The 72089-nt window shown below is 38.1% G+C and overlaps 2 protein-coding genes across 4 annotated transcripts in view; one reads left to right on the top strand and one right to left on the bottom strand.

Annotated features, from left to right (window-relative positions):
* Positions 1–15794: 15794 nt before the first annotated feature.
* SEC22B (SEC22 homolog B, vesicle trafficking protein) lies at positions 15795–40673 on the bottom strand. The gene is made up of 5 exons (XM_032249564.1): positions 40280–40673; positions 33610–33719; positions 27936–28096; positions 25156–25302; positions 15795–21904 (listed from the first exon to the last, which is right to left on the bottom strand). The coding sequence occupies exons 1-5, from the start codon at positions 40352–40354 to the stop codon at positions 21750–21752; spliced, it is 648 nt and encodes a 215-aa protein (XP_032105455.1). The 5' UTR covers positions 40355–40673; the 3' UTR covers positions 15795–21749.
* A 15992-nt stretch (positions 40674–56665) lies between these two features.
* The window catches only part of PDE4DIP (phosphodiesterase 4D interacting protein), a 232141-nt gene continuing 216717 nt past the window's right edge, over positions 56666–72089 (top strand). For all 3 annotated transcript variants that reach the window (XM_032249574.1, XM_032249576.1, XM_032249575.1), the window contains exon 1: positions 56666–57231. In XM_032249574.1, the coding sequence (XP_032105465.1) occupies positions 56999–57231 (233 nt within the window). In that variant the 5' untranslated portion in view covers positions 56666–56998. The remainder of the gene's footprint in view (positions 57232–72089) is intronic.

The raw sequence follows: 72089 nt of genomic DNA on the forward strand, positions 1-72089 counted from the left end.
TCCCTCTAAATGCTAAAAACAGAGTTACCATATGTCCCAGCAATTCTTTTATCTTGGGAATCTACCCAAAAGCAATGAAAACGTATTTCCATACAAAAACTTGTGCACAAATGTTCACAGAAACTTTGTTCATAATAGCCAAAAAGTGGAAACAACTCACGTCATCAACTGATGAACAGATAAACAAAATGTGATATATCCCTATAGTGAAATGTTATTTGGCAATAAATAGGAATGAAGTACAGATAGATGCTACAATGTAGATGAACCTCAAAAACATTATGCTAAGTGAAGGAAACCAGTCACGAAAGACCACATATTATATGATCCCATTTATATAAAATGCCCAGAATAGGCAAATCCACAGAAACAGAAAGCAGATTAGTGTTTGCCTAGGACTAGGGGGAAATGGAGGGGTGGGGTATGGGGGGATGGAATTGATGAGGGACTGCTAATGAATACAAGGTTTCTTTTGGAGGTGATGAAAATATTCTAAAATTAATTATGGTGATGGGTGCACAGCTAAGTAAATATACTAAAAACCATTGAATTGTACACTTTAAATGCAAATTTTATAGGATACAAATTACAACTCAATAAAGCTGTTTTTAAAAAGTGGCTTCTTGTTTACTCTAGAAAAAAGACACCTGATTGTTTGGTTCAGTGCCCTCAAAGATGTGTTCATGTCATGCATGAAGGAGCATGCTATGAGATCGGCCTAAGGAGTTGCCAGTAATAAAATCTAGAGGTAGAGAAGGCCTGGGAAAGAGGAGGAAGGGGTAAGGGATGGAGAAAGGAAATAAGGAATAGGTGAAGGGATGCACCCAGAAACGAAGGCACAATCATCTCATGTTGGAAAACCAAGGGCAAAATGGAAAGGAAATCGGGAAGTGGAATTTGCAGAAAACTTTACTCCAACTGTACAGAACTAGGGCGGAGGTGGTTCAAAGCAAAGCTACAAAGCAAATATTAAGAGGAGAAAAACTTCACTGATTTGTTGAATATATAGGGCCTTGTACAACTCACAGGGATTATTGGTTAGAAGTATGCAAGCACGGTAGTCAGTTGGAAGAAGAATGATGATTGCTGTTGCCAAATTTATATCAAGACAAAATTATGATATTATCCTGCAAATAGCCAGAAAGAAACGCAAAAGTTAACCACCACTGCCTACAAACAAACTTGTGAATTAACATTAGGTAACTTTCTCAGAAACCGGTCCTTTATGTAAGCTGGAGTTCATGTATATACTCTTATTTGTACAGATTCTTGAATCTCAAGATGTTTTAGTGTTTTTCAACATGGTAACTTTTAAATTTGTTTATTTACTTGTTTTTTTATTTTTTATTTATTTATTTTTTTGAGATGGAATTTTGCTCTTGTTGCCCAGGTTGGAGAGCAATGGTGCGAGCTCAGCTCACTGTAACCTCCACTTCCCAGGTTCAAGCAATCCTCCTGTCTCAGCCTCCCAAGTAGCTGGGATTATAGGAGCACACCACCATGCCTGGCTAATTTTGTATTTTTTTTTTTTTTTTTTTTAGTAGAGATGAGTTTTACCATGTTGGTCAGGCTGCTCTCGAACTCCTAATCTCAAGGTGATCCACTCACCTTGGCCTCTCAAAGTGCTGGGATTATAGGCTTGAGCCACCGTGCCTGGCCTATTTATTTATTTTTTTAATTGATTTTAACTTTTATTTTAGGCTTGGGGGTATATGTGCAGGTTTGTTACATGAGTATACTGCGTAACACTGAGGTTTGGGGTGTGAATGATCCTCACTTAGGTAGTGAGCATAGTGACCAACAGGTAGTATTTCAACCCTTGTCCCCCTTCCTCCTTCCTGCCTCCAGTAGTCCCCAGTGCCTATTGTTCTTATCTTTATGTCCATGAGTACCCAATGCTCAACTCCCACTTGTGAGAACATGCTAACACATTTGGTTTTCTGTTTCTGCCTTAATTCACCCAGGATAATGACCTCTAGCAACATCCATGTTGCTGCAAAGGATGTGATTTCTTTCTTTTTTGTGGCTATGTATTATTCTATACTGTGTATATACCACATTTAAAAAAATCCAATCCACTGTTGATGGATACCTAGATTGATTCCTTGTCTTTGCTATTGAGAATAGTGCTATGATGAACATGTGAGTGCAAGTTTCTTTATAGAATGACTTTTTTGCCTTTGGATATATACTAAGTAATGAGGATTGCTAGGTTGAATGGTAATTTTGTTTTAAGGAGGAAATCACCAAACTACTTTCCACAGTGGCTGAACTAATTTACATTCACACCAACAGTTTTCTTGGCAGCCTCACCAGCATCTGTGGCTTTTTGACTTTTTATTTTTATTTATTTATTTTTTTTGAGAGACAGTCTTGCTTTGTTACCCAGGCTGGAGTGCAGTGGTGCGATCTTGGCTCAATGCAACCTCCATCACCTGGGTTCAAGCAATTCTCCTGCCTCAGCCTCCTGAGTAGCTGGGATTACAGGCATGTGCCACCACACCTGGGTAATTTTTGTAGTTTTAGTAGAGACGGGGTTCTACCACGTTGGCCAGGCTGCTCTCCTTAGGTGATCCACACTCCTTGGCCTCCCAAAGTGCTGGGATTACAGGCATGAGGCAATGAGCCCGGCCTTTTTAATAATAGCCATTCTGATTGGTGTGAGATGGTATCTCATCATGGTTTTGATTTGCATTTCTCTAATGATTAATGTTATTGAGCATTTTCCCATGTTTGTTGTCTGCTGTATGACTTCTTTTGAAAAGTATCTGTTCATGTCCTTTGTCCACTTTTAAATTTTTATTTAATTAATTAATGTATTTATTTTTGAGACAGAGTCTCATTCCGTCACCCAGGCTGGAATGCAGTGGTGCTATCCGGGCTCACTGTAGCCTCTAACTCCTGAGTTCAGTGATTCTCCTGCCTCAACCTCCCAAGTAGCTGGGATGATAAGCGTGTGTCACCATGCCTGGCTAAATTCTGTATTTTTAGTAGGGGAGGTTTCACCATGTTGGCCAGGCTGGTTTGAATTCTTGACCTCAAGTGATCTGCCTGCCTCAGCCTCTCAAAGTATTGGGATTACAGGCGTGAGCCACTGTGCCCAGCCTGCCCACTTTTTAATGGGGTTATTCTTTGGTTGTTGAATTGTTTAAGTTCCTTATACATTCTGAATAGACCTTTATCAGATGCACATTCTGTGAATATTTCTAAATTTTTCCCCAAACATTAGATCTTTTTAGAGACATGTTGTATCTGACATGTGTCCATGTTGGAAATAAGATTTTAAAAATAAGAATATAGGGTAAGTTAAATAATATAATGGTAACTCATGGCATCTAGTAAGTCACACATATACACATACCATCCCCAAAAGCTCAAAACATGTCAAGATACAATTCACACCAGTATTAGCCTCCTTCTTATGTGTCTTAGCCCTGCCTACCCAAAAGCCTGTCTCCTCCTCACAGCCCTGTCATATAGAGTAGAAAGGACAGAATAGCTGTGACCAGGGCTTACTCATCTGTACAGTCACTAGATGGTAATAGTTATAATAATTAACATGTGTAAAATGCTTTACATCATATAAGCCACCACTGCACATACCATTTTAATTTAATTTTAATCTTTATAGAAATTCCTCTCCTCCTCCTCCTCCTCATCTCAGACGGGGGTATAAAAGCTTAGGAATGAAGTCACTTGCTGAGATCTCTCACTATGCTTTTCCCTCAAGTATATAAGCATTCCTGAACCTCTCTAGCCAACCTTTCTCTCTTCTTTCTCAGCTAAGCTTTTCAGAGTAGCTTACACAAGCTGCCTCCCTCTCTTTGCACTCATGTTGCTAATTTTTCCTTGTCTAAGGAAAGTGATACACGACATCAGGTCACATTCTGAAAGACTGCACCTGGGGAATGCAGTCACCCACCTACTGCAGTTTGGATCACACATCGGTATTAAACATAACTTGAGGCATGTCCTTGACTACTGAAGAAAGTAAGCGAACTCTGAGCAGGCACTCAGAGTTCTTGGGAAGCCACTTGGGAAGCTGGCAGCATTCCTCTGAGGTCTAAGGAGCTTTCCATTCTATGGCTATCCTCCCTGTCCTTTCCTTTCGGAAGGGAAGGAAGGAAAGAAGGAAGGGAGGGAGGAAGGAAGGGAGAAAGGAAGAACAGTTTCAAAACAAAGCCGTCTGACTACAAACTCTGTTCTGTTTATTAGATCCTTTCCAATTCACTGTTGTTGCGGTTGCGAAAATAAAGCACAAATTGTTCCCACTTGTAAAGAGGCCTTGTGAGAGATGGTTCCTCTACTCCAGAATTGTTACTCCCGCCTCCTATCGCAGTGCCTGAGATTCCTCCATTTAAACTTCGGTAATGATGTTGCTCTTGGAAGACTTTCTGATGGAGCAGATTGAAGAAGCTGAATGTGATAGGAGGGGCAAGAAGGTTGCAAGAAACAGAGACTGGCCTGATGGCCCGCTTCATCTGTTACCCTGTGCTCCCCGCGGCCAGTTCTGGTCCCTCGTAGGATAGAAAGTACAACGCAAACAGGTGAGTAAATAACTTAATGGTCTTGGATACACAGTCAGTCCTCTGCCCTCCCAGTAGCACTAACAGTATTTCCTGTTCTGTTATCTGAAGCGTGAGGTTGGCACTCTATGATCACACAAGTGCCCACTTCCAGCCACGCCAAGCAACCTTTCCTCCAGACTGAGATGGTGACCTCTATTGTTCATGTTCTGACCTTCCAGCTGCAAAAGCAGGGCCCAAATCTCACCTTCTCAAATTCTGAGGTAGTGAAACTGAAGAGGTGAAGTTCTAGAGTTCCAAGGCGTTCCCCACCTTACTGGTGTTTGAAATCGACACCAAGTTTCTGTATATATTCCCACACTTTTCATTCCCTTTCCTATCATTTCTTAGTGTCTCCTTTGATAGCAAAAGGGGTAAATGTAAACAGGGGAGGCCACGGGCGGAATCATCAAGTAGGTAACATATGTCTTTGCGGCTCCCGTCTGCTTCCTTTCTCCTCCCTCCACTGAAGTCAGGAAAGAATCTAAAAATAGTCATCACACCTTAATGTAAATTTAAAGTTTTCTTAACTGTATCTCACAGGGCCTTTATTTTTAGTTATAAAATTTAAAAAAGTTGTTTTGGCCACTTCTAGAAGCAGCCTTTCAGGCAGGTAGCAAAGACATTTTTAGGGAACATTTTCAGGAGTCTTCACCCAGGTATCACCCCAAGCAGGGAGCTCCTCAGAAACATTCTCATCCCCCAGAATTTCGTGCTCACCACACTGAACTGGGTAGAGAGTTTGAGATAAAATGGTCCAGAGGAATTCATTTCTGGCACCTTCCTCCAGCTTCTACATTTCTGGTCACTTTTCTCTCATGACCCAGCTTCTCAGGTCAGTACCTGGTGACACTCATGGTGACCCGGGAAGGCTGGATCAGAGAAGTAGAGGACAGGCTGTCCTCTGATGATTTATTAAAGTCTGTGGCTTCTTACTCCTCCTCAAGACTCCTCATCAGAGGGTGCGGCTTGGCTCTTGCTGGGCACTCAGGAGCTTTGTGGTGGGTATCGGTTTGTGCTTCCTCCCATTTGCTTTCGATTCAGTGCTTTCCTGTTGCAGTCTGAGCAGCTCTACTTAACCGCAGCCTCGCAACAGCCACCACTGCATGCAAACTGGATCCATTTAGGGGCAAGTACAGGGCAACCAGAGGATAAGGGGTTGAGAGGTAAGACAGGAGACTGCTAGAAGTCAGCTGAAAATGAAAAATTCCAAAGCTAGAATGTCATGATGATTAACAACCAAGAAAACATTCCAGTACCGTGAAAAAAATATGTTCTAGTTTACATCCAGCTGTGATTTTAAAAAACGGAACCCTAAGTTAATTAGTTCAAATACATTTTCATTGGAAAATATCCTTGTCTGCATTTTTCAAAGAAATATATAGGATAAAATAAATCCTGGTTTTAATTGAATAATTAATTTAAAACATTAAGTATTCAAGTTCAGTTCTGATTCAGGAATAAGACAAATGATAATTTGAGGCTAGAATTTAGTCTAGACGTGTTATAGGCCCTACTGTAGAATGCTCTGAGCAGAGGAAACAGCATCTGTGCACGCCTAGAGGCAAGAGGAAGCAGGGTGTGTTGAAACCCCGGAGGTGTTGTGAGTGGAATTCAGACTGATGGCAGGTTACTGATCATGAGAGGCTTATGAACCATGATAAGAAGTTTGGACTCCATCCTGAGTATAGTGAGTAGCTACTAAAGGATTTTAAACAAGGGTGGTGAATTTACAGAACTGCATTTATGTCAATCATCATCTAGTGGCCAGTGAAAAATGATCCAACGGGAGAAAACCTAGGGGCAGGAACCTTGCAAAGAGACGTACAAAACGCCACGTAGATGGTGATCACTGAGGCCAGTGGGGACAGGGAGAAGTGGGTGGATTCAAATATGTAGATTGTACTGAACCTGTTATTGACCGAATGTGGAAGATGAGCAAAAGAGTCATTAAGGATGAATCCTGCAGTTCTGCCTAGAAAGACTGGGTAGATGGTGTGGCATATGTTTGGATGAGGAGCATTATAAGAGGAATAGGTTGAGGGAGGGAGTTGGTTAATATGCTTCCAGAAATTTCCAGTTGAAGAAGTTCTAGAAAGCAGTCAAATATGTAAATCTGGAGTTCAGTGGAGATAGTGATTTGGAAATAACTGGCAGATAGATCTCAATAATGCCATGGAAAGAGATAATATTTCTCACAGAGAATGTTTACAGAGTGAAGAGGCTGATGTAGAACAGGGTTCTGAGGAACACCAGTACTTTAGGAGTAGAGAAAGAAGAGCTTGCAAAGGATGCTGAAGACCCATCACTAAGATAAGGAAAAAATAATAGTCCAAAGGAAGAGTGAATCTATCAAAGAGGACGTGATCAAAAGCATCAGATGCTGCTCTGATGCCAAGTAAGATAAAAACTGATGTATCCGCCAGATTTAGCAATATGGGAGGTGAAGAGGCATTAGTGTCTTGAGTGAAAGGTCTTTCAATACAGTGGGAGCCAATGTCAGATTAGACTGGATTAGAAATTGTGTGAGAAGTAAAGAAATAGAAATAGCAAGAGCAGACATTTCATTCAGCAAGCTACACATACTATTCCTTTTCCATCTATCGAAATTCCCTTTCACGCTATCCCTATTTGGTAAATCTTGCTCATTCCAGGACAGGGATGGAGTGAAGATTTGCAAAGAAACAAAAGTCTGAGGAATATATATATATATATTTTTTCCAGCCCAGGCAGGGCTGAAGTTCAGGAAGTGAGTGACTTATTCTGTGCTCACCAGACAAGAACTTTTAGCCAATAAAGAAGGCTACACAGTCCCTGGTGCCAATGTGGGGGTGTTGGTTACATTAAGCCAAGAATGTGATGCAATTCTCAAGAACAGGAAGAGGTTTTGCTGGAATAGAAAGGACTCTGACTTGGTGGTGGTGGTAGCAGAAGTGGAGTGGGCAACAGGGTAGTTTTTTTACCAAAGAGAAAAGCTAGAGATTAACTGGCAAAAGCAGAAGGAATTGATAAACTGTAACTGAAAGCCTTCCTATTCCAACTCTGGTTGTAATAGAGCAGACAGAAAAAGCCTCTCATTCAGAATTGGCTCTACTAGCAATTACAAAAGAAATTACCCACCCCTTAGAGCTCTCTTGACAGTTATTCTGCTTACAAATTAGAAAATTTATCTGTAAAATGAGGGATAGTAGCTATCAACTTCACAGGGCTACGGTGAGTATCAAATGGAAAACATGTCTGTTAGAGCACCATATATGCTATTAATTTGCCTAGTGTTCCATTATTGGAACTCTACACTTGTTGGAGTTATTTATACCCTACTGCTCAAGGTCATTTAAAAAAAAAATTGGCCTAAATGGGTTAAGAAAAGTTTAAATATCGGTTGCTCTTGTCATTACAAGATGATTCACTGATGAAAGATAGAAAAGCACATGGATATTTGACTAATAAAATAATTAGAAAGATTAGATGTAGATAACGTTTTCTCTGAATGTCAAATGTATGCTGTATGAGAGGAACTTATTTAGACACGGTTGAGTATCGTTTTTTGTACTTAGGTAGGCATCCTAAACTATAAATCAGGCCTGAATACCTTTTCTTTTACACATACAAAACCATTTATTTAAAAACTGGCACTAAGAAAGATCTACAAATCTGGGGTTAAATGGACAAACATGGCTAGGAGTTTCCGGAAATATAGGTCAAATTATTAACATGAGATTAAAGAAACAGTCAATTATTTTCTTCACAGGACACAGAAAAGGAAAAATGTTATTTGGAGTGAATGTTTGTTATATTTATTGTAATAGGTTTAGCTTTGTCACCTAAATATCATTATTTTTAAAAGGCTATTTTTTACAATATAGTTCTTTTCCTCTCCAGGAAAAACCAGACACTCTAATTGCTGAAGTGGCAGAGCCTTTGGAGTTTTGCTGCCCTCTCCTGGGAACATGAAGTCATAGCCTGAGAAATTGACTGCTGGAGGATCCTAAATATTGCAGTATATAACAGGAGTAATTCCCGTTTCCCTATGAAGAGTAAAACATTTATGAAACTGGGCGTTAGTCTCCAGAGAAGAGGCAGGATTGCCCCTGTCACAAATCCTTTTTAAACAGTTATAACAGTAATAAAAGTTATACATTATGGTATACTTGTACATCACGTCAATGTTCATAAAATCTTCAGGACCATTATTGAATTCTGCCTCCTTTATCCTCAAATAGTTCACGTGAAGTAGGCAGAACACACGTTATTCTCATTTTCACATGGGGAAACTGAAGTACCTAGTGCCTAAAAAACTTAGCTGAAGTTCTGTTAAAGTGCTGAGCTGGGCCTTGAAGTCATGTCTCCCAATTCACAGTTCAGTGCTCTTTTCACTCATTTACCTACTGCATGCAATGTAAGTAATTTGTTTCTGTTGCAGTTTTATCCCTCCTCAGCAATGTCTGTTTTACACCATAGTGTCTAATTAATTTATAGAAAGAAATCTTCTGTATATGATTCTAGCAAGGCTAAGGCTATGCTATTACTGTGGCAAAAACGGATATATTTAAATTACACAAACAAGTGGATGGACTATAGCAGAACTTCTTAAACTTTTGCGTGGAGGTTCTTTAGTGTTTTTTTTTTTCTTTTTATAAGATTCTTAAAAGCAAGTAGAGTTTTGTAATATGAAGTCTCAACTCTGCTACTAGGGAAAAATTAGTCTGAAAAAGATGGAAGAAAAGGTGGAATATAAAAATTTTAAAAATCAAGAAAACCCCAATTTGAAAGTCAAAGTTCTTTTATTCTAAAGTTTTAAGTGTGCAAATAAACCCATTCTGCATATTTTATGCAAATAGCTAAACAACAGGCAGACAAATAGATGCAATCTTCAGTCCATATATTGACCTAACTGCTTGTCCCTGCATGCCCAGTCCAACAAACCTCACTGCCTTACCTACACAAACAGCAAGTAAATAATTGAGAGTTTAGCTGGTACAAATTTCCATCAGTTCGTCAAAACTAAGCCAGTAAAACCAGTTCCTTGAGTATGGTCAAATGTTTCTTATTTTACATGGCATATTGGTCAAGGCATTTATCACTGAACTGGAGTCACATTTTCAAAAAATTGAGTAGTTAACTGGTCTGAAAAGCTCACTAAATATTGTCTCAACGTAAAAGTAATTATAAGCATGATGATCAATTGGCAACATTTCCAGTCCAAGATCTGTTGCTATATTTGTCTTCTGAGCTTTCTCCCCAAGTCTAATTTGTCTGTATGCCTTAATTTCTTCTCCTTCTTTGCCCTCTTACCTTTCAATTGTTCTGCCACCAAAGAATCAATTTCACTTGCTGTATTTTCTTCCTCTTCTCCAGTGTGTTTGCCATGTGTTGATATAATCTTACTGGTCCTCTCTTTTGTTGTGACTTTCACCGTGCCTTTCTTCCCCCACTTTGTTTTCTTCTTTTATTCAAATTGTGTGTGCCTGTGATTTATGTAACAACCCAGTTCTGAAACACTTGTGCATATGTCTGTGTAATTCAGTAAACTTATCCCACAAATATTTGTTGCACACCTCCAATGTGTCAGCCACTGTACCCAACGCCAAGGATTCAAAATGAACAATAATGGATCTCTATCTCAGGCATCTCATAAAGCTTGTAGCCAAGGAGACAAGTGCACACTGACTGCTGGTTTAAATTTGTAGATTTTATAGTAGAAATATGAACAAGTTAAGGGTGAGAACATAACTTCTCCCAGGTCAGTGAGAAGGAGGGGTGAGAATGTCAGAAAGGCTTTATAAAGAGACATTTGAATTGAGTCTTTGAAAGAAGAGCAGAACTTCAGCAGGAGTCTTTTTTGTTTGTTTTGCTATATGCTTTTCTATTTTACATTTTTTAAAAAAACTTTTAGGTGTTGGTGTACAGATTATTTTATTACCTGGTAATAAGCATAGTACCCAACAGGTAGTTTCTCCATCCTCTCCCTCATCCCACCCTCCACCATCAAGTAGGCCTGGGTGTCTGTTGTTCCCTTCTATGTGTACTCAATGTTTAGCTCCCACTTACAAGTGAGAACATACGTTATTTGGTTTTCTGTTCCTGCATAATTTAGCTTGGGATAATGGCCTCCAGCTCCATTAACGTTGCTGCAAAGGACATAATCTCATATATTTTTATGGCTGTGTATATTCCATGGTGTATATGTACCATATTTTCTTTATCCAGACTACCACTGATGGGCATTTAGGTTGATTTCATGTCTTTGCTATTGTGAATAGTGGCTGTGATGAACATACGCGTCCATATGTCTTATGGCAGAACAATTTATATTCAAACTTTAGGTATATATCCAATAACAGGATTGCTGGGTCGCATGGTAATTCTGTTTCAGGTTCCTTGATAAATCACCAAACTGCTCTGCACAACGACTGAACTAATTTACATTCCCATTAGCAGTATATAAGTGTTCCATTTTCTCTGCAACTACGCCAAAATCTGTTAATTTTTGACTTGTTAATAATAGGCACTCTGATTGGTATGAGATGGTATCTCATTGTGATTTTGATTTGCATTTCTCTAATTATTAGTGATGTGGAGCCTTTTTTCATATGTATGTTGGCCACGTGTAAGTCTTTTTTTGAAAAGTGTCTGTTCATGACCTTGCCAACTTTTTAATGGGATTGTTTTTTCCTTATAAAATTCCTTATAAATTCTGGATATTAGACCTCTGTAGGATGCATAGTTTGAAAATATTTTCTCTCATTCTGTAGGTTATCTGTTTACTCTGTTCATCTTTTTGTTTCTTTGTTTTTGGCTATGCTAAAGCTCTTTAGATTTCATTTGCCAATTTTTGTTTTTGTTGCAATTGTTTTTGGCATCTTTGTTATGAAATCTTTGCCAGGTCTTAAGTCCAGAATAGTATTTCCCAGGCTATCTTCCAGGGCTTTTATAGGTTTAGGTTTTATATTTAAGTCTTTTCTTCATCTTGAGTTGATTTTTGTATATGCCATAAGGAAAGGGTCCAGTTTCAAACTTCTGCATATGGCTAGAAGCACCATTTATTGAAGCACCATTTATTGTCCTTTCCCCATTGCTCATTTCTGTTGACTTTTTTTCAAATATCAGATCATAGGTGTGCAGCAATATTTCTTGGCTCTCTTTTCTGTTCCATCGGTGTACGTGTCTGTTTTTGTACCAGTACCATGCTGTTTTGGTTACTGAAGCCTTGTAGTATAGTTGAAGTTGGGTAGTGTAATGTCTCCAGCTTTGTTCATTTTGCTTAAGATTGCTATGGCTATTTGGGCTCTTTTTTAAGTTCCATATGAATTTTAAAATTGTTTTTTGTTTTTTTTTTTTCTAATTCTGTGAAGTATGTCACTGGTAGTTTGACTGGAGTAGCATTGAATCCATAAACTGCATTGGGCACTCTGGCCATTTTAACAATACTGATTCTTCCTATCCATGAGAATGGAATGTTTTTCCATTTGTTTGTGTCATCTCATTTTTTTGAGCAGTGTTTTGTAATTCTTATTGTAGAATCTTTCACTTCCCTTGATATCTATATTCCTAGGTATTTGTGTGTGTGTGTGTGGCTACTGTTAATGAGATTGCGTTCTTGATTTTGACCCTCAGATTGATTGTTGCTGGTGTACAGAAATGCCACTGATTTTGTACATTAATTTTGTGTCCTGAAACTTTCTTAGGGTTTATCAGATCAAGGAGCTTTTAGGTAAAGACTATGGGGTTTTCTAGGTATAGAATCATATTTTCTGCAGCGATAGTGTGACTTTCTCATTTCATATTTAGATGTCTTTTCTTTCTTTATCTTACCTGATTTCTCTGGCTAGGACTCCTATGTTGAATAGGATTGGTAAGAGTGGACATCCTTGTCTTGTTGTAGTTCTCAAGGGGAATGCTTCTAGCATTGGTCCATTCAGTATGATGTTGGCTGTGGACTTATCATAGATGGTTCTTCTTATTTTGAAGTATGTTCCTCTAATGCCTAGTTTGTTGAGGGTTTTTAACATGAAGGAATGTTGAATTTTATTGAAAGCCTTTTCTGCATCTATTGAGATAATCATGTGGTTTTTGTTTTTAGTTGTTTATGTGATGAATCACATTTACTGATTTGCATATGTGGAATCAACCTTGCATCCCAGGGATAAAGCTTACTTGATTGCAGTGGATTTGTTTTTGATATGCTACTGGGCTTGGGCTTGCTAGTACAGCAAATTGAGTTGTTGAGGATTTTTGCATCTATGTTCCTCAAGGTTATTGGCCTGAAGCTTTCTTTTTTGTCGTGTCTCTGTCAGATTTTGGTATAAGGATGATGCTGGACTCATATAATGAGTTAAGGAGGTGTCCTTCCTCCTCAGTTTTTGGAAATAGTTTCAGTATTAATGATACCAGGTCTTCTTTATACATCTGGTATAATTTAGCTGTGATTTCATCCAGTTCTAGGCTTTTTCTGATTTGGTAGGGTTTTTAAAAATTATTATTAGTGATTCAATTTTGGAACATGTTATTGGTCTGTTCAAGGATTCAATTTCTTCCTGGTTCAATCTTGGGAGGTTGTATGTTTTCAGGAATTTACTCATTCCTTCTAGGTTTTCTAGTTTGTTTGCACAGAGGTGCTCATAGACGTTTCTGAGGGATTTTTCCTCCCTGTGGGGTTGGTGGCTATGTCCCCCTTTGTCATTTCTGATTATGTTTATATGGACCTTCTTTATTAGTCTAGCTACTGGTCTATCTACCTTATTCTTTCAAATAACCAACTCCTGAACTTACTGATTTTTGGTATGGTTTTTCATGTCTCAACTTCTTTCTACTCTGATTTTTGTGATTTCTTGTCTTCTACTAGCTTTGGGGTTGGTTTGCTCTTGTTTCTCTAGTTCCTGTGGCTGTGACGTTAGGTTGTTAGTTTGAGATCTCTCTAACTTTTTGATGTGGGCATTTAGCACTATAAGCTCCCCTCTTAAGACTGTTTTAGCTGTGTCCCAGAGATTCTGGTATGTTGTATCTTTGTTCTCTTAAGTTTCAATTAATTTCCTAATTTTCCCTTTAATTTCATTGTTTACTCCAAAGTCATCCAGGAGCGGGTTGTTTAATTTCCATGTGATTGCACAATTTTGAGTGATTCTTAGTATTGATTTCAATTTTTATTGTGCTGTGGTCTGAGAGTGTGGTTGTTTTTTTTTTTTTTTTTTTTTTTACCTTGCTGAGGATTGTTTTATGGCCAACTGGCGGTCAACTTTAGAGTATGCATGTGCCATGTGCAGACAAAAAGAATGTATACTCTGTTGCTTTAAGTGGAGAGGCCTATAGATGTCTATTAGGTCTATTTGGTCAAGTATTGAGTTCAGGTCCCAAGTATCTTTGTTTTCTGCTTTGATCTAAGTCAGTGGGATATTCAAGTCTCCCACTATTACTGTGTAGTTATCTAGGTCTCTTCATAGGTCTCTAAGAACTTGCTTTATGAATTTGGGTGCTCCTGTGTTGGGTGCATAGAATTTTATGTTAGGTATTCCTGTTGAATTGAATCCTGTACCACTATGTAATGCCCTTCCTTGTCTTCTTTCTTCTTAAAGTCCGCTTTATTTGAAATTACAATAGCAACCCCTGTTTTTTTCTGTTTTCCATTTGGCTGGTAAATTTTTCTCCATCCTTTTACTTTGATCCTATGGGTGTCATTGAATGTGACATGGTTCTCTTGAAGACAGCATTCTGTTGGGTCTTCTTTATCCAGCTTGTCATTCTGTGCCTTTTAATTGGGGTATTTATCTTGTTCACATTCAAGGTTAACACTGGTATGGTACGGATTTGATCCTGTCACTGTGTTGTTAGCTGGTTACTATGCAGACTTTTGTGTGGTTTTATAGTGTCAGTGGTCCTGTCATTGTATTGGTAGCTGGTAACTATGCAAACTTGTGTGGTTTTTATAGTGTCAATGGTTTATGTACTTCAGTCTTTTTTTGTTGTGGCTAGTATTGGTCTTTCCTTTCCATATTTAGCACTCCCTTCAGGACCTCTTGTAAGACAGATCTGGCAGTAACAAACTCCCTTAGCATTTTCTTGTCTCAAAAGGATCTTGTCTCCTTTCCTTATGGAGCTTAGTTTGCCTGGATATGAAATTGGTTAGAATTAAGAGTACTGAATATAGGACCCAAATATCTCCTGGCTTGTAGTTTTTCTGCTGAAAGGTCTGCTGTTAGCCTAATGGGGCTCCCTTTGTAGGTGATCTGCCTCTTCTCTCTAGCCTTTAACATTTTTTCATTCATTTCAACCTTGGAGAATCTGATGACTATGTGTCTTGGGGATGGTCATCTTGCATAGTATCTTGCAGGGGTTCCCTGCATTTCCTGAACTTGAATGTTGGCCTCTCTAGCAGGGTTGGAAAAATGTTCATGGATGATATCCAGAAATGTTTTCCTAGTTGTTGCTTTCCTCCCTGTCTTCCATGCATGCCAATGAGACATAGATTTGGTCTCTACATAATCCCGTATTTCTCAGAGGTTTTGTTGATCTGTCTTTAATCTTTTTTATTTTTGTCTGAATTCTTTAGGAGAACCAGTCTTTGAGTTCTCAGATCTTTTCCTCAGCTTCATTGATTCTGCTATTAATACTTGCAACTACACTCTGAAATTCTTTGAGTTTTTCAGCTCTATCAGTTCAATTTGGTGGTTTCTTAAGACGGCCATTTCATCTCTCATCTCCTGTATTGTTTTATTGTATTCCTTAGAATCCTTTGACTGGGTGGACTTTTTCCCGCATCTCAATGATCTTCATTCTTAACCATATTCAGAACTCTATTTCTGTCATTTTTGCCTGGTTAAGAACCATTGTTGGGGAAATAAAAAACCATTCATGGTGAAATACTGCAGTTGTTTGAAGGTAAGAAAACACTGGCTTTTTGGATTGCCAGAGTTCTTGTGCTGGTTCACATCTGCCTGGTATGATGTTGTTTCAACCTTTGAAGTTGCTGTTTCTTGGAGAGGTTTTTCTTCTTTGGTGTTCTTTTATGCCCTTGGGGGTTTGATTGTTGTATATATTGGGTTCAGCTAACTAGCGTCATTTCTGCAAGATTTTAGGGGCAATGGCTGAGCTCAGCACTCGTGAGCTGTGTGTTCTAACTCTGCAGAGGCTGGTATTCGACCTCTGGCTTTGTTTTCTAGCCTCTCAAGGTTAGGAGCCTAGCAGGTATCTTAAACTGTTTTCTGTTGCTATAACAGAATACCTGAGAGCGGGTAACTTATTAAAAAGAATTTTATTTAGCACATGGTTCTGTAGGCTGGAAAATTCAGGATCAGGCAGCTGTATTGGGTGGCTTCTCATGATTGCCTCATGCTGCATCAAAACATGGTAGAGAAACAGAAGAGGACCGAGTATGTGCACGCAAAAAGTGCAAAATAGAAGAGGCAGCATTGTTTTATAGCAATTCACTCTCTTGAGAACTAACCATACCCATGATAACTAACCCAGTCTCAGTGTGAAGATGTTAGTCCATCTTAGCAACCTAATTACCTCTTAAAAGTACCATCTCCTACTATTACATTGGCAATCAAATTATAACATGAGTTTTGGGGGGGCCAAAGAACATCCAAGCCATAGCAGCAGGTTTAAAGGGAAAAGGATGGGAGAGAAGTATACAAAAAGATATTCTGGAGAAAAGGCATACAGTGAGCCAAGGCACAAGGTAAAGTGTTTGACTGGTTGAGAACTAGCTTATTTAGTGTGGGCTGAAACAAAGTAAGAGTGGTGGGGAGTGGCAGGAGATGGGTCTAGAATGGTACAATGGGGCCAGACTGCGAATGGCAAACTGGAGAATTTGATCTTTTATTCTAAAGAAAATGCAGTATGATTCGCATTAAAAAAATTATCCATGGTATTATCATGGTAGTACTGACATAAAAGAGGGACGTGTAACAAAATCAGTAAGGAGGGTACTGCAAGAATCCTTCTTAAAGTTAATGAGTGCTTAAACCCAAAACATAAAGGATGGAAATGATGTAAGAAATGAAATACCTTTTGAAAGTTATATAAAAAAGATTTTGGTCAACAGTCTAGTTAGAGGTGAAAGAAGAAAACAGAGGAGTCTAATACAATTCACGACATGTAGCTCAGATAAAGGAATAGCAAGTGATGCCTAAATATTGGAAATATAGTAAGAAGCACAGATTTGGTTTTATCTTTGAGAGCAATGGAGTGGAGGCAATATATTTTAGATGCAATTAAGTATTTATGGGATAGTCAAAAACAGATATATAAGAAGCAAAAAAAACTTGGGCCCAAAACACAAGTTTGAAGGTATATTGGGGAGTTACCAGTAATAAAATTAACTGTTGAAACTCTAAACATAGAAGACAAATTAGAGGAGCTTATTTCTTGAAGAATTCTTGCCATGCTTGACATTTTTTACAAACAGATTTCTTAAAATACGCCTATCTTCTTTGGCTAATGTGCAGACTAAAATGAAAGAGCACAGTATATTATAAAATCAGTAAAAGGTAATATAAATTTAGACCTAAAAATAAAGAATACACTCAGTTGATTCTGAAGCTCTAATCTATAGATGCAAAATTGCAGCAGTACATTAACTTATATGTAAAAACAACATCTAGGGAAACAAAAAATGAAAGTAAAATGGAAAAAAGATAAAAGAAGTGAGGCAAAGAGAAGAGAATGGGCAAAAGGACATAGAAAAAATGGGATTTTTTTTTAATGGCTAAAATTTTAGTGAATCAGATGTAGAAACGGTTTGATTAATATTGAGATCAAATGAGAAAGGAGCAAATAAGGAAAGCTGTATTACAAGCCAAGAATAAAAAAGGGAAAACAAAATAACAAAAGCAAAAACTATTTAAAAAGAATAAAGGAAGAAGAGGTAATGAATTTAAAAGTTACTGAAATAATAAAAATAAATTGTAAAAAACACTTTTCAAAATAAACATACTAATAACTTGACAGTACAAGTGAAGTGCATAAGACAAACATATCTGCGTCATTATTTAGGAGTAGTGAAAAGTATTCTTAAATAATAATTTGGTGTCTAGCAGGCCTGGATTTCAATCTGCTTTACCCTGCTAGCTATGTGACCTTGGGCAAGCACAGAAACTGCTTCTAAGAATTGTAGTTATACCTGTAAAATGCCTAATACTTAGTACTCAAAAAATGAAGGAAATGAGAGAAAAAAGTATAGATTACTATACAGAAGGCAAATTTCTAGTGATTTTTCTAATCTAAACATGAATTGTTACAGTACTTGAAATCAACTTTTTGAGGACTGAGTGACTAAATTGCTTGAGATAGTTTTATACTCTTAGGTGAACACTGCCTGACAGTAATATGAATAGGACATGAGATTCAATTTGCTCATTCTATCTCAAAATTTGTCACACACACAATGACTGCTATTTACCTTCCTGCTGAGCTAACTGGAGGAAAAAAACCCACCAGGTAGGTATCTACTAGTTCTGCTAACTTCACTACCAAAAACCTTAATTGTACAGCCACTAATACCCGAGCCCTTCGTCATGAAAGCTACCAACAAGGTGGAAATTTAAGAAATGAGATGTTTTATTATACATCTTTTACTAAATCTTATGTGTGCAGAAATGATTATCTATTTTCCTTAACTAGCTTTTGTAAGACTTATTAAGTGGAAAACATAAATCTCAAGCTCCTTAAATGTGATTTTGAGAAACTGAAACCAAAACAATATTTTTCTGTGGAATCAGATCCTTGAATACACTACAGGAAAATATTATTTGATATGAATTTTTTTGGGTACATACAATTTTTCAAAAATACATCTCTCCACAAAGTTAATTCAAATTACAGAATTCTTCCAAGTCACCATAACTGGAGTTTTCAAGGCTCTGGGTACTTACCTTTGAGTTACCACATCCTGTATCTCTGGAGCTTTTAACTGAGGAAACATGGACCACTAGGTCATGAACAGACTTTGTAGTCCTTGAACAGCTGGAAACAGTATGTGGTACTTGGTGTGCATGTACACAGGAGCATTTTTCTGGAGTAATGGCACATACCTTTCATCAGATTTTTAAAGGTTTCTCAAAATGCTTAAGAACCATTGTTAGATATTTAAATAACCAGAGTGTGTACAATGTCCAAATATTTCTAAATTTTGACATTTGTAAGATGTCTTAATTAAAACAAGCCATGAAGTTCAGTGTCATAATAACCAGAAAAACACTTGAGACAGTAGTTCTGTGTCTTCACTTCCTAGTGGTTTACACACTCCTTAACCCATATGGCAATCTGGCTTCTGTCCCCAGTGCTCTGGAATTACTTCTGCCTGTATGATTAAGTTCCTGGTTGTTAAATTCAAAAATACATTTTTTGGTACTCATTTTATTTGACCTCTTGGTGGTGGTACAGTGGTTAAGAGTACAGACTCTGGAGCCAAACTACCTAAGGATCTTAGCTCTATTACTTTCTAACTCTGTGACTTTGGGCAAATTACTTAACTCTGTCATGCCTCAAAGCAGAATCCTTTGTAAAGTGTATTTATTTAGCGGTATGAAGAGTACTTACTTCAAAAGGTTTGGTCAGTGTGAGAAATAAGCTCCTAACAAACAAAGAAAGTGTTATGTAATAGTATCTGGTACCTCTGATCACATCTTTCTTGAAAATCACTTGAAATCTGCCTAAGCTTCATTCTGCCTTTGATGGCTCCTTATTTTCATCTATCTACTTCTAGGCTTATCCCTCCCTAATATATCTTTTATGCGAAGGTCAAAATGATCACTTGAACTATAAATCTGATGCCATCCTTTGCCACTGCCATTGATAGTCTAACCTCCTTAGCATGATAGACAAGTCCTTTTATGATGGTGTACCAATCTAGTTATCATTCCTCAAGTCTCTGTTGTCTATGCTTGCCCTATGGGCTAAGCTGAACCAAGCCGTTACATTTCCAAAATATGCTTTGCTCTCTTTATTTATGCCTTTGCGCATGCCATTGACTCTCCCTCTAATGCCCTATTCTCCTTCTCTACAAAGTCTTCTCTTACCATACTCCTTCCCAAAATAGACTAGGTGTCCATTCTTAATGTGCCTCCAATAACCCCATACACTATTTATCCCATTCTATTTTAAATGCCAGTTTGGTTACTGATGCATTTCATCTAGTCAGATCTTCCCACTGCCTCTTATAAAGAAAACCAGGACCCATACTGTGATAGTCTTGTTCTCTCATCTTTCTGCTACTCTGATCTTAAATCACTTTCTTGTTTCTTTGTTGACATTTACCCCATCCCTTCTTTCTTAATTAGCCTACCAAGATTAGACGGAAATGTATCTACAAAGGATATACGTATATAAGTTAACTAGATAACAAAACTTCACATTGAAGTGAACATTCTAGAAGTATTTATTTCATTGCTGACCATTAGGTTGCAGCATGCAACTCTCAACAATGAGCTGCCCCTCTCCACTCTTTTAGAAGCACCAAATACTATGGTACCACTATTTAGGATTTCAGCCTTTCAAAGGCTTTTATTATCAACATCATCATTACTTAGGGAGGAGCCTTTTGGGGACTTAAAAGCATTGATTATCCATAAAAAGTAACTTCATATTTCATGCACGAAATTCCCAATTGGCAGATTTAGGTCCATAAAAGAAAGGGAAAAAATTTTTGTAGTTCTATAAATTATCAGGAATAAAATAGCATTTCTCTTTGCCTTGTTATAAGGAAAAATATTTTTTTCCTTAACAGGAATCAGGATAGTATCATTGATGATCCCTCAGGGTTATAAAATTGCTTACTGGTTAAAGTTCTCGCCAAAGATATTAAGAAATAAGTTGGCTCGTTTTCCCATACAATTTAAAGAAATATTTGCAGTATGGATAGGAGTTTTAAGTTATATTGTAGACCCTTGCGATAATATTTAAAAGGCCCATCCTCATTAAAAAATTCTACCTCAGAAGGTAAAAGGAAATCCTCATCATCCCTGAGCAGAAAAGGAAAAAATCATGGGTACATTAATTAGTTAATAGAAACTACTATAAATGAGTTATCTATCTCTAGAACATTCTCAGAGAATTTACATGAACTAAAACAGGAATGAGGTGCTCTCAGAGACTTTTTCTCAGGTAAATGTATTTAGTAGTTTGAGTACTGCAAAAACTTTAATTAGCTATATAGATTAATATCTTTTATTTTGAAATTTGAGAATGTCCTAAGAGGATGTCTACAGGACATGAAACTACTGGGTGCAGAAAATTTTTAAATGTTAACAAATTGTGGGGGGGGGGAACATAAACAGTGGAGAGAATCGTGGTAGAGAAAGCAAAGAAGGGGCAGGAGAAAGCTGGAATTATAACCTGGGTCTTCCTTTCTTCTCATGAAGCCAAGGGCCTCATTTAAGCATATGCTATACTTGCTCTTATACTAATACAAATCAAATGCTTCAAAATAAAACTAACAATGTCCCAAACTAATTTTAGTCTTTTGTTTAAGGAGTAAATGAGAGAAACATTTTACCTTCTTAATCAAGGAGTGCTATAATTTCAAGCCATCTTAATATAATTCATTTAACCCTAAAGCAATTGTGCAATAAGCAATTTATAAAGGGAACACAACAAAGGTTAACTTTCTATAGGGGCCAATTGACAAGGTCTGTAGAGCACAGCAATTAACCTTCATATACTGGAGTCTTGTTTAAAAGGCCATCAAAAACTCATATTACTCAAAATTACAAATGTCACCAACAAAAGGAATGTTGATTAGAGTCAAAAAACAAAAAACAAACAAACAAAAAAAAAAAACCCTTCCAAAAGGACTGCCTTCTTTGAAGGAATTTCAGAATGTTGCTAGCACGGGTTGGCTAAATTAAATCTCATTGATGGCTCCATTAGAGAATGAGAATACCCCAGTCAGTGCCATTTCTAAAATGTACTGGGAGGGAAAAAACAAAGTAACAATCTACTGTTCCCTAACATACATGGCTTAGCACCCAGAGAAAGCCTCTGCCCCGAAAGAGACATTCTACATAGGGTTAAGCTTCATTTAATGAGGTGTAACCTTTCATTTTCAGGACACGTCTTTTCTTGCAAGGTCTTTAGAGGCAGAAGTTCTGCTTGGATTCTAATACACATCTCTGTGAGCTCAGCTTCCTGAAAATATACACCTACTGGGTTCTAGGTTCTCCCTTACCAGTGACTGTATTCATTATTTCACAGCCACCAGAATCGCACATACACTATTAACATGATGAAAAATACAGCTACTGCTGCAAGTTTGGCATAAGTGGAACGCATGTTCAAGTACTTCGCATCCTGGCGGTATTTCTTGGACAGACTGGACAAATTGTTAGCCTTTGAATCCAATGCTGTCAAAGAAGAAAAAAGGAAAACATTAAATTAGTCCCTGGAAAAGTATTAAGGCATTAAAAATAACCAAAATGAGTACCACTGTAACAATCATGAATCTTGAATTATCATTTTTATTTTAAAGGTAACATTGCATATACTAATTAACTGATGATCCTGAACACTGTAATATTTATAATATAGTTTAAAATTATCAGGTCAGATTATGTCCGAATTTTTGAGGCTATATAGTAAGGTGGTTAGAAGTGCAGGTTCTGGCCTCAGAATCTTTGGTTCAGATATCACCTGTCCCAATCATGTGATGTTGGTCAAGTCACAAAACCTATTTAAAACCTAGTTTCTTTATCTATAAAATGGGTATAATAACAGTAACCATGTCATAGGTTGTATGTACATGAAATTGCCTGTAAAGTGAGCAACAATGCCTGCGTATGATAAAGTACAATAATTATTACATGCTAATAATTATTATCTTCATAATCTTTTAATGGTCTGAATCATATTATTTTACATTTTGAAAAACGATAATGATAATTCATGTAAAACAAACTCAAATAATCAGAAAATTCAATTAACCAAACACAGTCTTAAGCTATACTTCAATGATGACTGCTAAAATTTCTAAGATTCTCCACATAGTAAAGACTATTGTGAATTTAAAATTATCAGCATTTATATTTCAATAGACATAGGAAATATACATTTAGTTATTTAGTTACAACTAAAATACAATAAAAAGTACCACAAAAAAAAAACCCACAAATCAATTAAGTTTTAGCATTTTCTGGCAAGTTGGCAAGTTTTTTGACCCCTAAGGACATTTGCAATGTTATCTTATAATAGGTAACTAAGCACTTAAGAGAAATAGCCAGATAGACAAGAGCTAAACCAGATTAAAATATAGGGTATATTTTAAAAATAAACACAAACTCTCCATTTGACATAATAAATTCTGATCAAACTCTTCATTTCTTTAAATTTCAGAAAAGCTATTTTGCAATCTGATTGTTTCTTCCTTAAAGAATGCTTTTGGAATATTTGGAGTTGCTTAATAGAGACTGGTTTTGATTGGGAAACATGGCATTACTTAATAATACAAGCATGACAGCCACGTCTGAACTAGCAACTGATCACACGAGTAAGAAAAACATCTAGTCACAAAAGAGAAGTTAGGGAGAAATAACCATGACAATTCGCAGGGCATCTTTTTACAGAGTCTACAAGAATATACACTCCACTGGGCAGGGATTTTAAATTATTGTGTTTGCTGCTATAGCCTGAGTGCCCAGAACAGGGACTGGTATATAGTTAGTGCACAATAAACATTTGCTAAATGAACCTAAATTTGTTGAGAATAACTCAGCAGAGAAATAATTATTAGACCATATGAAACAAGTCATAGTTAAGAGAATTTATATATGAATATTTTGAAACACAGGAAAACATAAAGACAAAGCTATTGCTTGGAGAAGTTATTTAACAAATATTTATGTTACAGGCACCATATGAAGTGCAAAGGATAAAACAGTGATCAAAATGTACACGATCCCTGCCTTTATGGAATTTAGAGTCTTGCATGGGTGACACACAAAAAATTCCTGTGCAAGTCTACTTTATCTCATTTAGGAATTGTAAGTCTGTATGACAAAAACTTACACACTCACTCAAAATTTGATATTTAAAGAGTGTGAAAGTAAATGGGTAACTGCTCACTACTCACAAAAAGGTTAAAGTTTGTAGTTTGTAATAAAAGAAAACCCATTTACTAATGAATATATAGCATGGCTGAATTAAAAAATACTTATTAAGGAACCTATTTGTGACCATTACTGTGGGGGACATATAAGAAGTATGTGAAACAGATATAAAACACATAAACACTATCTTTAAAGAGCCTGCATGTTCACATTAAACACTTAGGTAATATTTAAATTTCAGGTAAATATACATATACTTTTAATCTAATTTTACCTAATTACCTACACTTTAAAAATTATATAAAGGGCTAGGTGTGGTGGCCCATGCCTGTATTTGTAGCACTTTGGGAGGCTGAAGTGGGTGGATTGCTTAAGCCCAGAAGTTTGAGACCAGCCTGGACAACATGGCAAAACCCCATCTCTACTAAGAAAATACAAAAATTAGCCAGGCATAGTGGCACATGCCTGTAGCCCCAGCTACTCAGGAGGCTAAGGTGGGAGGATCACTTGATCCCAGGAGATGGAAGTTACAGTGAGCCAAGATTCTGCCACTGCACTCCAGCCTGGGCAACACAGCAAGACTCTGTCTCAAAAACATAAATATATGAAATTATATAAAATTATTTAATTATACAAATGTTTACCTACTTTAATATAAATATTTAAATATATAAAATATATATTTATCTTATATGGAAATATATTAAATATATATTTAATATATCTTTATGGTATATATGATATAAATATGCATATTTAAGGTAAATTAGGTAAACGTACACACACGTAATATGTGCTAAAAACATTATGTTACTGAGTGCTTTAGGAGTTTAAAGTACAGAAGAGATTAATGTGATACAGGCTATAAGGATCACAGAAGGCTTCTTTAAAAAGGCAGTTCTTATGGAGGTCTTATAGAACAGTTCCAGCATGAGGCAGAATAGACCACTAAGGATAGTGAAGAAGCTGGCCTGGCTGCAGCAGAATGTTTGTGAACTACAGAATGACAGACATTTGCATTCTCCTTATTTTCCAGGTATAGAGCACAATGTCTTCCAAATAACAAGCACTGACTGGCTGAAAAGTAAATCAGACTGGATCTTATCTTGCAGTCCCAGATTTAAAAGTTTTCCAGAGAGGAATGCCTGATGAAAATGGCATTTTATAAAGATTGATCTGGCAGCAGTAGTCTCCCAAAGAGGCTACTCAAGAAACCACTGCAATAAATCTTTGACAATTTTCTCATTCTTTTCATTTCCCTTAACTTTTACAAGTGTTTCTGTATATAATTTGCTTAATTTTGTCAATATCTTAGAAATAATCATTGCTTCAAATATGGATGAGTCCTTTACACTGTTCCAACTCAACAAAAACTAATCATGCTAAGAAAAAAACATACCCTATTGGAAGCATAGTAATGTAATGTACTTCTGGGAGATAAATTCTTAACAGTTCTACGTAGAATCTAACAGCATAAAAGGCACTGCAAAATAAGCTATCTTTGTCTGTGGAATGAGAACCATTTCTTCATAAGACTCACTGCTTTTAGATACCTGAGAGTGCTTCTCCTCGTTGTAGCACTTCTTCAATATTGGCCACCATGATCCTCTGCACATCTTGCAATTCAGTGTTGATGGAGCCTAGGTTTCTTCGAGCACGACTGTCAATGTAGAGCTTCTTGGTTTTCTGAATGAAGGTATCTGAATGATGAAGAAAAGTGACCATGAACCATTTCTTTAACGGCCTTCAAAGTACTGAAGTAGAAAATTAAAAGTTCTGAGTTGGCTGGGCGTGGTGGCTAATGCCTGTAATCTCAGCACTTTGGGAGGCCGAGGTGGGCAGATCACGAGTTCGGGAGATCAAGACCACCCTGGCTAACATGGTAAAACCCCGTCTCTACTAAAAATACAAAAAACTAGCCAAGCATGGTAGCACACGCCTGTAATCCCAGCAACTTGGGAGGATGAGGCAGGAGAATTGCTTGAACCTGGGAAGCCGAGGTTGCAGTGAGCCAAAATCACACCACTGCACTTTAGCCTAGGTGACAGAGCAAGACTACATCTCAAAAAAAGGAAAAAAAAAGTTCGGAGTTTATTCCTGAATTTGCCACTGTCAATGGTTAATCAAACTCTTGGTTGAATATCAAAATCTAGGCTTTGATTTCTTTATTTGTAAAATGTAAAGGTATAACTAGATGACCCTTCAGAAGAAATGTCCTTTGGATACCTTTGAAGTATAAGATTTGCTATCTAAGGCTGCTATCAGAAGGCTTAGGGAAATTAAGACCCTCTATAGTAAGCCTTTCCTGAAAACAGAAATTTTCAAACAATATTTATTCTGAGGACCCTTAGGTTTACTTAACTCTACACATTCCTTAAAAGGATACTGGTAACACTCTAACATCATTAGAGCCTAACATGGCAAAAGAGCTCATGTTCATTAAAAAGCTTAAACACTGCCTTAAAGTATATTCTCTAATATACATTCCCAGTTTCATTCCATTCTTGAACCTCAGGTAAAGCAAATATGTAATAGGGAGTTTTCCAAAATATCAATATAAAACGAGTCTAAGCCAGGCACTGTGGCTCACACCTGTAATCCCAGCATTTTGGGAGGCCAAGGTGAGCGAATCACTTGAGGCCAGGAATTCGAGACCAGCCTGGCCAACATGGCAAAAGTCCGAACTCTACCAAAAATACAAAAATTAGCTAGCTGGGCAAGGCGGCGTGCATCTCTAGTCCCAGCTATTCAGAAGGCTGAGGTACAAGAATTGTTTGAACCTGGGAGGTGGAGGTTGCAGTGATCTGAGATCGCACCACTGCACTCCTGCCTGGAAGATAGAGAGAGACTCTGTCTCTAAATAAATAAATAAATAAATAAATCTGAAGTCTCGTCCATCTTTTGCTCATATCAGCATTTCTCAAAACTATAAGAGGAATGACTTATTATTAAAGATATATTCAACTTTTGGCAAAAATCTTAATTTATGTGTGCTGGACTCCTTTATTTGCCTCTTTAGATCTCCTTTCTGCTCTCCTGCACCATTCTTTCTGTACTGGGAAGCTGACTTGTATGGAGTGCCTCAAAAGACTCCTTGCCCTATGTCCGTTAGGTTCAGGCAGTGAAAGAGCCCCAACAGTAGGGAAGAAGGAGAACAGACAGTGACATCAGGATATTTATTCCATTAGCTCCTTTCAGAGAAGGAAGGATCCTTCTTCTGGCAGTATCCCTCTACCAAGTTACTGCTCTTCTCGTTGGCCTTCTCTAGAAATTTTCTCCTTTTTGGTTTCAGAAACTGCTCCTTCCCCTTTTATCTTCAGGCCTAGGAATGGTAATAACCAGTATGCTACTGGTCTGAGGTTACTGTACCTTGTAATTCTCCTACAGCCTATTCATATCTTTGTATATACTCCCTTAAGCTAATTTGCGTGTACCATTTATTTCCTGTATGACCCTGACACATTTGTCTTATTTTTGGAGGGCGGTTTATGGGACTACTACTGTCTACAAAAATAAAATTTGAAAAACTGGACATTATATAAACCAGCACTTGGAGAGTGTGCAGTTATGAAACACTAGAGTGTTTTCCCAAATATTCTCTATTTCTCAAAAGCAAGATGACCCATTTATCTAGCAAACTTAAAACATTTCAGAAATTCTGAGAGAGTAAAACTAATTTCTCTTTTAACTAAAAATGTCAGCGATATAGCCTGATCCTACTTGTTCTCACTCCCTGTACTTAGGACATTTCCTTTGATCCTTTGTCATCAGATACTTTACCAGGTCTGATTAGTGATTGGTTTTTCTATAATTCTTGTACAAATACAGACACCTATGCTCACTATTCCTAAATATACTAAATATTATACTCCAATACCATGAATACCATGTATCTTCTATTTCTTGGTTTAATTACAGGACCTTATTCTACTAAAAGAAACAACACACCCTTCTTTCTGACTTCCCAATTCTCATCTCCATAAAATGAGCCTTAATGTGAGTGTTAGTCTATGGACTGGAGTAAAGAAGAACTCAGCCATAACGTGCCATAGACCTTTAGCACAGTACCTGTCACATGTGGCTCCAATGAAGAGTCAAACCAAATAACAGAGATGGGCAAAAGACAACAATTTCTATGGGGGGAAGATGAAAAGACTAGAGAAAATTACTTTTCAGAAGGAAGCCTTAATCATTTAAAAAGACAAAAAGAAGTGGAATGGAAAAGAAAGCAAAAGCTAAAACTTCAATAAGTAAACATCAGAAAAAATGTATCAATATTATATCAGTGTGTCTGCCTCCTTGATAGAGAGAAGTGAGGGGGAAAAAAACTTACCAAATTCAATAAAAGAATAGGGTCGGGACACAGTGGGCACCTTCTTCCCATGCTGTTCATCAAATTCTGAGTGCAAATCTTCTAGGTAGGCAAAAGCCAGCTTCTTAGGGAAGGCAGCTTCACATAAAACCAAATAACACACCCCCTGCTCAATAATGTAGCTGGTGAGACAAAAGGCAAGACAAAGTTGGCTACAAAGTATATTACTGACAACAGGTTGAAGCAGAATTTCTGTACCATGCAAACTTTTCTTTTTTTTGAGACGGAGTCTCGCTCTGTTGCCTAGCCTGAAGTGCAGTGGTGTGATCTCGACTCAACAAAACCTCTGTCTCCCACATTCAAGCGATTCTCCTGCCTCAACCTCCTTAGTAGCTGGGACTACAGGTGCGCACCACCATGCCCGACTAATTTTTTTATATTTTTAGTAGAGACAGGGTTTCACTATATTGGCCAGGCTGGTCTCAAACTCCTGACCTCATGATCCCCTCACCTCAGACTCCCAAAGTGCTGAGATTAGAGGCGTGAGCCACCGCGCCCAGCCCCTACCATGCAAACTTTTAAAAATACCTAGCCTAAGCTCTTTGAAGCTGGCTAAATCAGAAAGTCAATTTAAAACCACAAATGCTTGGAATCAGAAAGCAAACATCTTTCCATTATTAGTAGTATATTCCAAAAGGAGTACTTAGACATATTTATTATGATTTTTCATCTACTACATAATTTTTCTTTTTCTTTTCTTTTTTTTTTTTTTTTTTTTTTTTTTTTTGAGACAGAGTCTCTTTCTATCACCCAGATTACCCAGGCTGGAGTGCAGTGGTGTGATCTCAGCTTACGGCAACTTCCACCTCCCAGGTTCAAGCAATTCTTGCGCCTCAGCTTCTCAAATAGCTAGGATTACAGGCACCCACCACCATGCCCAGCCAATTTTTGTATTTTTAGTAGAGATGGGGTTTCACCATGTTGACCAGGCTGATTTCAAACTCCTGACCTCAAGCGATCCACCCACCTCAGTCTCCCAAAGTGCTGGGAATACAGGAGTAAGCCACCGAGCCCAGCCAATTACACAACTCTTCAACTAACATTTTAAACTTGTATTTTAGCTTGAGGATGTGTATGTAAGGGTTTGTTACCTGGGTATATTGCATAATGCTGAGGTTTAGGGTATGAACAATCCTGTCACCCAGATACTAAGCATAGTACCCAATAGTTTTTCAACCCATGCCCCCATTTTTGCCTCCCCCTCTAGTAAGTCCTCAGTGTATTTTTGTCCATGAGTGCCCAATGTTTAGCTTATAAACTTGTAAGTGAGAATACACAGTATTTAGTTTTCTGTTCCTGCGTTAATTCACTTAGGTAATGACCTCCAGCTCCATCCATGTTGCTGCAAAGGACTTGATTTCATTCCTTTATATGACTGCATAGTATTCCATGCTGCACATGTACTACATTTTCTTTATCCAATTCAGCACTAATATGTACCTCAGCTGATGTCTTTGCTATTGTGAATAGTGCTAGAATGAACATGTAAGTGCATGATTTTTAGTAGAAAGATTTGTTTCCTTTTGGATATAAATCCATTAACGGGTTTACTGGGTCTAATGGTAGTTCTGTTTTAAGTTCTTTGAGAAATCTCTAAACTGGTTTCCACAGTAGCTGAAGTTACATTCTCACAAACAGTGTATAAGCAGTTCTCTTTTCTCCACAGCCTCACCAGCAGCTGTTGTTTTTTTACTTTTTAATAACAGCCCTGTGACTGCTGTGAGATAGTATCTTATTGTGGTTTTGATTTGCATTTCTCCGATAATTAGCGATGTGCATTTTTTCATTAGTTTGCTGTCCTCTAATATGTTTTGAGAAGTGTCTGCTCACGTCTTTTGTCCATTTTTTAAATGCGGTTATTGGTTTTTTACTTAATACCTAACACTTTTTCTTGAAAAATTCAGAGTTGTGACTCCATTCGCCCTTTGATTCTATATGGTAAACTAACATACACATATTTAAACTCTTTCTAGCCACAAAGAAAAACAGTGGAACTGGAAATTTCTGTGGATAGAAATGTAAGGTTAATGACTTAAAAATGTAAGGTTAATGACATAATGTTTACTGGGTATAAGACTAATAACACTCCTTAAGGAATTTCCAGTCCAGGAGAACTCTGTAATCAACTGGAATCTTTTTAACAGTGGAATTGACTTTCTTTTGTAATAATGAGCTCCCCGGCACTCTGGAAGGGGCTATATGATTACATGTCTGAGAAATTCTTAGAAAAATGTTAGGCTACTAAGTGGTTTCCAACTTCTCTTTAGCCATAGCATAGACACACGCACGCAAATATATATATTTTATATATGTAATATGTATATATATATTACAAGCAAAACTTATATTCAGAAGGCCAGTGTGCATATCAGATAAAATCAGAGGTTCTTTAAGTAGGAGTTTGCAAATATTTTCTCCTATTGTACCGGTTGTCTCTTCACTGTGTTGACTGTTTCCTTTGATGTACAAAAGCTTTTAGTTTAATATAGTCCCATTTATCTATTTTCTTTTCTGTTGCCTGTGCTTTGAAGTCTTTGTCATAAAATTTTTGCCCAGACTCATGTCCTGAAGCGTTTCCCCTATGCTTTCTTCTAGCAGTTTTATAGTTTAGGGTCTTATCTACTTTCAGTTAACTTTTGTATATGGTGAAATAGGGATCTAGTTTCATTCATCTGATAAGGAACTAATATCCAGAATATATAAGGAACTCAAAACAATTCAACAGCAAAACCAGAAATAATCCAGTTAAAAAGTAGGCGAGGAACAGAATTGACATTTCTCAAAAGACATGTGAATGGCCAAGTATATGAAAAAATGTTCAACATCACTAATCTTTAGGTAAATGTAAATAAAAACCACAATGACATATTATTTCACCCCAGTTAAAATTAAAATGTATATTAAAAAGACAAACGACAATAAATGCTGATTAGGATGAAGAGAAAAGAGAACTTTTATACACCATATGTGGGAATGTAAAGTAGTACAGCCATTATGGAAAACAGTATGGACGTTTCTCAAAAAACTAAAAACAGAACTATCATACCATCTAGCAATCCCACTACTGGGTATTTATCCAAAGGAAAAAAAAACTCAGCATGTTAAAAACATACCTGTACCCCCATGTTTACTGCAGCACCATTCATAACATCTAAGGATAATCAAGAAAAATGTCCATCAACAGAATAACAGATTTCAAAAGTGTTTTTTATACACACATACACCACACACACACACACACACACACACACAGAATACTATTCAGCCATAAAAAAGAATAAATTTTTATCATTAGCAGCAACATGGATAAATCTGGAGGACATTACATTAAGTGAAAACAGTCATACACAGAAAGATAAATACAACATGTTCACACTCATATGTGAGAGCCAAAAAATTTTTTTGAGCTCATGAAAGTAGAGAGTAGAATTGTGGGTATCAGAAGTGGGAAAAAGTAGAGAGGAGGGGAGGATGAGCAGAGGCTAGTTAATGGATACAAAATTACAACTGCATAGGAAGACTGAGTTCTGGTGTTCTGCAGAATTGTGGGGTGAATATGGTTAGCTAGAACTTGCTGCATATTTTCAAAAAGCTACAAGAGGGGATTTTGAATGTTCGCAACACAAATAAATGATACATGTATGTCTGAGGTGATGAATATACTAATGACTCTGCTTTGATCATTATACATTGTATATATGTATTGAAATATCACTCCATACCCCATAAATATGTATAATTATTGCATGTCAACCAAAAATAAAGGGAAAAAATTTAAAACATAAGGAGGGGTTTAAGGGCCCACAGTATTATATATACTTCCATCCTTGCCCTTTCTATGTGGCTCCTGGGGCATCCTAGGGCTCCATAAAGGATAAAGACTATTATATGATCTCTCAGGCCCCTTAAAATAATATTAATAATACAGTTGTCCTATTCCTTGCTTGGGCACTTGAATTAACTGGTCTCTTTGCTTTCAGTCTACACCATCTTCTATGCTGTCAGTTTTATTCCCAGACAGTACAGATGACCATATTATTTTGCTTACATGCTGTAAGGGTTCCCCAAGATCCACAAAATAAAATCATACTCCATGGTATTATGTTTATAGCCCTTCAAAACAAGTGTAAGCAACATTCTATCATATATTTTAGTAAACCAAATGGCAGACTGTTTTCCAATATGCTAGGTTCTTTACATATTTGTGGACTTCTGCTTATATTGTTTTTTCTAACTGTTAATGCTCTTTTATGTACCTGGAGAAATCTTGTTCATTTTCATAAGTTCAATTCTACCATAATTTTTTCTGTGAAACTTTTTATATGTACTCCCCTCCTCTATCCCCTTTCTTCAAACTTACCCCCGACAAATGGGAATTCATTCCTTCCTTCTCTGTTACCAAAACATTTTATTTAAATCTAATTTATAGCACCTTTTCACTTAAAGTAGTATAGCATACTTGTTTGAGTATATGTCTCTCTCTGTACTAAGAGAACAGAGTTAAAAGATGTGGACATTAAATGCAGGACTCAATACAAGGTCTGGCAAAGAATAAACCCTTAATAGCTCTTGGATGGAAATAAAGGATTATATGAGATGATGAATGTCCTAAAGGAATCAGGCAGAAGAAAATCTCTTCTCAATTCCATGAGGACTTTCCTAGGTCTTTGTTCACTAAACCATGGTGAAAATAAAGATACTATATATTATGTGACTATATTTTTTGGTGAAAATTAGAGTTATAGAAAATATTTCAGATATTATAAAAATTAATACTTTGTGAAACATAATGTCCACCATTTTCTTAGCCAATAGCCTAGTGTTTTATTTTTGTTTTGATGTACTTGTTTACTTGTCTTTTACAGGTAGAGAATTTTTGTTTGTTTTTTTTTTTAAAGTAAACATAGCAGCTTCCTCCCTGGCCTAAATTACCTTACTATCTAAGTCCCTAAAATAGCAAAGATTATTTAGCTAATCCGTTTTTATTTTCCTCTGATGCTCTTTTTAATCCTTCCTATTTTATCAGCTTCAAACTTGACAAGTATTAAATACCAATTATTTGTAGGTAATTTAAAATCCAATAATGTTCCTTTGATTCCTCTATCATCTGTATCATTGTTTATAACCACTGATTAAGATACTCTTATCTTTTATAATTTTCTTTTTTAAAAATAATAACTAATATTTATTGACTCTTTCCATGTATCAGACAAGATGCTAAATAACATACATGGATTCCCTCAAAATCCTCTGAAACCTCTTATATTTATTTTCACTACTTTATAGAGGAAACTAAGGCTTAGAGAAGCTATGTGAGTTGCTTCAAGTTACACGGTTAGGAAATGTGTGAGCTAAGGTACTAACCTACACATATCTGGCTCCAAGACAGTCCTAAAGCAAGAAGTTATCTATTATTGCATGATGGGCACAGCATTCATTAGACACATATTAACAGCGTACATTACTGTAAGCATGTTAAGATCTCTGTTTTGCAGAATTAGAGCCAGAGAAGTTGCTTCTCTCAAGAGACTACATTTTTAAATAATCTTTACTTTTTAAAAATTTATTTCTATCAAGCATTCTGTTACTGTATTTTACACTTAAATGATTGTAAAGAAATCAAGATTATACTCACTGAAAAGTCATGGCTCCTGCTTCCAAGGTACATCTGGTAGGGGACTGTTCATTCAACTTTCGAAAGAGTTGCTTAGCCTGACTCTGATACTGTTGAAGGTCCCGGCCAGACTGAAAAAAGATATCTTCATTTAAGAACTTTTCACAAAAAACTGTATCAATTAGTGAGAAACATCATATTATGAAGACACTCTGAATAAGGTCCGTCATTTACAGGTAAGTAAGATTCATTTTAATGAAAGAAAGATAACCTACTTTCAGAGTACAGAGAAAGACCTAACCCCGGCTTCTTCCAGATGATCACATTAGTTATTTGCTAAGATGCAAAAGATATACCACAAATACACTTAACGCACTCTAGATCCAACTGGGAAAGGAAGTGCCCAGAGAACGGGAAGCAAATAGACACTGTTTATCCATCCACATGTGGGGTATGAGGGCTTTCTGCCACCTATCCAGCTATAGTCTGAATGTTTGCTGATGTCTCTCACAGAATTCATGTTGAAATCCTAACCTCCTCAAGTGATGATACTAACAACTGGGATCTTTGCGAGGTGATTAAGTCATGAGGGTAGAGCCCTCATGAATGCAATTAGTATCCGGATAAAAGAGACCCCAGAGGGTTAGCTTGCTCCATCCACCGTGTGAGAAAACAGCCAGAAGGTGACATCTATGAACCAGGAATAGGCCCTCAATAGTCACCAAATCTGCTGGTATTTGATCTTCACCTTGCAGAACTAGAAAAATCAATTTGCGTTGTTTATAAGCCACCTAGTTTATGGTATTTCATTATAGTAGCCTAAACAGACTAAGACACTGCCATGTGATGCAAGGAAATCATTCTATTTTGGAATTATTTATTTTACATTGAAAAAAAGTCTCCCTTTGGCAGATGTTTAATAACTAAATATTTAAGTAGAAAAGTATTTACACTAGTGTCTCCCAGGGTCTGAGGTCTAACTTTGATAAAGTTCACAGTGATATCTTAAAATTGTAGATAGTGTACTGCTGATAGTAAAAACAAGGAAGCAATAATAAAATGATAAAGTGGCAGATTGGCAAATGTACAATTACAGGATACTAAGATTCTAAGCTATACATAAAAATAGTGAACTGGAAATTTCAGTATGAATAAGAAGGTAAGCATGAGGTGAACCAGGGGAAAAGAGGCAGAGTCCAGTCAAGGTATTAGTTTGTAGATTCATCTTGTGTAGCACCACTGTTATGGTAATGATTTGTTTTATTGACATATATTTGTTATATATTTGAGAAATAGTTCTATATTAACATTTGTATGTCTGTCTGTATGTACAGTTTTGTATATTAAACACTATTTCATAATACTTCTATATCAAAATTATCATATTAAACAGACTACTAATATATGGTCAGCCAGTAAGAGAGTAAATACTGTCATATGCTTTTACAATGAGAACCAGTGCACAATATTCTATTTTCCTAAATTTGAATGGTACTTTACCAATCTTTTTGTTTCCCCAGTGCCATTCTAAAGAAATCTGAACCCATAAGAGTAGATAAAAGGGGTGCAAATAATGTTGGGAATGCTACTAAGTGCCAAGATATGAACATAGATCTGTGATATTCAACCTTGACTTCACAACAGAATCACTTGGGGAATCTCAAAAGCAAAACTAAAGGCGGATGAGAATCGTAAAAGGACTAGTTGAAGAAACATGGAAAAAATTGTCAGATAGACTGGTACAAATCTTTTGACTTTAAAAGAGGCACTGTAAACATTACTGCAACCTGAGAGAAAGGCTAACAACTGTATCAACTGTAAGAAACTGGCCAAATGCATGCTACAATTTCAGGAATGTGCAAACAGCAATGTAAAGACTGTCAATATACAACCCTGGGGATGTATTTATAGGGATTATGGTATGCCAACCAACACCTTACCATGCTGATTCAGTTAGCATTACCATCTTTGAGAACACAATGCTAGCACAATCTTTTGGGTTAAATAATAATCTTTCTGGCATAGTCACATAATGGAATATTATGCAGTCATTAAAACAATGTTGTATAGTATTTAATGATATGAGAAAATATTCATTAAACTCTGTTAAGTGGAAAAAATTAGGTGAAACAGTCTTATGATACTACCTATTATTTAATTTTATACACACATGCATATGTTTAAGGTCATCCACCAGAATGGATATAATTTGAGTGCAGATTATAGCTAATAAACACTGTTAACATTTTGGTCATTTTGTTTTTATGTATTTACTGATGTTTCTATAATATGCACAAATTAATTCTGTAATGTGAAAAATCATTCACTCATTACTGTTCATTACATATTTGCATCCAGTGTGTTGATTATGTGCAATTCTATCTGTGAACCTTTAAGAAAGGCAAGATGAGGCTGGGAGCAGTGGCTCACGTCTGTAATACCAGCACTTTGGGAGGCTGAGGCAGGTGGATCATGAGGTTAGGAGTTCAAGACCAGCCTGGTCAAGATGGTGAAACTCTGTCTCTACTAAAAACACAAAAATCAGCCAGGCAAGCCTGTAATCCCAGCTACAGGAGGGGCTGAGGCAGGAGAATCTCTTGAACCTGAGGGGTGGAGGTTGCAGTGAGCCGAGATCGCACTGCACTCCAGCCTGGGCAACAGAGTGAGACTCTGTCTGAAAATTAAAAAAAAGGAAAGGCAAGATGGAATTAGAAAAGATTCTTCAGAAATGGTCAAATGAAATTATTAAGTGTTCACTTTCTGCCAGGCACTGTTCTGAACACTTTATATTATTTAACTTGTTTAATCTTCATGAGGTGACTAGAATAATTATGCCAATTTTTTACTTGAGAAGTCAAACTTGCCCAGTGACTTTAAGCTAAAAAGGGAAGGCCTAGGATCTGAACACAGGCAGTCTGGCCCTGGAGCCCCTACTCCTAAGCATTATGCTACACTAACTCTGTAACTGAAATTGCTTCAATAGTAGATCCACCTTTTAGGTCAAGTCTTATTATGTAATTCTAATTCATTGGAAATGCTCAAGAAACCATGTGGCAGCTCTGATCTAGATCTCACAAAACAGCATAACCACTGTTTTACAGGCTGACCTTTAGTTTGCTTTCAAGATCAAAGTCACAAAGGGCCCACAGTTAGCCAGTCCACCCTAAAATACTTAGATGTCTTCATTCTGTTTTCTACTCCATCCAGAACAGATTAACAAAATTTGTATATGGTGTAATTGTGAGCTATCTGTTAGTAACCCAATAATGCAGTGGATCAGAATAACTGGAAAAACTGTGAAACAAATTTGAGGTTATCCAATAGCAAATTTAGCATTTGGATCTATATATTACAAAAGGTAGAAGGTAGTAATTTGACACACAACTACAATACTTTTCATTGCTGTCACCTAGGACTGCTGAACAACTAGTTGTTTTAAATAACAACTTTTGTCTTCATAGCTCTTATCATTTTTAAATACCCCATTGAACTCAGCTGGCCAAAGACCAGCAGCACCAAGAACCAACCACTTTCCTCTAAAAGCAATTACAGTACAGTGATTAATCAACCCTCAGTGATTGGGAGAATGAGACAATTTAACTGTATAGCATGTTATCTGCTTTCTTGGAGCTTCCTGCTGCCTATCTGGTGAGATCTAACACTTTCTTCAAGTCTGAACTGCCCTTCACAGTGCCAGGGGAAAATAAAAGAAAATACAATTTTGAGGCAGAACAGAAAAGTAGCTAAAGAAACTGCAAACATCCTGAAAGGAGAAACACACCATAAAAGGAAGAAAAAAAGATACACAGGGTATCAGTTAGGAAGTCTACATTTGAGAAGAAAAGCTCATCTCTCTATCTGCCCTAAGTCTAAATTTCCAGTTAAACACAAAGAAACGCCCTGTATGAAATACTCTGTCTACATTATTTTGTGAATTTTATTCTCTATTGTATTATCTGAAGAACTGTCCATCTTTGGTAATACAGCAGCTTGTATAGGCACCTAGTAAATACATAAAATATGATATCTATTATCAGTATAAATATTGAAAGTACACTGATAAGAATACAAAAACAAACAAAAATGAAAATACATTGAATTATTTGGCCTGGACAATTAAGGTGCCTAAATATAAAACTGTTTGGTCGAAAAATATCTGTTTATTAAAAAGTTATTTCTGGACTCCTGAGGTAAGACATCATTAAAAAGTCTTAGAACGAGGCAGTGAAGTGCATTGGTTAGGCACTAAAGCTTCAGTTGACTCAAACAAATACTTATTAAACACTGGGTCTCAATTGGGGTGATTTTGCCACCCCTCCCCACCACCATGGGACACTTAGCAATGTCTAGAAATATTTTTGTTGTCACAACAAAGTGGGGAAGGGTGGTGGTGCTACTGGCATCTAGAGGGAGGAGGCCAGGGATATTGCTGGACCTCCTATGCGATGTGCAGGACAGTCCCCAAAAACAAAGAATTATCTACCCCAAATGTCAACAGTGCCAAGGTGAAAAACTCTGATGAAAAACTTCATCATGTTACTTATTAGCAATGTGACTTTAGGCAAGTGATCTATCCTCTATAAACCTCTGAGCTTCCTTATCTACAATTGGGGATTTTAATGGTACCTATTCTAATAAGGTAGCATGAGGATTAAATGAAAAAATGCATTTAATAGGGTTAGCACAGTGTTTGGTATGTAGTAGGCACTTTTATAAATGTTCTGTATACCATTAATATAGTAAAAGTAAGTCTAAGATTCAGATTTTACAGACATTAAAAGTTCAGGCAAACTTTATTATTCAAAGTCAAAATTCCTAAAGGAAAATACTATGGCACTACAATCACAAAAATATTTGTGTATAAAATTTCTTGCCTTGTCAATTAAATGAAGCAACCCATCTTGATAAACCAATACAAAATCAATACCAAACTCAGAATTAAAAAACAATAAATCAATTAATTTTTCAATAAAGTATCAAGGCAGAGAGTAGGGGCAACTAATATTAAGTAGACTTTCAAGTTCACTTTGTATTCTTTGTCCACACTGGAATTCAATGCAATAGTTTAAAAACGGAGTAGAATCCATCCCCTCTACCCCCATCACACAGCCACCCACTGTAGGAAAACTATCTTTTAGTCAAACTACATATCCTTCAAGGATATTTCCCTACACTAACTACTTTGTTCAAATCATATTCCTGGGTTCATTTCAACAATTACACTCCTTCTGCAGGATGGTCCTAGAATATTCCTGAAAAACATTTCACAGTAGCAAATCACAGTATGTTAAATTGTTCACAGTTATGTCAAAGATTAGACTTTGTTTTTATGAAATGAATGAAATATATTTCACCTAGCATGACCTGCAACTTTATTATCTGTATCAATACTCTCCTAAAAGTTAAAGTAAATATATTTCCCAATCAAACCTAAAAAGGCATATAACTAGAATAGTTCCTTACCAATGGATCCTACTGTTAGCTTAATGTCATGCCTTCTGGGAAGACTTTCCTGACTTCCTAAAATCAACTTAGATACATTTCCCATGTTCAACCATAAAACTCTCTTCCTTCTCCTTAGCAGTTATACTACATTTTAATAGTTATCTGATTTTTCCACTAGACTGTAAGTTCCTAAAGGTAAAGACTGTGTACTCTTGACCCCTGCATTAACACTATGCCTGGCACATTTGATGTGCTCAATAAAATTTTTTTGCATTAATATATGAATGAAAAGTCCAACAGAATAAATGCACAAAACATTTTTTTTTTTTAGATCTCATCGTTTTCTTAAGGCTCAAGGTTTTAAAACACCACTTAGGCTGTATGAAAACGTAAAATAAAATTGATCACTTTAAATAAATTATATCAATTCCATTCTCAGCTTTGTCTTCAGAACCTCCCAAGCTCGCTCTAGAAACTGGCCTTACTTCAGAGATTTCCACTGTGATTCTAAAACACAAAACAGCTTCCTTTTAAGATATCTGGAGTTGTTGCTGTTTTTAATCAATTAGATATATTTTTGAGCACCTACTAGCATAAAGCAGCTATTGTAAAAGATACGGATAACACAGACATGATTAAGAACCGTCGTCAGCCCACTAGAAAACTCCAGTTATTGAAAGACAAAGAAAAAAATAAGTTACAATGCATTGCAGGAATGTGGTACGGCGTATTGGAGAAGGTGGGAACTGGGGATAATCCTGAAAGAATGTGCTGTACTGAACTTTAGCAGGTGCTTTATATGTGGCAATATTACCTCACCCACTTTCAAAAGATGTCAGCAAGCTAGGTCAAGGATCAGGTGCTACATTACAGAGGTGAGGAGCTCGGCTGCGTTTTCACAGGATTTATCCGTCAGCAGGCCTGTTAGCAGCAGAAAATTGGAAGTCCTGAATGTTAACAAAGTCCCTAAAAAGTCAAAGAACACTGAGTCATCACAATCAACCAAAGTTATCACTTCTCCAGAGCGTTTTTCTAAAGAGAAACAGGTAACACAAAAACCTAACTCATTCTTCAGGAAAGATTTCCTCTCTCAGGCAGTCTCTCCCACACCAAAAGACAAAAGAGCACTTCAGAGAGGTCGGGAGTGCCCGGGAGGTAACAAGGATCTCCGGGTCCTAGAAAGGAATCCGATGCTGAGGGCGGAGGGTGCCGGCCGAGACTTGGGGTCGCGGGGGTAGTCGCTCACCTGTTCGTCCTCCTGCATCGACGCTGCCAGCGGGAGCCCGTCCGCCACTCGGGCGATCATTGTTAGCAACACCATCTTCACAAACTACAGGGACCCAACACTGGCCCGGAAGGCCGTTGGCTTCGTCCTCACTTCCTCCGCCGCGACAACAGTTAGACCCTGTCTCAGTCACCGAGAGGCAGCTGCTGGCGTCTCCGCTTCCCGCTGAGGTGGCCGGAAACAGCGCAAGAGCTTTCCACTACCGGTCCCCAGAATTGGCTTCCCTCAGACAACCACAGCTATCGCAACACTGGTTCCGCGACCTCTCCTTCCATCTTCACACTCTTCCAAGGTCTGGCCGCATTTCTGAATTTGGGGCTTCGAATAAGCCTTGCCTCTTGAGGGGCATTCCACCCAAGCTGAGTCAAAATTTTCTAGTTCCCGATACTTTAAGTCTTGGGAGAGAGCTGAGAATGAAGGTGGGAGTCAATGGGTACTCCCCATTAACTATTAACCGTTAACCATGAAGGGTATGTTAAAAAAAGAAAAACCTTAAAAATTAGGCTATTTTCATATTTAATTTTTCTATTTTCTATGTTATATATTCTATAAAATATCCTATATTTGTATATTTCTAGGCAAAGATTTGTGTCTATTTTTGCTTGTTTATGCTATATCCCCAGGCTCCTTAAACGGTTTATGGTAAGAAGTAAATAAATATTTGTTGTATGTGTGAATAAATGAACAAGAACAGGACCTCATGTATCACCTAGGTCAGTCAGCCTACAAAAAGCTGGGTCTCTGATATATCTAGGTGTTCTTATCTCCTTGTTTTTTGGTGTCCCCATCCCTAAAATGGGGATATTATCAGCCTTTTGGGGTTTTAATGAATATTATATGAGAAAGTCTAGGTGCAAGCGTTTCCTAAACTAAAAAAAGAATTATACAACTGCTTTTTATTTATCATTACTTAATAATAACTACTCTTTACTATGTGCTTACAGGAAGTTCTTGCATTCATAGAAACACTGTTAAGTATGTTATAGATATTAATTAAGCAACCAGTAAACAACCCAGTAAGCTAAGCAACCCAGTAAGGTTGTTTAGTATTATATCTCCACTTTGTAGTTGAAAGGAAAGCCTCAAAGAGCTAGCAGTGATGTGGACGGGATTTGAGCTCAGGTTCAACTCCAAATCCTCATGTGATTCTGTCTTAACTTGTACCCATTAATTAAAGAGCTCAGGCTTTTGTTACCTTTTATATTGGCCTTCAGCATTAGAAGAAAACTAATATTCTTTTTTGTGTGGCGTTGTCTTTATTGAAAAGATTTTTATTTCAATAGCTTTTGGGTTACAAGTGGGTTTTTGTTACGTGAATGAATTATATAGCAGTGAATGCTGAGATTTTAGTGCACCCATCACCCGAGTTGTGTACATTATACTTAATAAGTAGTTTTTTATCCATAAGTCCCTTCTCACCCTCCCCCTTCTAAGTCTCTAAAGTCCATTATATCACTCTGTATACCTTTGTGTACTCATAGCCTAGCTTCCATTTAAGTAAGAACACATGGTTTTTGGTTTTCCACTCCTGAGTTACTTCCGTTAGAATAATGGCCCCCAGCTCCATCCAAGTTACTGCAAAAGACGATATTTCACATCATTTCATTCCTTATTATGGCTGGGTAGTAGCCCATGGTGTGTGTGTGTGTGTGTGTGTGTGTGTGTGTGTATAACATTTTCTTTATCCACTCATTAGTTGATAGGCACTTAGGTTGGTTCCAATCTTTGCAATTGTGAATTGTGCTACTGAGAAAACTAATAGTATTTAATGTTAGACTTTTGAGACCAAAACCCAATAACACCTAGTGATTGACTCCACATGAAAGATGAAGGACTAGAATAAGACCAAAACAAACAAAAAACAGTTGTGCTATAAACAGACACAGAAAGTGCAATGGAAGTGAATCCTTGTGTATATGGGAGTCTAAGTTGGTAGAATCATAGTGTCTTACATTTAAAATAGCCCATAGATTTAAAATCCTCCCGCTTAACAAGGACGTGCCTTCTCCACAGCCTCAAATGATGGTCATTTGATTAATGGGGAATTAATGATACAAATATTTTAACTAAGGATACAGACTGCCATGTTGATTAGAGAAGCAGAGAGAGAAGAATGTAGTAGGTGTGTGCAGAAAAGCAAATTTGGAGCAAGAATCCAAATCTCTTTTCAGTTCCTGGCTCTAGGCTCTTCCCAAGACCCATACACATTCCTGCCATGGGGTTGTTCTACCAAACACTATTGCTTCTTTATAACAAATTCCCTCTTTTTTCGTGCTTAGGCTACTTTGATTTACTCTGTTACTTACAACCAAAACACACACACACAGACATAGACACAGACACACACACACACACACACACACACACGAAAGAATGCAGTCACCCTGGAGCAATTATTTCTTGTAACAACAACATTCATACTCACACCTCTTACTTTTATCATTTGTAAACACACTAGATGACTGTGGCCCCCTTCAGACACACTGAACTTATTATTCCAGGAAAAGGACAGTGATCTTAGGCTGCTAGTAATTTCAGCCATCAGGAGAAAACTAGAGTTGGCTCTAAAACTGCCGGCTATTCAGACCTTGGAAGCTCTGGCATCTGAGTTCCTTTTCCTTCTGACTTGATCAGCTTCATCTCATTCACATCCACTTATTGCCTTTGAGCTGCTGCCCTTTGATTCCTGGAGGAATACAGTACTGTGTAATAATGCTTAACTCTGTGGTCAGTAAGTACACGGAAGGTCCTCAACTATTTTATGCTGAATTAAACAAGAGTATCAACAAACATTTGTACCAACTTTAAAATTTATAAAGCCTACGTATATCTTTTGCCCTAAATCTGACAACAACCTGTGAAAGGGATACAATTATTGGAGTTTGTAAACGTTGTGTTAGGGAAAAAAGAAAAAGTAAACCTAAGCCTTGAGTGTCATAGTGAGAACTGCCAGCAGATTCTCGAAACTTACCAAAGATATCGTGAAATGCACATATCTAAATCAACTTCTATTAAGCTGCCTAAACAGGATAAGACTTTCCATTACAGCGGAGTCACACAGTTGCAGAAATTTTACAAGTGAGCTCAAACGAAGCAATAAAGATTTGTGTCCATTTATTCCTAAACAATTCTATTGAATGCCTAATTCTATTTCAGACACTGAACTAAGTCATAAAGACGAATAAATAGTAGTCCCAGCAACTGTGGCCCGCCAACCCCCAGACTAAACCCTGTCACTTAGGAGGTCTGCAAGTAAACGGCAGCTCCTTTTTGAATTACATGATTATATACATGGAAATAACATTTCTTCTGAGAAACTGTTTTCGTGCTCCTGGCAGGCAAAAGAACAGATAGCCGCTGTATCTGGGCCGATATCTATCGATCTGGGCCACTGTATGTGGCCTGTATGCACCAATATGGCTGTACCGGCCATTAAAACATTGGAACATTTTCTTATAGATTAGTAAAAAAGCTATTGCGCGGATCGTCCCCTCCTTGAGCCCTTTCTTTCTACCCCAGCAGCACGCGAACGCTTAAGATCCCTGCTCCCCACAGTTCAGCCAGATCCCGTTGTCACTGGCCGTCTTCCAAGTGTCTTTTTGAAAAGCGTGGCCTCCAAGCGTAGCCATTGCCTCCCCCTGGGAATCAGCCCGCCCCGCCTCCCGCCCTGCGGGCCGCCTCCGGCCGCACCTCGGGTCGGCTGCTGGGCGCAGGCCACCGCGGGGGATGGGAGGCAGCGCCCCAGGCGGGCTTACTGACACCATCTGTTCTGGTGATTAAACACGAGTTATTTTCAATTCTCATCCCTGATTAAACCTCCTTACAGCGCGAGCTGCGTGAAGGCAGGACTTTGCCTTCTTTATTCTTGAATTCGTTCACAGCGCTTAGCTGTGTCCGCACAGTGAGTCGAGTCAGTGAAGTCAAAGTAAAGAGTTAGGGGGAAGGAGGAACGACCTGAAAAGAACAAAGTGTGCCTTCTAAGTCCTGTGAAAGCCTGTGTTTAAAATAATTACGACTTGCGGGGCGCGGTGGCTCACGCCTGTAATCCCAGCACTTTGGGAAGCCGAGGCGAGTGGATCACGAGATTAGGAGTTCGAGACCAGCCTGGCCAAGATGGTGAAACCCCGTCTCTACTAAAAATACAAAAATTAGCTGGGCCTGGTGGCGGGCCCCTGTAATCCCAGCTACTTAGCAGGCTGAGGCACAGAATTGCTTGAACCCGGGAGGCAGAGGTTGCAGTGAGCCAAGATCGTGCCACTGCACTCCAGCCTGAGCTACAGAGCGACATCTGTCTCAAATAATAAATAAACAAATAAATAAATAAATAAAATAATTACGACTTTAGGCGGGCGCCGTGGCTTACGCCTGTAATCCCAACACTTTGGGAGGCCGAGGCTGGTGGATCATTTGAGGTCAGGAGTTTGAGGCCAGCCTGGTCAACATGGCAAAACCCCGTCTCCACTAAAAATACAAAAATTAGCTGGGTGTGGTGGTGGGCACCTGTAATCCCAGATAGTAGGGAGGCTGAGGCAGGAGAATCACTTGAACCCAGAGGTAGAGGTTGCAGTGAGCAGAGGTTGGGCCACTGCACTTCATCCTGGGTGACAGAGCAAGACTCCGTCTCAAAAAAGAAACAAAAAAAAAAAACTACCACTTTAAATAGCCTATTTCAAATATCGAGCCACAGCAAAGCTATCTCTTGCCTTCTAGAAGAAGCTATTTCGTGAAACTGTAATACTTCTTCCATCATGTCTGTGTGGTTTCCCTACTTTGTCAGGAAAGCCCAGCAGAGAGCAAGCCCAGCTGCTTCATGCCTTGGAGCTTTTGATGTGTGGGGTGACTAGGATAATTGGGGTAGTTTTGATAACACCTAAAATATTGTATGGAACTTAATTTTTTAAAAAAACATATTTCTTCTCTTACTAGTCTCCAGACTCTTTCAGGACAGAAAAACTAGTTAATTATTCCTAAGGGTCTAGTATCCTGTACCTGGAACTTAGCAAATGCTCAATTACTGTTTATGGAATAAATGACTGAATGAATGGCATGTCTCATGGGTTGAGATGATACTCGTTGGTTGTATACAGCACGATTCACAGTGGCTATTGTACTAAGTGAAAATATATCCAACCCCCATTTCTTTCATTCTTCCAATTAGTTATTCAACAAATATTTATTGTTCAGCTACTATGAGCTAGGAATATCAGGCTCTGAATTATACAGAGATGAACAAAAGGAACATGATATATGTTACTGGAAACGGGTCCCTATCCAGAACCCAAGAGAGGGTTCTCGGATCTCCTGCAAGAAAGAACTGGGGGCAAGTCCGTAAAGTGAAAGCAAGCTTATTAGAGGAGGAGTAAAGAATCAAAAGAATGGCTACTCCATAGACAAAGCAGCACCAAGGTTTGATCGTTGGCTATTTTTATGATTATTGCTTGATTATATGCCAAATAAGTGGTGTATTATTCATAAGTTTTCCGAGAAAGAGGCAGGGATTTCCCTCTTTTAGATCTTATAGGGTAACTTCCTGACATTGCCATGGCATTTGTAAACTGTCACCGTGCTGGTGGGAGTGTCTTTTAGCATGGTAATGCATTGTAATTAGCATGTAGTGAACAGTGAGGGCAGCCAGATGTTATATTCATCGCCATATTGGTTTTGGTGGGTTTGGTCAGCTTCTTTACCACATCCTGTTTTATCAGCAGGGGCCTTATGACTTGTGTCTTGTGATACCAGTCCTGCCAACCTCTCATCTCATCCTGTGACTGAGAATGCCTAACCTCTTGGGAATGCAGCCCAGTAGGTCTCAGCCTCGTTTTACCCAGCCCCTATTCAGGATGTAGTTGCTCTGATTTGAATGCCTCTGACAATTACGTTCTAGCTGGCTCTATCTCTCTTCCATTATCCCGAGCCCACCTCCACCCACATTGCGTTCCCACCTCTCAAGCCTGCAATAATAAAAGCTTTGGATGATGATTTTTTTAACCCTGAATATGCACCCATATTGCCCTTCAGACCTGCAGCTTCCTTATCTTTCTGCGGAGTCTAAATGGCTTTGTTTTTTCCCAGCGGCTGTCGCAGCTTCCTGATCTTACCTGTTGTCTCAACAGCTTTGCTGTAACTTGGCCTCCTCCCCTCATTGTCCTCTAGCTCCTGCTCCTTTTATTGGACCATCTCTCTTCTACTCATAGAAACGGCAGTGTTTCAGAAATTAGTGAAAATTTCCCTCTCAAACTGACTTTTCTTTACAGTCTTAAGGGTTGGATCTTTCAGTTATTATTATTGATAGTAGTAGTATTTTATTTTATTTTCAGTTTTTTATGATGGGGTCTCCCTCTCTCCCAGGTTGGAGTACAGTGGCACAATCTTGGCTCACTGCAGCCTTGACCTCCTGGGCTCAAGCGATCCTCCCACCTCAGCCTCTTAAGTAGCTGGGACTATAGGAACACATCACCACACCTGGCTAATTTTTGTATTTTTTTTTGTAGAGATCATGTTGCCCAAGCTGATCTCAAATTCCCGAGCTCAAGTGATCCAGCCGCCTCGGCCTCGCAAAGTGCTGGGATTACAGGTGTCACCCACCACACCTGCCCAGATCTTTCAGTTATTACTAGTCTTTGTTATTCTTTCTGGGAAAAAAAAAGTGTTAGCCAAATTCATTCAGCTCTACCTGCCAGAGAATTAAATCTAACATGACATTAAAAATGACAAAGTGGGTCATAATCTAACTTGGGGTTAGTGCTTGCTTGTGGTGAATTCTCTAGCTTCCAAAGATGTAATTTTTGTTAATCAGCCCCTCTTGGTTTTTCCCCTAATCCCCAGCCCATCCTCTCACTCCATCACTACCTGATATGGGACGTTTTTCTTTCTTCTTTATGAGGGAACATGATCCTCTGGTTCTGGAAATCTAACAGTCAGGCCCCAAACTCTGTGTGCCGTTTCTCTAAGGAGGTCTACCTCCAAGCTCTCTGGCAGATGATAACCAAAATTTCAAAGTTCTGGAAGGAATTTCCTTTTAAAAAGCTGCTATTTATGCAGCCTGTCACTTCTTGAGAACATTACAATGAAAGCTTTGAGTTGGAGTTTTCGGAGCTCAAGATATAACAAGCCTTTCTTCCTCTTTTAAGTTCAGATCAAATTGGGAACTAGACAGAGGAGTCAAACAGAGAATTAATAATACTACGGTACAAACTCAGTGGAGAATGTGAATTGAGATCTGTGATGATGCAAAGGTCCTGCTAATCTTTCACTCCAGAATTAGGCAGACTTCACTCCAGAAACAGTAAGCCTTTCTCAAATGGGCAGGCTGGCTCCTTACCACATGGCATAGGGCAAACCAGAATGAGCTGCTCTGAGGCGGGCATCTTAAGCGCTCCGCTATCACCAGAAGACTGCTCAGATTCTCAGTGAAGAAGGGAACAGGGTGCAGCCCAGCACAGAGCAGGACCCACCTCCTCCCAGAGAGCAGAAATGGTCTTAGTGCCTTTGTGCCCTTGGCCAGCTCCAGTGGCGATAGTGGTCTCAGAGACTTCCAGCTGTTCTCTCTCTGCCAGCCTTTAGCTGGAAAGAGGGTTTGTCCCTGTATTACACTTTTTGTGGGGGACTTCCCTTATGTGAATTTCATGTGGCACAGTGCCTTTCTTATGAGTTCCTTATTCTGACTATATTTGTACTCCAGTTTTGCGGTTGCCACTCCAAAAGAAATACTAGATTTTTATGTTACTTGTGGGAAAGGACGTGTATTTTTATTGGTATTTATCATTTTATTTGTCACAAATGATAAGATGTTACCTAAAATTACTGCACTTGTGTTTGGGTTTTGTATAAGTTTTGTGTGGCTAATTTTGTTCAGCTGCTGAGGAAACTTGAAAATACTGATGAGAGATAAGCCTTAACTGAACTTCTGAAATACTTCAAGACTCTGAAAAATAGATATAAGGGATGATGAGTGATGTGTCAAAATTTGGATAATTTTTAAAGGACATTTTTTGAGCAGTGATGCTCAAGTCTAGTCTGAATAGAAGCTCTCATTTACCACAAATTACACCAGAGGCACTTTGGTTTTAAATTTGCCTTTGTAACTGTTGTAACTTCATAACTGTTGAACTGTTCCATGTTCATGGATTGGAATAGAGTTAAGATGACAATAATCCCAAATTGATCTAGAGATTTGTTGCAATCTCTATCAAAATCTCAGCTAGCTCTTTTTTTTTTTTTTTTTGGCAGAAATTGACAAGCTGCTCTTAAAATTCAGATAGAAATGCAAAAGACCCAGAATAATTAAAGCCATCTTTAAAAAGAAGGAAAAAGATATGAGAAGGACTCAAACTTCCGATTTCAAAACTTAATACAAGCAACATAATTAAGACAGTGTGGTATTTAAATCAGAATAGACATACAGGTCAATGGGATATCATTTCGTGTGTCCCAGAAATAAACACATGCATATATGGTCTAATTTTTTAAAAAATCGGGAAAGGAGATACCTTTTTCAAGCAAATGATGTGTGACAACTGGATATTCGCATGTGAAATAATGATGATGGGCTCTTACATCACACTATATATAAAAATTATCTCAAAATGGATCATCAACCTCTGAGCTAAAACTATGTATCTCTTTCAATGAAACACAGGAATAAATCTTTGTGACCTTTGATTCAGCATAGCTTCTTAGCTATGACACCAAAAGCACAAACTGCCAAAGGAAAAAAAATAGATAAAAAGACTTCATCAAAATTTAAAACCCAATTTCTTCAAAGAACACAAGAAAGTGAGAAGACAACCCTCAAAATAGAAGACACATACCAACAAATGGCTAGAATTTGGAAAAACATTGAATTGCTGGTGGGAATGTAAACGTTATGAGGCCATTTGTAAAAACACTTTGGCAGTTTAAGAAAAGTTAAACAGAGTTGCCATATAACGTAGCAACTCCACTCCTAGGTATGTGCCCAAAGTAATTGAAAACATATGTCCAAAGAAAAACATATGCATGAAATTTTACAGCAGCATGATTCACTATTGCAAAAACAAAACAAAATAAAACAAAAAACAAAGACCACCTAAATGTCTATCGACCGACAAATAGGTAATATTAAATGTGATATTTCTTTACAATATATTTTCAGCAATAAAAAATGAATGAAATATTGGCACTCGCTGTAAAGTGGATGGACCTCAAAACACTATACTAATTGAAAGAAGCCAGACATGATGTTCTACATATTACATGACTCATCTGTATGAAATATTATGAAATGTCCAGAACAAGTAAATTTATAAATATAAAAAGAAGACTAGTTGTTGCCAGGGACTGGGGAAAGGAACAGCAGGTGGCAGAAATGGAAAGGTCAAGTGGCTGTTAATGAGTATGGAGTTTGTTTTGAGGGTGATAAAAATGTTCTGAAATTAGATAGTGATAATGATTGCACAATTCTGTGACTATACTAAAAAAATATTGATGAAAAGATTAAAAACAAGCTAAATACATGGAGAACTGGCTGGGCGTGATGACTCACGCTTATAATCCCAACATTTTGGAAGGCCAAGGTGGGCGGATTACCTGAGATAGAGAGTTCGAGACCAGCCAGGCCAAGATAGTGAAACCCCATCTTTACTAAAAATAAAAAAAATTAGCCGAATATGATGGCAGGCACCTGTAATCCAAGCTACTCGGGAGGCCGAGGCATGAGAATCGCTTGAACCTGGCAGGTAGAGGTTTGCAGTGGGCTGAGATCATACCACTGCACTCCAGCCTAGGCAACAGAATGAGATCCCATCTCTAAATAAATAAATAAATAAAATGGAGAACTATTCCATATTCATGGATAAGAAGACAGTATTGTCAAGATGTCGGTTCTTCCCAACTTGATCCATACATTCAATGCAATTCTAATAAAAATCCCAGCAAATTATTTTGTGGATTGTTATAAACTGATTCTAAAGTTTATAGGAAGAAGCAAATACTCAGAATAGCCAACACAAAATTGAAGCAGAAGAACAAAATTGGAGGACTAACACTATGTGAGTAAACAAGACTGTGTGATATTGGCAAAATCATAGAAATACAGATCAGTGGAATAGAATAGAGTGCAGAAATAGACCCATATAGCCAAAAGACATTTTGCAAAAGAAAATATACAAATGGCAAATAAGCATATGAAAAGATACTCAACGTCATACGTCATTAGGGAATTGCAAATAAAAGCAATAATGAGGTACTAACACATATCTATTAAAAAGGCCAGCACAAACACCACATCCTGGCAAGAATGCAGAGCAATCGAAACTCATATTCATTAATGGTAGGAATGCAAAAATGGTAGCCACATTGGAAGACAGGTATTTCTTACAAAACAAACATAGTCTTACTTTACCATCCAGCAATTGGCCTCCTTGGTATTTTCCCAGAGTTGAAATCTTACATTCACATAAAACCCTGCACATGAATGTTTATGGTAGCTTTTCTCATAATTACCAAAATTTGAAAGCAACCAAGATGTCTTTCAGTAGGTAAATGGAAAAACAAACTGTGACACATCTATAGAATGGAATTGTATAAAGCACTAATAAGAAATGAGCTATCAAACCATGCAAAGACATGGAGGTACTTTAAATGCATATTACTAAGCAAAAGAAGCCCATCTGAAAAGGCAACATATGGTATGATTCTGACTACATGACATTATGCAATAGGTAAAACAGTGAAATTAGGATCAGTGGTTGTCAGGTGTTGGAAAGAGGGAGGGATGAATATGTGGAGCACAGAGGATTTATATGACCATGAAACTACTCTATTGGATACTATAATTGTGAACACACTCCGTTTTACATTTGTCAAAATCCATAGAATGTACAACAAGAGTGAACCTGAATGTAAACTGTGGACCTTGGATGATAATGTGTGTCAGTGCAGGTTCATTGATTGTATAAATGTACACTCTGGATTTTGATAGTGGAGGGGGCTGCATGTGTCTTGGGAGCAAGATGTATGTATGAAACCTCTATCATCTGCTCAATTTTGTCCTGAACCTAAAACTGCTTTAAAAAAATAAAGTCTACTTTTTAAAATGTCAATTTCAAGTCTCTTACAGCTAACCAAACAAAATGATATTATCAGAACCTAGTGCAATATTTGGAACAATTCAGATTCATAGTTGTTTCCAAACTCATACCGGAAACTCAGTGTCACAGGTACACAAAAAGGGAATGTTTTAGTGTTCGCCTATCTAGTTTGACAATCATTGTATGCCAATTATCTGAGCATGTGACCTATAACCATAATGTCAACTGAGATAAATGTTTACTGTGAGGAGGTTAATTAGAATACTGTGTTTGATATGTGGCAGGTGGGGGTTGTAAATCACCTATACAAGTCTCCTCTCTCAGAAAAGGACACTTGAGATCTTGGTGCTTCATTACGAAAGTTAGAAAGCTACAGGTTGGCAGATTCAGTTTCTAGTGACTATGGTTTAGTGAGCTTATTGGTTTTGATTTCTCACTAGGATAATAAGAATCTATTAATTTCCATTTCTTTTTTGAATCCCTCTTTTTTTTTTTTTCTGGCACTAAAGAGCTGATTTGAGTGTGGGCTCTGTTTATTGTATAATTTTCACTCTTCTATGTGGACGTTTCAAGCCCATGCCTCCGTGACTCATGCCACTGTCTAGTGCTGTGGAACTGCTTAGGCCTATCAAACCTGCCTCGCAATCAAGATTTCTTTCTTTGTTTCAACTTAAGAATTCTCTTCAGCAAATATCTGAATTGAAACTGCTTCTAATATTTCTGAGAGATAATGGTCTTTTGTTCTACTTGGGGTTTGCTGAACTTCTGGCATCTGAGAGGTCAATGTGTTTTATCAGTTTTAGAAAATTCTTGAGCCTTGTCTCCTCAAATACTGCTCATCTCTCTTCCAGGGACTGTAATTAGTCATTTATTAGACATTTTTTACTGTGTTTCTGAGGTCTGTTATGTTCTTTTCCTTTTTCTCTGTCCTTCGGTTTGGATATTTTCTGTAGACCTGTCTTCCAGTTCATGAATCCTGACTTCTGCTGTAGTCAAACTGCTGTTAAGCACACCCAAAGAGTTCTTATTTCCAGTTATTGAAATTTTTGGTTTTAGAATATTTGTCCAGTTTTTTTTACAGAGTCCATTTCTATACTGAAGTAAATTACCCATCTTTCATCTTTGTCCATCCTTTCTTCTATTTTCTTAAAACTATTAATTATAGTAATTTAAAGTCCTGGCCAATTCTAACATCTAGATCTGTTTCTATTAACATTTTTCTCTTTGTGTTTAGTCATTTGGATTTGATCTTTTGCATGGCTCATAGTTATTTTATATTGGATCCCAGACATTGTATAAGAAAAAATTGTAGACTCTGGATAATGTTATCTACCCCCAAAGAGTTTTCACTTTCTACTTCTGGAAAGCAGAAAGAATAGTGGCAGATAACTTTGATTTTGTAAGGCTTGATTTTATGCTTTGTTAGGTCTGTTTTATTTCAGTATTATATTGCCCTTACTCCAAGGATGTGCTGAGATCTCAACTGAAAGCCCTGGGTATCTATGTATCTTATCAAGGCTTCAAGTCTACCTTCTGTTAAATGCTGAACTCTTCATTTACCTCATTAAACTCTAAACTGCTGTTTTCAGATTTTTATTTTTATCTTTTTTGGCATTTTGCTTTGTGCATGCTGAGTATAGGAACTTAGGTCACTAACATGACAGCAATTTCCATAGCTTATTGAACTCCTTCTCTGTAATTCTCCCCTCTTGGAGTTTGCTCTCAATTGGAGGCACTTTGGTATTCCTCAACTTTGGACTTTGATATGATTAGGCTTTGTGTTCCCACCCAAATCTTATGTTGAATTGTAATTCCTACTGTTGGGGGAGGGACCTGGTATTAGGTGATTGGATCATGGGAGTGGATTTCCTCCATGCTGTTCTCATAATAGTGAGAGTGAGTTCTCATGAGATCTGATGGCTTAAAAGTGTGTGGCAGTTCCCCCCTTGCTCTCTCTCTTTCCTGCCCTGCCATGGTAAAATGTGCTTGCTTCCCCTTCAACTTGCACCATGCTTGTAAGTTTCCTGAGGCCTCCCAGTCATACCTCCAGTTAAACCTGAAGAACTGTGAGTCAGTTAAATCTCTTCATAAATTATCCAGTCTCAGGTAGTTATTTATGGTAGTATGAGAACAAACTAATACAGCCTTTTATTCCTCAGCCCAGAAAAACTGCTGTATTTTTTTTTTTGCTTTTATTATCTTGCACTTAGGTTTGAGCAGTCCCTCAAGAGAAATATTCCAGGGTGAACACTGAGTTCACCTCATGTGTCTTCTCTCCAGGATCATAACTTTAAGTTCTGCCTGCTTTAGATACTCTTCAATGTCTCCAAAGAATTATAGATATAGATATATAGATACTCCTAGGCTTATGATGGAGTTATATCTCAGTAAACATATTCTAAGTTGAAAATAAGCCTATTCTAAGTTGAAAATAAGTCAGAAATAAGTCTATTCTGAGTTGAAAATAAGTCAAAAATGCACTTAATACACCTAACCTACCAAACATCATAGCTCAGCTTATCCTATTTTAAATGTGCTCAGAACACTTATGTTAGCCTACAGTTGGGCAAAATTATTTAATGCAAAGCATATTTTATAATAAAGTATTGATTATGGAATTTGTTAAATACTGTACTAAAAATGAAAAATAGAGTGGTTGTATGTGTATTCGAAGTACAGTTCCTACTGAATATTTATCACTTTCACACCATCATAAGGTCAAAAAAATTTACATCAAACTCTTGTAAGTTGGGGACTATCTATATATGTACACAGTCATGCATCACTTACAGGGATACATCCTGAGAAATGCATCATTAGGCAATTTTGTTGTTAAATGAACATTCAGAATATATTTACACAAACCTAGATGGTGTGGCCTATTACACACCTAGCCTATTGCCGCTCAGGCACAAACCTGTACAGCATGGTACTGTACTAAATATTGTGGGTAATTTTAACCCAATGATAGGTATTTGTATATCTAAACATGGAAAAGGTAGAGCAAAAATATGATATTATAATCTTATGTGACCACCAGTTGTATATGCATTCTGTCATTGATCAAAACTTTGTTATTCAGTGCATGACTATATAAACATATAAATATGTAAATTTATGTATATATATAATATGTAAATATTTGTATGTATTTTATTCCAGTTTTCCCCCTGAAGTGGGAGGTTTAGTTTGATATATACTACTCCATCTTGGCTGGAGTTGGAGGTCTCAGTACTTCATAGCTTTTGGGTTTGCAGTTACTTCACTGAACTGTTTATCTGCCACACTACAAAAGATGGCATATTCTCTTTAAGTGATGGAGCCCTATTCCTTTTAATCTATGCATTGGATAAAATCTGCTACATGTCTATGCACAAGACCAAAGTCTGAGTCTCTAAAATCTAAGGCTATAATCAAAACTAAGGAGTTTATAAATCTAGAGTCATATCATGGTGATTCCTCTTCAGCCTGCATTTGGGTAAACCGCATGAACCCAAGAGTGTAGCTCTACCATTCAGGGACATTGTGTATGGTTCTGCATGCTTCAGCGGGTCAGGTGATGTTTATATAGGTTAACTGGTGGAATGGGACCCTTTAGTGTAGTGCGATGTGTTGGCCTTGATGCTACAAGTTTGTTGTTGTCGTTGTTGTTAATATATCTGAATTCCTTTGTTGAGAGAAAAAACTAGGGCTAGGGGCAACTGATCTGGCATTGCCTACCTTTGCCTGACATGAAATTCACCAGGACCTCTGGGAGAATGCCTTTAGTTAAGCAATAGGATTAGAAGCCTGATAGCAGAAAATTAGGAGGTAAAGAATGATTGAGAAGTCAGAAAGTGTAGACATCAAATGAATACAATATATTTAAACAAATTGGATGTGAAGGGAAGTGAGAGATATGGTGACAGGTAGAGAGGGAAGGATTTCATTTTAGGGATGAAGAAATTTAAGCATGTTTGTAGGCTGGAGATGAAGCTAATGGAAAAAGGAGAGGAAGAAGATACAAAAACAAGAAGAGATAATTAAGAATTTTCTGGTAGAGGTGGTTAGATAAAGAGCCTATATAAGACAGATTGGACAAAGATAAGGAGAAGTAAAGATAAAGGTTAAGTTAGGAGACTTAAAGAATGGGCCAGGCGCAGTGGCTCACGCCTGTAATCCCAGAACGTTGAGAGTCCAAGGTGGGTAGGTCACCTGAGGTCAACAGTTTGAGACCACCCTGGTCAACATGGCAAAACCCCATCTCTACTAAAAATGTGAAAATTGGCCAGGCATGGTGGCAGGTACCTGTAATCCCAGCTACTTGGGAGGTTGAGGCAGGAGAATCGCTTGAACCCAGGAGGCAGAGGTTGCAGTGAGCCGAGATCATGCCACTGCACTCCAGACTAGGTGACAGAGTGAGACTCCCTCTCAAAAATAAATAAATAAATAAAATAAAAATAAAAGAAAGAATGATGAGATACCTGAAAATTCCATTTTCTGGAGACAGCTGGAACTATGAAAGGTAAGACCATTTAAAAATATAGCAAAGAAGTAGAATTAATGACTGGATGAAATGATTGAGAGAGAAATAAGTCTGTGACAACTTCCAGGTTTGGGGATTGAGCAATTGGGTAGATAGGGTGGGGTTAAAGCACAGAACTGAACAACAGATTTGGAAGGAAGGATGAGTTGGGATTAAATCAGTTTTGTTCACATTGAGTCAATTAACAATAATAGCTTTTGCCTATGAATCTTGAGATCCACAGTGCCCAAGTACAAAGTTAAACCTCGATCCCCCTCCCCTGCTGGCTTTACGCTATGTGCAATAGTGTTGCAGAAGCCTTTTGCTTTGCTGGATGCAAAAGCAAACTATTCTCTGTTCTTCAAAGACATATGTAAGATATAAGAAATGAATTTTCAGAGTGAATATTTAATGGATAATTTATTTAACCTATAATCTTAAAAAAAATGGTTAAAACACTTTCTTGGTTTATGGTGGATACCAAGCTATATAGGCTTTGCTGTGAACTTTGTGTAATCGGACAGTCTCAACTGAAAGGAAAATTTAGGCTGCTCAGGAGAAAGTTTTTACAATTGAAAAACTAAAGGAAAAATTGAAAGGAAAATATTTTGGGAAAGAGAGAGAAACGGAGTGGAGGGAAAGGGGCTAGTTGACAACCTGCAGTAGTGATTCTGGGGAACTAATAGAGGAAAAACTGGATAAATTTTAAAAGGATGACTGATGTGGGGCTTGGGAGGAGGATGAAATCGGGGAAAATATTGAGAGAGACAGAAAGAAAAAGAGAAACTTCTTTGAGGTTGGAAGTAGAGGGAAGGTAACATTGGAACGGATAGAAAGGAAGAAACGGAGTGGGATCTGGGAATGTGGCAGTGGGTGGAGAGAGAATGGGGAGACGACAGAGGATGAAGGGCAGCTGAGCGTGTCTGCGGGAGAGGGACCAAAGGAATCTGGGCGGAGCAGGTGGCAGAGGCAGCTGCGGAGGAGGCCCGGGGAACTGACGGGGATGCTCAGCCGGGCCCAGAGGATGCGCCCCGGCAGTCCCGGAAGGCTCTAGCGAAACAAGCAGGGACCGTAGCTAGGACGTGGGTGGTCAGGCCCGGGAAATCCATGAAGGGGACCTACAGGGGGTCCTGCTGCCGCCGCCGATGCGACGACGTTGGCTGCTGCTGTCGTTCCCGCCGGGCTCACCGCGCGCCTTACCGGTCCGGGGAAGCGGCGCGAGCCCCTCCGCCCCCACGGCAGCCCCCGAGCCGGGAAAGACGGCGCCCGGTGCCAGCCGGGAGCTGGGCAGCAGCGGCTGAGGAGGAAGAAGCAGCCGCAGCGGCCGCACCCTGGATGAGGTGAGAGCCTGGCCAGCTCCGGCGGCTGGAGCCCGGGGGGCTGAGGACCGCGATGGGGGTGGCCCCGCGCGGCGCGCTGGGCAGGAGGACCGCGCCCAGGGCTGGGCCCGGGGCTGGAGACCCGACGCGGGAGAGGGTTGGCGCCGAGTGGCTGCTGCTTGGAGAAGGGTAGGGAAGGGGCAGTGTTGAAGGTGTGCCCCTGGAGAGGTTGAAGCTTGGGAAGCTCGGTCTCTATCTAAGAGCCTTGCTTGAGGCGTAGGCACTGCTGTGTTGGTGGAGGTGAGATTGCAGGCTGCGTCTGTTAGGTTGGGCCGAAGGAGAGAGGAACACGGGACTCAGAAGGCTGTACCAGGATGGAAGCATCAGAGACCATCATGGAAGATGAGGGATCGGGAAGGGCGGCAGACGAAAGCACGCGCTGCCTTCTCTTACACCTCTTCTTTTTAGGGGTATTTCTCTTCGGTACAGATCGCAGGGTAGGGCTGGTGGCGATTCCCTCTTCCTAGGCTACCTCTCTTTCCCTGCAGAGCTGGAGTCATGCCTGATTGCTGGATGAGGCTGTGCACGACAAGCTCCTAAATTCAATCCTTTCCTTTGCTTTGGCCTGGAAGACCGAACAGATCAGGCTGTTTTCTTCATGCAGCAGCAGTAGGATAAAATTTGTCACACATACGACTTTAGGAGAAGAGATAGACTGTGCTGCAGCCTTTTTAGAAATAAACATGTCCACATCACAGCATTTTTAGCTTTTTATTTCATGGGAAGGTAGTACTCATAAATCAAACTACTAGGCAATAGTGGTTCCGGTCTGAGCTAACTGAAGCCTATAAAAAGTTACTTTATTTCTCTAGGCCTCAGTTAGTTTCCTATGCATAAAAGTGGAATTTGGATTAAAAGAGCACTAAATATAAAACTAAATAATCATTGGATCTGTATTCTATGTTCAGGATAGCTATATTTGGGAACTATGAAATTTAGCGTATTCACCGACACTTAATTTTATTTTTTCATAACACTATCCACTGTTTTATGTCAGAAAACATAGCGATGTTCAGTAAACAGTGCATAAATTACATGTCTTCTAAGAAACCCATAATAGATTACTGCACCTAAGAAATAATTAAACAAAAAGTATTCATTGTTTGATTTTTTATAAGGTGAAAATTTTATTACTTAATACAAATTACTTTTATAGGCATAATTGCTTTTTTAAAAATGTATATCTATGGGATGTTAATTATTTTATAAAATACTTCAAAATTTTATTTAAAGCTTGGAACAAAAAAATTAACCTGAATGTGTGTTTATAAGTCCAAGACTCCTTAATCACTTACATACACTGGGTGAATTCTTTTCACCTGGAAAGAAGCATTTATCCTGCAGAATTTAAAATAATGACTCCTTATCACAAAAGTATGATTTTTTTCACTACCGTTGGTTAAAAAAAGTTTGTAGGGTTAGAATTCGATCCTCTAAATTGTGGTTTAATTGTGAAAATAGACAGCAAACGTTCATGGTTTCCTTCATAGTTACTCATCTGACAAACCACATCTACGTTCATCTTTGTTGATGTAATGATAAGTCTTGAAATGTTTTCTAAACATTTCACAATTCCCAAATGAAACAGTTGCGGCAATTGACTGAGGTTAGTGCTACTTCACCCTTCATTTAAAAATCAATTCCTCAGTTTAGCATACTTTAAAAAATATAGCAACTTTAGTTGCTATATATATATATATAGCAATATATATATATATAGTGTTAGAGGTTTAATGAGTGTTAGAGTATCACAGGTTATAGTTGGGGAGTGGTGTCTTTGGTATGATTCTCTCTCAATCAACTGAAAACCATAAGAAAGGAGCTCTGCACATTATTCAAATTCAATTTAGTTCAGTGTTATTTATTGAGCAATGAGGGTGGAGGCCAGCACAAACTGGATACAAAACTACCCTCAGATAGCTCAGAATCTATAGTTCTATAACATGCTTCAGTAACTGGAGTATGGAATAAGTGCTATAGCAGAAAGGTGAGCTGTGGACCTCTCTCTCTCTCTGTGTGTGTGTGTCTGTCTGTCTGTCTCTCTCTCTCTAAGGAAAGCTGAGTTCCCCTAACAGGCCACATAAGGTGGCATTATCTTGGAAAATATGTCAAAATCTTGTCTTTAACTTGTTAAGTCTGTTTCTTTTATTTTTTAGAGATGGAGTCTCACTGTGTTGCCTAGGCTGGAGTGCAGCGATTCTATCAATCATAGCTCCCTGCAGCCTCCAACTCCTGGGTTTAAGGGATCCTCTTGCCTTGGCCTCCCAAGTAGCTGAGACCACAGTTGTGCAGCACCATTTCTGGCTACTTTTAAAAAATTATTTTGTGCAAATACAGAGTCTTGTGATATTGCCCAGGCTGGTCTCAAACTCCTGACTTCAAGCAATCCTCCCATCCCACCCCACTCCACCCCGCTCCTGAAGGGCTGAGACTATAGGAATGAGCCACTGCACCCAGCCAAGTCTGTTTGTTAAACTGATAAATCACAGGACTACTATATAAATGCAGAATAACAAATGATTAATTTATGATGACAATTTTAACATCTTCGATAACTAGATTCTCTTTTGTGATCGCAGCAAAGTATCTCTTGGTATATGTGCCATATTTGAGAGCCAAATGACAGCCAAAAGGTTGTTTTTGAAACTTGAATCTAGAGCAAGAGGAATTAATTAGTGGATTCTAAATTTAAAATAATTTGATAGCTTCAAACAGAGTATCAAGGTGTACACATGGGTTCTTTCTTTCCTGGACAGTAAGTGTCCCCTGATGATTATCTTCCCTTCTTAGTACACCCTTTCTTTCTGCCTCTGATATGCTAATATTCTCAGTCAGGTTATAGTCTGGTTTGGAGATCCTTGTGACTGTTTCAAGTGTCTACATTTATTCTCTAGATCAGTTTGTCTTCATTGTAAAGTTTAAATTCTAAGTGGCAAGCTTATTTTCTTTAAGAAAAAATTATAATGGGGGTAGGGAGGTGAGGCTGGGGGACCATATTACAGCCCCTACATGATGGTAATATAAACCAGGTGGTCACTCACACCTCTATATGGTGCTAAAAGGCAGATGAGACGTGGCGAGGTGGCACACGCCTGTTAATCCTAGCACTTTGTGAGGCCAAGGTGAGTTAATTACTCGAGGTCAGGAGTTTGAGATCAGTCTGGTCAACATGGTGAAACTACGTTTCTACTGAAAATATAAAAAGTAAGCTGGTTGTGGGGGGTGGGGGGGGGCGCCAGTAATCCCAGCTACTCAGGAGGCTGAAACAGGAGGGTCACTTCAACCAGGGAGGCGGAGGTTGCAGTGAGCCAGATCATGCCACTGCACTCCAGCCTGGGTGACAGAGTGAGACTCCATCTAAAAATAAAATAAAATTAAAAAAAAAATTAAAAAGGCAGACGATCAGAGAGGGCTTTACACAGGAGGTGAATTTTTGTCTGGCGTGACAAGATAACAAAGCCAGGTTGAGCGGGAAGCAAATTTGCCAGAAGGACACAAGCAAATTTATGAAGCTAGGAAGATAGCTTATTGAAGGGCATCCCATGCTGTCGTAAAATTTTCTGTGAGGATTTAATTCAAAGTCGATCCTTTTTCAAGTATGTAAGTATTTCAAAAGATAAATTAAGTGAATTGTCAGCTGTTGGCCATCTGCCTCAATGTGTGCTTTTGAAGCCCAGCAGATTACACATTCTATGCAGATGGATAGCCTGAAATCTGCAGACAACTGTCAGTGGACAATGACTTCAGAGAAGATTCAGTAAGTCTCTGATATGAAACTTCCACTACCGTAAGATGCTTGTCTAGTCATCTCTTTGTTGTTGCTGTTTTACAGCTTTATTGAGATATAACTGACATACAATAAACTGGGCAAATTTAAAGTGTGCAATTTGAAAAGTTTCAATCTATGTATATACCTGTGAAATCATCACCACAATCAAGATGATGAACTTAACCATCATCCCAAAAAGTTTCCCTCTACCCTTTTGTAATTCCTTCTTCCTGCCCCTCTGCTTTTGTCATTATATGTTACTTTGCATTTCCTAGAATTTCATATAAATGGAATGAAACAGTATCTACTCTTTGTTGTTTTCTGGCTTCTTTCATTCAGCATAATTATTTTGAAACTTATCTATGCTGTTGTGGGTATCAGTAGTTCTTTTTTTTTTTTTTTTTTTTTTTTTTGAGACGGAGTTTCGCTCTTGTTACCCACGCTGGAGTGCAATGGCGCGATCTCGGCTCACCGCAACCTCCGCCTCCCGGGTTCAGGCAATTCTCCTGCCCCAGCCTCCTGAGTCGCTGGGATTACAGGCATGCGCCACCATGCCCAGCTAATTTTTTGTATTTTTAGTAGAGACGGGGTTTCACCATATTGACCAGGATGGTCTCGATCTCTTGACCTCGTGATCCACCCACCTCGGCCTCCCACAGTGCTGGGATTACAGGCTTGAGCCACCGCGCCCGGCCAGTAGTTCATTTTTTTTTTTTTGTTGCTGAGTAATATTTCATTGTATGAATGTGCTACACTTTATTAATTTACCATTCATTGGGTTGTTTTGAGTTTTATGGCTATAACAAATAAAGCTGCTGTAATTATTTGTGCACATGTCTGTCATTTATCTTGGGCACATTTCTCAGGGTATATAACACTAGCTTTTAAAGAAACTGCCAAACTGTTTTCCAAAGGGGCTGTACCTTTTATATTCCCACTAGCAATGTGTGAAGGTTCTCATTTCTCCATTGCCTTCCCAATACTTGTTACTGTACATCTTTTATATTATAGTCATTTTAGTGGGTGTGAAATGGTATCTTGTTATGGTTTTTTGATTTAAATATCCCTAATGATTAATGATATTGAGCTTTTTTTTCATGTGCTTGATTATTATCTACATTTTTTTGGTTGAAGCATCTGTTGAAATCTTGCCCATTTTCCATTGAGTTGTTCGGTTTCGTTGAGTTCATTGGGTTTGTTTCATATTCTAAATATGAGCTTTCTTATATGTGTTCTTTGCAAATATTTTCTCCCACTGTGCAGATTGTCTTTCCATTTTAGTAACACTGTCTTTTGAAGACCAGACATTTTAAAAATTTGGCGACAGTAAACAAACATTGTCAATTTTTTCTTTCATGGTTTTGCTTTTAATGTCATATTTAAGAAATCATTGCCTAATCCAGATTACAAAAATATTCTGTTCTTTCTAGAAGTTTTATAATTTTGCATTTTTATATTTAGGCCTGTGATCCATTTTGAGTTAACTTTTGGATATCAAGGTTCTTTTTTTGCTTGTCGACGTACAATTGTTCTAACACTGTTTGTTACAAGCACTATCGTTTCTCCATTTAATTGTCTTAACACCTTCGTTGAAAGCAATTGACCATCTATGTAATTGTCTGTATCTGGGTTTCTATTTTGTTTGACTGATTTATTTAACTACCTTTTTTTTTTAATTCATCATTTTTTGAGACAAAGTCTAACCCTGTCGCCCAGGCTGGAGTGCAGTGGTGCAATCTTGGCTCACTGCAACCTTCGCCTCCTGGGTTCAAGCAATTCTCCTGCCTAAGCCTCCCTTATCTATCTTTAGACCAATACCATACTGACTTGCTTACAGTAGCTTTACCTGTCTTGAAATCATGTAGTCAAATTCTTCGACTTTGTTCTCCTCAATCAAAGTTGTTTTCATTGTGCTAGGTTCTTGGCATTTCCACGTACATTTCAGAATTCACTTGTAAATGTTGACAAAAAGTCAGTGGGATATTTGATTGAGGTCGCATTGAGTCTATAGATCAACTTATAGAGAATTGACATCTTAACAATATTGGGTCTTCTGATGCATGAACATGACATATTATTTCATTTATTTTGGTTAGTGGTTCTCCATTAAGGGCAATTGTGCATCACAAGGGACATTTGACAGTATTTAGACACAAACAACTAGAGCATCAGAGTCCCTTGGCTGTACTCACAGTCTTGTGCTTACAGTCTATGATCCCATTCTTCCAGGAGGTTTGCTCCCAGAACTGGTGATATAAAGAAGGAAAGCAGCAGTATGAGCACTTTGAGGGCTAAGCAATGGGATAATATCTTTCTAAGGGAGCAATTAAATAAACTTCATTTGGCCTTTAATGGATATGAGTTTCAAGTGGCTTCCTGGCCCTTCTTCTGTTGGCCCCTTTGCTAATATGTGAAGACTTCCTTTATGCTCAATCTAATTCAGCTACCATGGGCCACATCACCAGTGCTCATTGTGTTCTATAAATCCTAATGTTTTCATTAATCTGAAGGGAAGAAGCAGTATACGCGAGAGGACTTTCTTATAAACTCAGTTGGAAAGTGTCTTGAAATTTGTCTTTTTATTTTTTTAATGATGCTACTGGCTTTGTCAGCAACGTTTTTATTTTTATTATTTATTTATTTATTATTTATTTTGAGATGGAGTTTTGCTCTTGTTGCCAAGGCTGGAGTGCAGTGGCACGATCTTGACTCACTATAACCCCCTCCTCCCAGGTTCAAGCCATTCTCCTGCCTCAGCCTCCCAAGTAGCTGGGATTACAGGCATGCACCACCATGCCCAGCTAATTTTGTATTTTAAGTAGAGACAGGGTTTCGCCATGTTGGACAGGCTGGTTTCAAACTCCTGACCTCAAGTGATCCACCTGCCTTGGCCTCCCAAAGTGCTGGGATTATAGGTGTGAGCCACCGTGCTCGGCCAAAATTTGTCTTTTTAAAAACATCTGTGTCTTTTTTAATGCTATAACATTCTTACACGTATCTTTGATTAAATCTCCAGCTTATTATAATGATATCTAAATTCTAAAGAGCCAATTCTAGTTATACGAGTATGACCTTAAAGTAAGGGAATACAATTTTGATTTGTCTGTTATTTTGTCAGAGTTAAGCATTTAAAACAGTAAGGTAGATCTCAGAGCCACCACTGTTAAAAATAAGTGAATGAATAAATAAATAAATAAAGTAGAAAGAAGAGACAAAGACCCAACCCTTTCAAAATGAAAAATGAATTTTAAATGTAAGGTTATATGCCTATTACCTAATGCTGAGACCACCATTGCATAAATGAATAAATAGAACTGAGTAAACTTCTTCCCTCACAGATTTACCAGTTTAACCATTTTAAGTGCACAGCTCAGAAGTTGCATTAAGTACATTCATATTACTATGCAACAAATACCACCATCCATCTCCAGAATTTTCTCTTCTTCCCAAATTGAAACTATATCCATTAAATAATAGCCACTCATTCTCCCTCCCCCACCTTCTGGTAACCACTATTTTACTTTCTGTCTCCATGAATTTGACTACTCTATCTACTTCATATAAGTGGAATCATGTATTTGTCCTTTTGTGTTCAGCTTATTTCACTTGGCATCATCTCTTTTAGGGTCATCCGTGTTGTAGCATGTGTTGTAATTACATATACTTTTGTATGTGAGATAGAGTCTTACTCTATCACCCAGGCTAGAGTGCAGTGGCACAATCATGGCTCACTGAAGCTTTGACCTCCTGGGTTCAACTGATCCTCCCACCTCTGTCTCCCAAATAGCTGGTATTACGGGCAATTTTTTTTTTTGATATTTTTTTGTAGAGATGGGGTCTCACTTTGTTGCCCAGGCATATAATTATGTACCTTTTAAAAGACCAAATAATATTCCATTGTATGCTTATACAACATTTTATTAATACATTCATCTATTGATGGAAATTTCAGTTGTTTCTATCTTTTGCCACTGTGAATAATGCTGCAAAAGATATGGATGTACAAATGTCTGTTTGTGTCCCTGCTTGCAATTCTTTTGGGTATATACTCAGAAGAGGGATTGCTACATACAGGCATTGATCGACTTACGACCTATGCAACTTACGACAATTCGACTTTACGACCACAATCGCTAGCCACGACTGCTCCGCGTCTGGCAGCGCAAACGTTGCCCAGCTGGGCGTACGACAGCGCGGACCAGCTTCCGGCAGCACTACCATCTCCGCGTGCATACAGCCTACTCAACTTACGACCAAATCATGTTACGACCGTTCTGTTGGAACCAATCGTGATCGTAAGTCGAGCACTAGCTGTATATGGTAATTCTATGTTTAATTTTCTTAGAACTACCATACTGTTCTCTACAGCAGCTGCACCATTTTACATTCCCACCAATGGTGTACAAGCGTTTCAGTTTCCCCATATCTTCATGAACACTATTATTTTCTGTTTTTGTTTTTTAAAATAATTCCCATCCTAATGGTTATAAAGTGAAATGTCATTGTGGGTTTGATTTGCATTTCCTTACTGTTTAGTGATGTAAAAGTTATTTTTAAGGTTTCATATTTACTGACATAGTTACCATTTCCAGGATTCTTCATTCGTTTGTTTAATTCTACATTTTCATCTGGTATCACTTTCCTTCTGCCTGAAAGAATTTCTTTAATTTTTCTTATTCTTGTGCAGATTTGCTGGTGGGAAAATTCTTTTAGCTTTTGTATGTGAAAAAGTCCTTATTTCACCTTCATGTTTGAAAGATATTCTTGCTGGTTATCAGGACTGACAACATACTTTCTGGGGCTCAATGCAAAATGAAAATGTAGAGCCCTCCATTCAAACATTATTAAGAATTTCAAATTATCAACAACAGAGTATTAAACCAAGCACAGTCCTTCTGAGTGCAAAGCCCTGTGTGACTACACAGGTTGTACACACAAGAAACCCACTCTGCTGGTTATAGAATTCCAGGTGGCTGCTCTGTTTTTTTTCCTTTAGTTCTTTGAAGATATTGCTCTGTTGTTTAATTTTCAAGTTCTGCTCTCATCTTATCCATGTTCCTCTCTATATAATGGGTTTTTTCTCCTGAATACTTAGACATTTTTCTGTTTATCACCGATCTTAAGTAATTTGATTAAAATGTCCCTGGGTGTGGTTATTTTCATGTTTCTTGTGCTTTGGGTTTGTTAAGCTTACTGGATCTATGTGTTTACCATTTTCATTACAGTTGGACAATTTTCAGCCATTATCTTTTCAAAAATGTGTGTTGCCCCTTATAAGTCCTTTACTTTGGGGACTTCAATTACATATATATGTATGTTAGATCATTTAAATTGTTCCCATTGATCACTGATGCTGTGTTCACTTTTTGTCTTCCTTCTCTTCGTGTTTTATTTTTGGATCATTTTTATTGCTATGTCTTTAAGTTCACTAACTTTTTTCCCTACATTGTCTAATCTGTTGTTAATTCCATCCAGTGTATTCTTCATCTCAGATACTGTCTTTTTCATCTCTAGAAGTTTGTAACTTTCGTGCATTAATTTTTCTTTTCTTTCTTTTTTTTTTTTTTTTTTTTTTTTGAGATGGAGTTTCAGTCTTATCACCCAGACGAGAGTGAAATGGAGTGATCTTGGCTCACTGCAATCTGCAGTCTCTGCCTTCTGGGTACAAGCAATTCTTCTGTGTCAGACTCCTGAGTAGCTGGGATTACAGGCACCCACCACCATGCCCAGCTAATTTTTGTATTCTTAACAGACGGGGTTTCACCATGTTGGCCAGGCTGATCTCGAACTCCTGACCTCAGGTGATCTGCCTGCCTCGGACTCCCAAAGTGCTGGGATTACAGGAGTGAGCCGCTGTGCCTGGCCTATGTATTAATATTTAACTTCATTTAATCAATCTTTGTTCTACTTTCTTGAACATTTGAAATACTATAATACAATTCAAACATTTGTTTTGTTCTGAGTATGTTTCTAGTGATTGATTTTTCTCTTCATTTTGAGTACTGTTTCCTGCTTCTTTGCACACCTGGTAATATTTTTGATTTGATGCCACACACTGAACATTTTACATATTCAGTGTTAGATAGTTTTGTACTCCTGTAAATATTATTGAGCTTTATTCTAGGTCACAGTTAAGTTAGTTTTTAAGCTTCGTTATGGGGAATCCAAGCAGCTTTTTAAAGATGATTAATTTTCCTCATTACTTAGGTGTTACTCTTCTTAATACTCTACCCAATATCCTGTTATGTATGAGGCTTTTCCCAATTTAGTAGATGATGAAACAAACTATTTCCAGCCTTGTGTGAGCCAAGAGGATTGTCCAATCTGATTCCCTTGTGTGATTCTTACCCCAACTTTGATAGTTTCCTGATACAAATGTACTGATCAGTACTCAGTTGAATATTCAGGGAGACCTTCCACAGATCTCCGGAATTTTCTCTCCTTTCTGGTAGTCTTCCCCATGACCTCTGGCTGCCTTGGCCTTCTCAAATCCCAGCATGATCTCTTCAACTCAGGGAGACCACCAGGCTCTGCCTGGATTTCCTCTCTACTGTTACCACCTGTGAGCTCCTAGGCGGTTAAGTAGGACAGTTGTATGGCTTACTTTGCTTTTTTCTCTCTTCCCTTGGGTAACTTTCCTATGTTGTCTGATATCTGGTGCCTGAAAATCATTATTTTATATACTTTGTCATATTTTTTAGTGATTTATGTCAGGGGTGAAGGGGAATGAATACAAACCCTATTACTGCATGCTGTCTGGAAGTAGAAGTGTCTTTCTAGACATATTATAAATTAGTAGTGTTCAACCCCAACTACATATTAGAATTATCTGGAGGAGGTCTTTAAAAAGCTGATGTAAAAGCTTCACTCCAGACCAATTAAATTAGACTTTTTTTGATTGTGGTCTTAGCATCACTGTACTTTAAAGGCACTATAGCTTTTCTCAGGTACAGCAGGGTTAAATAACCTGTGTATTCAAGAAAGCGTTGCATTTGTAAACCATTCTGAGAAACGTCTGTGTTCTGTCATTGCAACTATGACACAGAGGTGGCTGGCTTTTATTTTTGATAGTGTGGAGTTACAGGTTTTAAAGAAGAGTCTGGCAGATACAGACGTTGTTTTAGAGTCATGAGTGTAGCAACCATGTAGGAGATGGGCTCAAGTAAACTGAGGGAAGAGACGGGGTCACAGAGAAACCATTGTGAGTGGTCCAGAGCCAAACACAGGCACTCGTATTGGGAATGGTGAAGAAGAGACAGGTTGGAGAATTTGAGTTAGAATTGATAGGATTTTTTGATCAATTGAGTGTGGGAAATGAGGGAGATGGTGGAAACAAGTATTACTCTCCAGTTTATTACTCAAAACAAGTAAACTCTCTCTGAACAAATTCCTAGGCCAGAGAGTGAATAGTAATTTCATTAACTGAGACAGATAATATGGTGCGAGAAGCAGGTGTCGGGGACATGAGAGAATTAATTTAGTTTGGGATATCCAAAAGGACATGTCCTATAGAACTGTCTCCTGACCTCTAATTTCTTCTGAATCACAGGACAGAGAAGACATTTTAAACATATACTTTTAGTGTATTGTATAATTTAGAACAGATGTATTTTTCTTCTTTTGACTTAATATTGAAATCTGTTTATAGCTCTTAAACAAACATCAGGGATTGCTGCAAGAAAGTAGATGTCAGCCAGGTGCAGTTGCTCACGCTTGTAATCCCAGCACTTTGGGAGGCCAGGGTGGGTGTATCACCTGAGGTCAGGAGTTCAAGACTAGCCTGGCCAAAATGGTGAAACCTCATCTCCACTAAAAATACAAAAAATTAGCTGAGCGTGGTGGTGGGCACCTGTAATCCCAGCTACTTGGGAGGGTGAGGCAGGAGAATCACTTGAACCCGGGAGGTGAAGGTTGCAGTGAGCCGAGATTGCACCATTGCACTCCAGCCTAGGCAACAAGAGTGAAACTCCATCAAAAAAAAAAAAAAAAAAGAAAGAAAGAAGTTGTCTTCTAGATGATGACAAACTATCAAGTCAGACATTACTGCAGACTTGGTTTGGTTTTTTGGCTGTGGGTTTATCCATTCCTCCCTTCTTTGGACAACAACCCTACTTTTTTGGGGGGAGAGTGGGGAGAATTGCCTTTTTTGCTATGGTTTATAGTGTTGGTGGGAAGTTTGGTTAAGGTAGCCTGAGCTAAATGATGATCTTGAGACCCACACGAGGATGGTCTGATTTTATGAGCCTTGCATTATCAGTGCAGCAACATAAGAGCAGAAAAAAGTGGCCAGAACCAATCGGCCCCTTCTTGCTACCTAGAACTTTATTGCTTCCCCTATTCCTGCCCCTTTTGAGCCTGTCCTTTTGAGTCTTCAACTGTTCCTTTGATTCTGTAGGTCTTCTCTTCCACTAAATCCTATTTTTAAAAAACAGCATAGCTGGAGTCTGTCCACTGATCTTTCCAAAAGGTATATATGGAGTGTCAGGCACAATACTAGGTGCTAGAATAAAATGAGGAACAAGATTATTGGATAAAGGCTCTACTCTCACCAGTTTAAGTTTAATGAAGTTGTAGTAGGCCTGGTGAGGATATAGACAGAAAACAAATAAATACATATACATATAAAGTGATTTCTGATATTAATAAAGTTTATTAAAAAATAAACTTTGTTAGAGAGGCATTGAAGCAGGAAGTGAAAGAACTGCAAAGCCCTTCAGGTAGAAATAAGCTATTTGAGGAACAAAATGAACAGTGCAGCTGGAGCATAATAAGTAAGATGAGGGGCAGAGGTGAACCTGAGCCAGGTCACCTGAGACCTCATAGGCCATGGTAAGAAGTGGATGTTATTCTAAGGACATTGGGAAGCCAATGAAGGTTTAAAGCAGGAACATCATATGATCGGAAAAATGTTAAAAAGTCACTTTGCTATTGGAGAACTGACCTTAGGAGGCCAAGAGTGGAAGGAAGGGAGCTGCTTTGCGGGCTGTTCCAGTAAATAGCACCAACAGGAGACCACAGTGATTTACCTCACGGTGGTAGCAGTGGGGCTGGTAAGAAGAGAAGGCCTGGGCCTTCTAGCACATAACTTGGTACCCTGCAGATCCTGAAAACAAAACCAACAAATAAGATCACTGAGGGGTAAAGAGAGATCTCTTCGTTGTTGGGTCTTTCTATTAAGCTGTGTTTGAAGCCTCTGTTTGGGGTTCTTTGTTTCACCCTAGCGGAGATTTTCTCCCCACTCATTATGAGGGTGGGAGTTAGATGGTGGGACAGAGTTAGAGGTCACTCAAATGAAAAGAACCCTGGATAATATTAAAAATATCTTCACACAGGGTTGCATATGGTGACCAAATGGGTAGTGCCCACGGTGTGGAGGGTAGCAGATATGGTGGTGGTATTCCTCAAGGCCAGGGGTCCCCAGCCCCCAGACCATGGACTGATACCGGCCCACGGCCTGTTAGGACCCGGGCTGCACAGCAGGAGGTGAGTGGCAGGCCAGAGAGGAACATTACCCCTGAGCTCCACCTCCCGCCGATCTGCAGATCAGCAGCAGCATTAGATTCTCATAGGAATGCGAATCCTATTGTGAAATGAGCATATGAGGGATCTAGGCTGCCTGCACCTTATGAGAATCTAATACCTGATGATCATTCCAAAGCCATCTCCCACCCTGTCCATGGAAAAGTTGTCTTCCTTGAAATTGGTTCCTGGTACCAAAAAGGTTGGGGACTGTTGCCCTAGGATTCTTCAGCTTATTTATGAAATTGTCTGTTCTTTTAGTTTTATTTGCTGCAGCCTCGTAGGTATAGGTGATTCATACTAGGTCTTACAGCAGTTCCCAACAGAACTCTAAAGATTTTCTATTATGAAACCTGACATCTCGTGGCAGCACTGCTATCTTATCACCATAACTACATATATACTTACGTGATTAATATTTATCAAGTAAATGACAAATGCTAGGCCCTATCTTAAACATTTTATAAGCATAATAGTATTTAATTGTTACCATAAGTCTGTGAGAAAGATGCTATCATGATCCCCAGTTTTATGCAGAGGTTAAGAACTTTGACAAGATCACACAGTTAAGAAATGGTAGAGGTTGTGTTTAATTGGTAGGTGTTGATTTTCTGTTTCAGTGTATATTAGAGTAATTATTTTTCTGCATCTTATATGTTTTAAAATTTTTTTCCTAGATTTTCTTTTTGTTTAAAAAGTAAACCAAAACAAAACAAATGAAGACTATAAAACAAAAGCCTTTCATAGGACTTGAACAAAAATGGTATGGTCTCCAAGTTAGCATAACAAGTATGAAAATGTCATCTGTTTAAAAATCATAAGCTGCATGATTAAAATTTGACCTTGTGAGAATTTGCTTTCTAATTTATATGGCACACCACCTTAGGTCAGCACAGAGAAATATATGACCTGTTTAAAACGAAAGGAAGTATACCTGGGCACGACAAGAATCTATTAAAAAAGCATCAGAGAGCTCCATATTAAGGTTAATAAAAATAGGTGAACTGCACATTTCAAAAGAGAATCTGGGACGCTATTCAAATAACAAAGACTTAAAGCAAGCTGGGCTCACTGCCCGGAATAATGGGCACATGCATTTACAGAATGAGGAGATTCTGTCCACTGTATGCACACTCATTCACACTCATATCTAACCCTGCAACACTAGCTCGGGGAAAGCAGATGCAGTGAAGGAAATCTTAACATGGACAGTGACCCTAGTGTACAAACAAACAATATCAAATTTTAGCATCCTTTTTGTCTCCATGATAGTCTAATCTATAACATCTTTTGGCTATATAAACCTTGACTTCGAAATCTCCAAATAAACATTTCAACCAAAATGTGCAGCTGTATTGCATTTCAGCAAGAAAGATTTTCATTGTTTGCACATATCTTCAAAAAGAAAAAAAAGTGTGTTTGGTAGTAATTGAAAGCACATTCTTGAGTAAGAATGCTTTGGTGGTATATTCTATAGACTGGGAAAGGTCCTACTTATCGCTCCCAAATTTTCACCATGCATCTAGTTTCC

This window comes from Sapajus apella, unplaced genomic scaffold (genome assembly GCF_009761245.1).
Source record: "Sapajus apella isolate SASKATOON/1434 unplaced genomic scaffold, GSC_monkey_1.0 scaffold69, whole genome shotgun sequence".
NCBI lineage: Eukaryota > Metazoa > Chordata > Mammalia > Primates > Cebidae > Sapajus > Sapajus apella.

Bases quoted from the DNA above. Each gene is read 5' to 3' on its own strand.
- SEC22B (XM_032249564.1), bottom strand. From the start codon at position 40,354: ATGGTGTTGCTAACAATGATCGCCCGAGTGGCGGACGGGCTCCCGCTG. The intron at 33,720-40,279 runs GTGAGCGACTAC...ATCTTTTTTCAG, and splicing joins CGATGCAGGAGGACGAACAG to TCTGGCCGGGACCTTCAACA. The intron at 21,905-25,155 runs GTATCTAAAAGC...CTTCTTTGACAG, and splicing joins ACGAGGAGAAGCACTCTCAG to CATTGGATTCAAAGGCTAAC.